This window comes from Pecten maximus, chromosome 8 (assembly GCF_902652985.1).
Source record: "Pecten maximus chromosome 8, xPecMax1.1, whole genome shotgun sequence".
Taxonomy (NCBI): domain Eukaryota; kingdom Metazoa; phylum Mollusca; class Bivalvia; order Pectinida; family Pectinidae; genus Pecten; species Pecten maximus.
In genome coordinates, this window is record NC_047022.1 from 27,615,789 (window position 1) to 27,687,877 (window position 72,089).

General features: G+C 38.2%; 3 protein-coding genes and 1 long non-coding RNA gene across 4 annotated transcripts in view; 2 read left to right on the forward strand and 2 right to left on the reverse strand.

Annotated features, from left to right (window-relative positions):
* The window catches only part of LOC117332241 (putative uncharacterized protein DDB_G0281733), a 1,695-nt gene extending 1,646 nt beyond the window's left edge, over nt 1-49 (forward strand). The window contains exon 1 of the mRNA XM_033891126.1: nt 1-49. This exon is cut by the window's left edge and continues 1,646 nt beyond it. Coding sequence (XP_033747017.1) covers nt 1-49 — 49 coding nt within the window.
* Nucleotides 50-14,788: 14,739 nt separating this feature from the next.
* On the reverse strand, nt 14,789-15,286 carry LOC117332242. The gene has a single exon (XM_033891127.1). The coding sequence runs from the start codon at nt 15,284-15,286 to the stop codon at nt 14,789-14,791; it is 498 nt and encodes a 165-aa protein (XP_033747018.1).
* A 4,438-nt stretch (nt 15,287-19,724) lies between these two features.
* LOC117332395 lies at nt 19,725-21,002 on the reverse strand. The gene is made up of 2 exons (XR_004533723.1): nt 20,862-21,002; nt 19,725-20,293 (listed from the first exon to the last, which is right to left on the reverse strand). It is a non-coding gene; the product is annotated as an uncharacterized LOC117332395 (long non-coding RNA).
* A 3,686-nt stretch (nt 21,003-24,688) lies between these two features.
* On the forward strand, nt 24,689-58,240 carry LOC117332243 (golgin subfamily A member 6-like protein 2). The gene is made up of 2 exons (XM_033891128.1): nt 24,689-24,753; nt 57,712-58,240. The coding sequence occupies exons 1-2, from the start codon at nt 24,689-24,691 to the stop codon at nt 58,238-58,240; spliced, it is 594 nt and encodes a 197-aa protein (XP_033747019.1).
* The last annotated feature ends 13,849 nt before the right edge of the window (nt 58,241-72,089 follow it).

The window sequence follows — 72,089 nt, forward strand, 5'->3', positions numbered from 1 at the left end:
TAGAAACTACTACAAACCGCGAAGCAGTGACAAAAGGGGATTCAGGTAGGAACTCTCGCTTGGCGTATGGAATGTAAGTGGCTGGTCACTCAGACAAACAGAGGACAATTTCAAATTTAGACAAACTGTTGTCAATTCCTTAAAATTAGATGTTATTGGTTTATGTGAAACATTTTGGAAAGAACATGATGCTTTAGATATTGATGGTTATGATTGTTACTATAGGAACAGAGATAAGATACATAAAAATGCCAAAAGAGGATCAGGTGGTGTAGCTTTTTTAGTAAAATCTAGCTTAACGAATATTTTTGATATTGAAATTCTAGATGATACACAACAAGACATTTTATGGTTGAAGTTAAGTAATGATATAGAAACATTTTGTCTATGTGTATGCTATTTACCACCGGAAACATCTGTTTATCATGATACGCATGTTTTTTACACCAAATTACTGGAACAAGTGTATATGTATCAAAATGATGGAAAAATTATCGTATTTGGAGATTTTAATGCACGTTGTAATGATGTCCAGGATTTTATTGAGGGTGTAGATAACATACCTCTGAGAGAAATCATTGATGAGCATTCAAATAGGAATGGTGCTTTTTTAATTGAATTTTTGATAGATTGTAATATGTGTATGTTAAATGGGCGAGTAGGTACACAAGATTTCACGAACATTTCTGTAAAAGGCAGATCTGTGGTTGATTATGTACTTGTGCCACATGAACAATTGTGTTACATCAATAATTTTAAAGTTCACACAATGACAGATCTTGCGTCAAAATTTAAACTTCAAGGATACAAATCTATTCCGGACCACTCCCTGTTGGAATTCTTTTTATCAACAAATACTAGCTCAATTTTATCCAACGAATTCGAAGTGGACAACGCCTTTGGCAGTAAAGCCCCCAGACGTTTTAAAATTGATACAGTGCCAAATAGAGATGATATCTTTGCCGATGAAACCATGAATAAGAAACTTTTAGAAGCAATAGATAGAATTGAGACGATCGTTAATAGTCGTAGAGACGTTAATACAGCGTATTGTGATTTAAAAAATCTTCTTATAGAAGGGATGGAAAGAAAATACAGAGAAATAAAACCGAAAAATGGTAAACAAACTAATCGTAATCGTAAACCTTACTGGAATGAGGAACTACAGAATAAATGGAATAGCGTGTGTGAAGCGGAACATAAATGGAAAAGGTGTAAGAACCGAGAGAAAACAATATTTCGTTTGATGTTTTTACGTAACCGGAAAGAATTCGACCGGACTAATAGAAAGTATAAAAGAATACATCAACGAAGCAAGCAGGATAAAATTCATAGTTTAAGTGAACATGGTAATACTCGAGAATTTTGGAGATCTATTGGAACTCTTGGATTGGCAAATGACCGTAAAAGTGATCCTACATTCCGGATTCGCGATTCCGATAATAATGTAATATCGGACAAGGCCAAAGTACTCGATAAATGGAAGACGGACTTCGAGGGATTATACAACGGTGTAAATGGAATGGATGGATTTGATGATGAATTTCTTGTGTATGCACGTGAACAATCAGAGTATTTAAAAGATTCGGTGGAAAACAATATTGACATTTCGGTGTTGAATGAGGAAATCACTATCGAGGAAGTAAAAAATGCTGTGTTTAGGGCAAATTTAAATAAGTCTGTTGGTGTCGATGAACTTCCAAGTGAGATTTTAAGGAACCAAACTAGCATTGACTTACTTTATAAAATTATTAAATATTGCTTTAGTGAAGGTGAAGTACCCGACGAGTGGCAGTCTAGTATTATTGCACCGATCCCCAAGCCTAAAACTGATAAATTGGATCCATTAACGTACAGACCTATTTCCTTAAAGCTGACAGTGCAAGTTAAAAAGCATCCAATTGAGATTAAAAAAAATAACACATGTTCAGATTTCCGAAAATCGTTTTCGAGACATCCCCCAGTTATGGTAGTGTCGTATCTAAGGACGGGCAGACATTTTTCTTTTTCTTTATGCATGGATACGAACCGCTATAAAGGCGCGTGCGTTCATTGAGACAAGTATCAGTCTATCGATACATGCGGAAAGCGACACATCTCTCCATTATTATATAGTATACGTTCTCAATACACACGCCAACGGGTTTTTGTTTTCATTGTACGCAATTGTAGAACTTGGATATGGAATTTGAAGAGGTAATTATATATATAAATATATATTTTATTGTACAATAAAAGAAAGAAAAGAAAATTTTGACAATATAATAAATTTGGGCCTCAACAAAAACATGCACCTAATAAAATTATAAACAGAGTATATATGAGTAAACTCCTACCTGAGTCTTTACAACTGTTACAGTATTATATCCATAGTTTCCATCGATATATTTTCCGTGTCTTCGTATCATTTGTGCACGTGTCATAACGCAATTAAAGCGTGATAAAACTGCACTACTGCACTACAACAGCCCTAGTGTAGTGTAGTGTAGACAATATGAATACATCCGAGGAGTTCCCAGTGCTAATGTAGACGCGAGTAAAAATTGGAACTCCTCGGACTGTTTACTTGTTATCGAAATGGCTGCACCCACGAAAAACACGTGAGAAAATGGATAGAGTATTTCGGATTAATTCGTAATGCATTTTCAGCATTTATTTGGAGATTTTATTTTGAACAAGATTTGAAAGATAAACTGAGAGACACTGACCATCTTTCTGCTCAGGTTACAGGTAAGTGCTTCGTCCGTTTGGTGTCGTTCGCGAATACAGTTGTAGGTCACGTGATGTACAGATGTAGTGTAGGTGATACAGGTGTGTCACCGTGAACACCTGAGGTTAGAGTGAATGCGAGTGTGACGAAGCACGTTCTTTTTATAGCAGCGGCGGTTTGGTTGTATCCACGCACAACAAAAAAGAAAAATGTCTGCCCGTCCTTAGATACGACACTACCATAACTGGGGAGTGTCTCGGAAACGATTTTTGGAAATCTGTACATGTATTATTTTTTTTAAAATCTCAATTAGATGCTTTTTAACTTGCACTGTCAGCTTTAATATCGATCCCGTGTAAGGTATACGCGGATATTTTAAATCAACGGCTCTATAAATGGCTGGAACGGAACAACATATTAGCTGAGGAACAAAACGGGTTTAAGGAAAAAGAAGTTGTTTGGACCATTTGTATACATTGACTTCTATTGTTAAGAACAGGAGAATTCAGAGAAAGGACACATTTGTATGTTTTATTGATGCAAAACGGGCGTTTGATAATATTCATCGTGATTTACTGTGGTACAAACTGATGAAGCTTGGAATTACTGGTCCTTTTTTAAACGCTATTAAATCGTTATATACATCTACGAGGAGCGCTATTAAGCTAGGAAATTCTTTAACTGACTTTTTCGATATTAAATTCGGAGCGAAACAAGGCTGTAAATTGTCTCCAACACTTTTTTCTATATGTTAATGACATTGTCGACGAAATCAACTCTCTGAATTGTGGAACGAGTATAAATGGACAAAATCTAGCAATATTACTATATGCAGATGACATTGCATTAATTGCTGAAGATGAAATAAGTCTACAAAAAATGTTGGATGTTGTTAACTCCTGGTGTCGCAAGTGGAGGATGTCTATAAATACTGAAAAAACCAAAGTTTTACACTTCAGGGGAAAAAATTCACCCAGATCAAACTGCATATTTAAGTGTGGAGATCAACGTATTGATTACGAAACCTCGTACCGTTATCTAGGATTAACGTTTAATGAATTTATGGACTTCAAATATACAGTACAAAATATTACTAAATCAGCGAGCAGGGCACTATCTGCTTTATATACTAAGTTCCTTTCAAGTGGAGGTTTTTCCTTTGATGTATTTGAAAAATTATATCGTAACCTCGTGGAACCTGTACTCTACTACGGTGCTGGAATATGGGGAATATCGAAATGGACACATGTGAAAAATATACAGAATAAGGCGTGTAGATTATTTCTAGGATCTTCGAAAAACTCTTCAAATACAGCAAGTCGAGGCGATATGGGATTCATGTCGACACACCACAAGCAAATTATTGAAGTACTACGTCTACGTCTAAGACTACACGGTGCGGAAGAACCCCGTTTAACTAAAACTATATATAATGCTACAGAACATATTGCTAACTCTTGGAGAAGAAAATGTGACACTATTATACACAGTTTTGGATTATCTGATGTAATGAACAGTCAACGCTCGACTAAATGTAAACTTCGTGATATTAAGCGGATATTGGATAATCGAGACCAGATAGATTGGAGAAATGATCTTTTTAATGATAGTAACCGTGTAAATGGTAATAAGTTGCGTACCTACCGCCTATATAAAAATGAAATTAGTACAAGTTTTTATGTTAAAAATATTAGAAATAGATCACACAGAAGAATTTTATCTAATTTTAGAAGTGGTTCTCTGCCATTAGCTATAGAAACGGGTAGATACGCCAGGCCAATAATTCCTTTACAAGAAAGGAAATGTATATATTGTACATCAAATCATGTTGAGGATGAAACTCACTTTTTTATTGATTGCGATTTTTACTCTGACTTGAGACTTTTAGTTTTTAATAAAGCAGAAGCTAATTTACAGAATTTTAATGCTTTAAACAGCAAAGATAAATTAATATTTCTTATGAAAGAAGATAATTTGCAAAAAGATGTCGCCAGGTTATTGTTTGATATGTACCAAAGAAGACAAAACTTTTTATCAATAAGTCTTAGTATTAATTGACACTCAAGATTTTACTGCAGTAGTGTCTCATAAGCCAAATATGGCTGGGTGTTGATGCATTTTAACGTTTTTAATGAAATTATGCTTGTATTTTATGTATATTTTATGTATCAATACGTGACACTTTAATAAACATATCTGAATCTGAATCTGAGTAAATCTAGAACTTGCAGGCTGGGAGAAATCTGAAAAAAATACATGTAAATGGTTTACATAAATATATATTAGTGAATCAATTGATACTCTCATAATTATAAATATATGTCAATATGGCTTAATGTAACCCAGAACAGAAGTTGTTTCAAATGAAAAAACAAACAAAATTAATGCATTAAATTAGATGTACATGTATATAATGATTTTGATAAAGATTATAGTTAAATGTAGCTTAATTAAAAGTGCACTGGCACTACACAGAGTATAGATATATTAATTATTGTTTGTCATAGACACAAGCATGCGTCCAGATAATATCTGTACATTCATACTGTAGTTACATATAGAATCAAGGGTGCATAATAGATGTTGGACTTGCGATAAGAATTTATGAATTGCATATGTTTATGCCTTATATAGAAACTATCTTTTTGTCACTTAATGTATTTCTTTTTAACTTTTTCTCACAGATTTTCCCTTTAAACCCACTTTGTGTATCAGGCCTTGCCATACATGTATAACCTTGGTAAGACACATCATAAAATATTTTTGTAACATTACTATAGTGCCTTGATTTCCACATAGAGAAATTAATATCAACAAGAAATAAAAAGAGAGAACTTTCTTTTCATATTAGATTATGTAGCTACAAAATGTATATGTGATTAACAAAATTAATCTTACACCATAAGTGTGCCTGGTCACATTATGTATTTTGTGGCTTGTAAAAATACCATACTACAACTTATTGATGAAATAAAGCATATTTAAATCTTAGGCTGTGGGTTGAATTTTCATTTTAAGAATATTGGAAAATACAGATATGGCAACTTGGATAACATATTCACACAGATGGCTTTATACTAGTACCAGTATATTGTCAATTAAAAGGTTATACCTGTCTGAGACTTCTGGCTATATCACCGACATCTGCAGCTGAGTAGTCCTGTCTTTGGTCTGAACAGCGAGGATCAAAACCTTGTACACTGGACTGCTGAAAGTCCACAACTGCATTATCTATATTGTACCTGAAAATTGATTGGTTTGGTTTGGTTTATTTAGTTTAACGTCCTATTAACATCTAAGGTCATTTCAGGACATGCATGTGTGTGGTGAGTGCGTATGTGTGTTTTGGGAGGCTGAAAATTGAAATACATTGCAACATTACAATGAAAAAAATATATTAAGGTTATTTTGAGTATAAAGGACAGATTCATCAATCCCATTCAGAGCAATTTACAAAATATATCTGACCGCTGTATATAAAAGGCTATATACAGGATAATATTGACTGTGTTCAAAAAGTCCAAGTAAACTCTGCAGTGTGGTCATTATAGATATGCATGGGTAAAAGATGCATTCAGGTTTAAAAATATTAAAAGTTCAAGTTACTTATATACAAACCTTTACAAGAGGCCCAGAGGGCCTGTATCGCTCACCTGGATTTCATGAGATATGAAACAAGAATGATGGTTAAGCATATTTGTCACTGGTATTGCTATGTCAATATATCATAGGCATTTTATATGGGTATGTGAGGTTTTTATGCCAAAAAATGCATAATCCATGAAATGAAATTGACTTTTGCCGCAACCCCATGCTACCACACAAATGTGAGTGATATCCATTGTTAAGTTTCAGAAAAGAAGTTGTTTAAACCAATTGACCCCTTTTGACCCCGCCCTCTGCACCCCGGGGGGGTCAATTCCTTCCTTTATAGAATTTTGAATCCTTACCCAAAAGGATGCTACAACTCAAATATGAGCTGTTTCAGAGAAGAAGTTGTTCATATCCATTCAGCCAAATTGACCCCTTTTGCCCCCCCCCCCCCCAGCTCCCTGGTGGGGTCAACCCTAAAATTTGTACAATTTTGAATCCCCTTCCCATGACCATGCTACCATACAAATGTGAGTGATATCCATTGCTTAGTTTCAGAGAAGAAGTTGTTTATATCAATTTAACCAAAATTACCCCTTTTGGCCACGCCTCTCAGCCCCAGGGGAGGTCGGCCCCACTACTTGTACAATTTTGAATCCTGACCCCAAAGGGATGTTCACAGTCAAATATGAGCAATATCTATTGCTTGGTTTCAGAGGAGAAGTTGTTCATCTCATTTTAGCCAAATTGACCCCTCTTGGCCCCGCGTCTCAGGCCCCCGGGGGGTCAGCCCCATCATTTGTACAATTTTGAATCCCCACCTAATAGTGATGCTACCAGGCAAATATGAGCAATATCCATTGTTCAGTTTCAGAGAAGTCGTTTATATCAATATAGCCCAATTGACCACATTTGGCCCGCCCCTCAGGCCCCTGGGCGGTCAGCCCCTTCATTTGTACAATTTTGAATCTTCACCTAATAGTGATGCTACCAGGCAAATATGATCAATATCCATTGTTCAGTTTCAGAGAAGCAGTCGTTAATATTAATACAGTCAAATTGACCCCTTTTGGCCCCGCCCTGCAGACCCCTGGGGGGTCAGCCCCACCATTTGTACAATTTTGAGTCCCCATCCCACAGGGATGCTTCTGACCAAATTTGGTCAAATTCTGATCACTAGTTATGAAGAAGAAGTCAATTGTTGACGGACGGACGACGGACGCCACGGTATGGCATAAGCTCACCTTGGTCCTTTGGACCAGGTGAGCTAATAATTTTGACTTAATACTCAGTCTAATCTGGCAGTTGCATGTCTACATGGAAATCAAACCAGTGTAATGAAATTAATATGCAGCTATATAGGAACTTACATGCACATAAATACATGGACGACTTACTAATCATAAACAAGAAATATCTTTAAAAAAGATAAACGATATAGTTTTAATGCTGGTGGTTATAATGTAAAACTACTGGTGAAATAAGTTAACGAACTACATTGTAATTAATAAATGCGCAGTTTCAGCACGGATAACAAAATTATATCAGTTTGAATCATTTTTGGTGATAATAAGACTGCAAATGTGTCATTTGAATAGATGCACCACTTATTCAGCTTGCATAAAATTTAAAAGGGACATCACGGTAAAAACGTTGCAATTTTCACTGAATGTACGCGTTTTGTTCCTTTCCAGTTATGTTTCTGTGCTGTCCCAATGTTCACAGTCAATCCCTATGTCCAGCTTGACCACTCGATTTAGTTGGGAATCCCCCTCTAAATTTAGCGCGGAAATTATTTTTAAATCATTACGTGACTGTTTTGCAATCGTGGCAGCACAAACACACGATAGTTTACAAGGCGATATCTATATTCCATCTGGGTTAGTTGGATAACGATATTATACAGTGGTTTAAATGTTAAATAACACGTTCTGTATCTATTACGGCACACATATTTATGTGTAAATAAGTGTAAACATTGTTCATAGTATAGTGACAGTAGCGATGTACTGGTACAGACTGTATAAATATTACCGAGTTTGTGGAAGTATTACCGAGTTTGTGTTAATATTACAGAGTTTGTGTAAATATTACCGAGATTGTGGAAATCTTACCCGAGTTTGTGTAAATATAACCGAGATTGTCATGACCTACTAACAAACAATCAAGCAGAATTCGAGCGGCGTCCGTATTACTGCTGTTTTCATGTTTGAACTGTTACAGTCTATTGTACTGCTTCCCAAGTTTAATTCTAGGATTGTGTTTGACCCATTTTCCTACTATTATCTTCATTGCGGAAGCTGTTATCGTTTTCAACCGCAGTCGATTCACATTGGAAGCTATTTTTGTTTCCATGTGTTTTAGTTTGTTGTGCGCATGCGTTTATCGTATATGTCACAAATTTTTTGCATATTCATATTGTTGATCTGATAACCTTTTAATAATTGATAATTGATGTTTTTATGTACATACATCGTCGAATTCGAATGGTTATTGTTTAGAAGGTTATTTTTTTAAAAGATATACCCAATAATATGATAAAAAATACAAAATAAACATTGGTTTACCGTGAGGTCCTTTAACTTTGTTTCGTATCTAACTGTATATCTGCATTTTGCATTGACCGCTACATTGACCAATCACATACTTCATCTTGACCAGTAACGCCACCTGTCGCGTCATATCCGGGGCCAAAACAAAATTAGACGGCTATGCCGAAAAATCCTAGCCCGAGTTTTCTCTGGCCCTGTCACCATGTCTGGTGTAGGGCCAGAGCGAACTACTATATGAAAACGTGGAATTATCAGACAGCGTTTGGTGTCGCTAAGAAATTGGTGCAAAAACAATAAAATCGGGCGTGACATAACACCTACCTTACATGTATTGATAAATAAGATATTTATTTACCCCAGAACACCCATTTAGTCCCATCCTGGTGTTTTATTTCGTCCGTATAGGCCCTCGCTTTACGCTAGTGACCCGCCATTTTGTAAGTGACGGTACAACTAACCACCCAAATCGGAACGCAATGGACCGAAAAGACCACATATCATTTATTGTGATTTTCTTCTTACATAGTTTAAATTAAGAAAACTAAGCTGATTATTTCTCAAAACCTGTTATATTCAATCCCGAAATTCATTATTTATAAATTATAAGCGGTAAAATATATAAAAACAAGAGGCCCATGGGGCCTGTATCGCTCACCTGGTTGGATTTGACCAAATGTCAAAATAATATTCATGTTCAATTCATTTTGTTTGTTAACCTCAAAGAATGCTATATATGGTTATAGTGTGGGGATCCCAACTGCTTTAAAGAAATAATGAAGTCCAGACTCTCTGAGTTTACAACATGCATTTATAACTTTACGACTAGTAGCGACTTAAAGGAATTAGCTCTATTTCCCCTATGGGGCCCCGCCCCTTTGGCCCCTCGGGGGTCAGAGTCATCATTTATGCAAAATCTGTTCCCCTTCCCACAAGAATGTTTCTGACCAAATTGGGTTCAAATCCATTCATAACTTTATGACTAGTAGCGATTTGAAGGAATTACCTCTATTTCCCCATTAGGCCCCGCCCCTTTGGCCCCTTGGGGTCAGAGTCACCATTTATGCAAAATCTGTTCCCCTTCCCCAGAGGATGTTTCTTACTAAATTGGGTTCAAATCCATTCATAACTTTATGACTAGTAGTGATTTAAAGAAATTACCTCTATTTCCACATTAGGCCCCGCCCCATTGGCCCCTGAATTAAGGGTCAGAGTCACCATTTATGCAAAATCTGTTCCCCTTCCCCAAATGATGTTTCTGACCAAATTGGGTTCAAATCCTCTCATAACTTTATGACTAGTAGCAATTTAAAGGAATTACCTCTATTTCCCCATTAGGCCCCGCCCCTTTGGTCCCTTGGGGGTCAGAGTCACCATTTATGCAAAATCTGTTCCCCTTCCCCAGAGGATGTTTCTTACTAAATTGGGTTCAAATCCATTCATAACTTTATGACTAGTAGTGATTTAAAGAAATTACCTCTATTTCCACATTAGGCCCCGCCCCATTGGCCACTGAATTAAGGGTCAGAGTCACCATTTATGCAAAATCTGTTCCCCTTCCCCAAATGATGTTTCTGACCAAATTGGGTTCAAATCCTCTCATAACTTTATGACTAGTAGCGATTTAAAGGAATTACCTCTATTTCCCCTTTAGGCCCCGCCCCTTTGGTCCCTTGGGGGTCAGAGTCACCATTTATGCAAAATCTGTTCCCCTTCCCCAGAGGATGTTTCTTACTAAATTGGGTTCAAATCCATTCATAACTTTATGACTAGTAGTGATTTAAAGAAATTACCTCTATTTCCACATTAGGCCCCGCCCCATTGGCCCCTGAATTAAGGGTCAGAGTCACCATTTATGCAAAATCTGTTCCCCTTCCCCAAATGATGTTTCTGACCAAATTGGGTTCAAATCCTCTCATCACTTTATGACTAGTAGCGATTTAAAGGAATTACCTCTATTTCCCCATTAGGTCCCGCCCCTTTGGTCCCTTGGGGGTCAGAGTCACCATTTATGCAAAATCTGTTCCCCTTCCCCAGAGGATGTTTCTTACTAAATTGGGTTCAAATCCATTCATAACTTTATGACTAGTAGTGATTTAAAGAAATTACCTCTATTTCCACATTAGGCCCCGCCCCATTGGCCCCTGAATTAAGGGTCAGAGTCACCATTTATGCAAAATCTGTTCCCCTTCCCCAAATGATGTTTCTGACCAAATTGGGTTCAAATCCTCTCATAACTTTATGACTAGTAGCGATTTAAAGGAATTACCTCTATTTCCCCATTAGGCCCCGCCCCTTTGGTCCCTTGGGGGTCAGAGTCACCATTTATGCAAAATCTGTTCCCCTTCCCACAAGAATGTTTCTGACCAAATTGGGTTCAAATCCATTCATAACTTTATGACTAGTAGCGATTTGAAGGAATTACCTCTATATCCCCATTAGGCCCCGCCCCTTTGGCCCCTTGGGGGTCAGAGTCACCATTTATGCAAAATCTGTTCCCCTTCCCCAAATGATGTTTCTGACCAAATTGGGTTCAAATCCTTTCATAACTTTATGACTAGTAGCGATTTAAAGGAATTACCTCTATTTCCCCATTAGGCCCCGCTTCTTTGGTCCCTTGGGGGTCAGAGTCACCATTTATGCAAAATCTGTTCCCCTTCCCACAAGAATGTTTCTGACCAAATTGGGTTCAAATCCATTCATAACTTTACGACTAGTAGCGATTTGAAGGAATTACCTCTATATCCCCATTAGGCCCCGCCCCTTTGGCCCCTTGGGGGTCAGAGTCACCATTTATGCAAAATCTGTTCCCCTTTCCCAAAGGATGTTTCTGACCAAATTGGGTTCAAATTCATTCATAACTATATGACTAGTAGTGATTTAAAGAAATTACCTCTATTTCCACATTAGGCCCCGCCCCATTGGCCCCTGAATTAAGGGTCAGAGTCACCATTTATGCAAAATCTGTTCCCCTTCCCCAAATGATGTTTCTGACCAAATTGGGTTCAAATCCTCTCATAACTTTATGACTAGTAGCAATTTAAAGGAATTGCCTCTATTTCCCCATTAGGCCCCGCCCCTTTGGTCCCTTGGGGGTCAGAGTCACCATTTATGCAAAATCTGTTCCCCTTCCCCAGAGGATGTTTCTTACTAAATTGGGTTCAAATCCATTCATAACTTTATGACTAGTAGTGATTTAAAGAAATTACCTCTATTTCCACATTAGGCCCCGCCCCATTGGCCACTGAATTAAGGGTCAGAGTCACCATTTATGCAAAATCTGTTCCCCTTCCCCAAATGATGTTTCTGACCAAATTGGGTTCAAATCCTCTCATAACTTTATGACTAGTAGCGATTTAAAGGAATTACCTCTATTTCCCCTTTAGGCCCCGCCCCTTTGGTCCCTTGGGGGTCAGAGTCACCATTTATGCAAAATCTGTTCCCCTTCCCCAGAGGATGTTTCTTACTAAATTGGGTTCAAATCCATTCATAACTTTATGACTAGTAGTGATTTAAAGAAATTACCTCTATTTCCACATTAGGCCCCGCCCCATTGGCCCCTGAATTAAGGGTCAGAGTCACCATTTATGCAAAATCTGTTCCCCTTCCCCAAATGATGTTTCTGACCAAATTGGGTTCAAATCCTCTCATAACTTTATGACTAGTAGCGATTTAAAGGAATTACCTCTATTTCCCCATTAGGCCCCGCCCCTTTGGTCCCTTGGGGGTCAGAGTCACCATTTATGCAAAATCTGTTCCCCTTCCCACAAGAATGTTTCTGACCAAATTGGGTTCAAATCCATTCATAACTTTATGACTAGTAGCGATTTGAAGGAATTACCTCTATATCCCCATTAGGCCCCGCCCCTTTGGCCCCTTGGGGGTCAGAGTCACCATTTATGCAAAATCTGTTCCCCTTCCCCAAATGATGTTTCTGACCAAATTGGGTTCAAATCCTTTCATAACTTTATGACTAGTAGCGATTTAAAGGAATTACCTCTATTTCCCCATTAGGCCCCGCTTCTTTGGTCCCTTGGGGGTCAGAGTCACCATTTATGCAAAATCTGTTCCCCTTCCCACAAGAATGTTTCTGACCAAATTGGGTTCAAATCCATTCATAACTTTACGACTAGTAGCGATTTGAAGGAATTACCTCTATATCCCCATTAGGCCCCGCCCCTTTGGCCCCTTGGGGGTCAGAGTCACCATTTATGCAAAATCTGTTCCCCTTTCCCAAAGGATGTTTCTGACCAAATTGGGTTCAAATTCATTCATAACTTTATGACTAGTAGCGATTTAAAGGAATTGCCACAATTTCCCCTATTGGGCCCCGCCCCTCAGGCCCCTTGGGGGTCAGAGTCACCATTTATGCAAAATATGATCCCCTTCCGCCAAGGATGTTTCTGACCAAATTTGGTCAAAATCCAATAAGAACTGTTTGACTAGTAGCGATTTGAAGCAAATGTTGACGGACGGACGACGGACGCCGCACCATGGCATAAGGGTCCTTCGGTCCAGGTGAGCTAATAAATGTTATATTTTTTTCTTTTCGCTCCATCGCGCACTGATTAGGGTAATTAGGCCGACCGCGACCTACATAGTTAGCAATATGGCGTCGAGTCAAGTATGAAAATTTGACTAGTGTAAAGCGAGGGCCTATACGGACAGAATAAAACACAAGAATTAAATTTTCAAACTACGAACATGAAACATAAAAAACTAAGTACATCTGTTGTTATTATATATATATTACATATATGTGTCTAAAGCGTGGGGTGGAAAGACATCAGACAGGTCTCTTGTCACATTTAGACCCATATGACAGTGTTATGGCTGATAGAGGTTTCACCATTGCAGGTTTGTTAGAAAAGCAGAATTGTTGCAAGGATTTCGCCGGTCAAGCGTCCAGTCCTATGGTCATTTTTAATGTTAGGAGAGTGCAAATGAGCACCTTGGATTGCCATTAATACGTGTGTGCAACTAGAGTTTTAGGTTATCTTACATTTACGCTTGCATTGCATTGTCACTATATAAAGCTAATCAAGTCCAATGTTATCAATTTTCGATAATTATGCACGGTGATTAGGCTTGCGAATCAATATCGGGCACCTCGTAATCCTTGTTACACACTTGTCAAATATAAATATTTACATTTACACTGCAGCCCCACTATATAACTTTACCAAGCTCACTTGGAAGTTATGAGTCCATAACTTCCAAATCTTTATTATGACGTCATTAATATAGTGACGTCATAATTGTCACGTCGGCGATAACGAAAGATGGCTGTTGAAAAGGCTGTTCCGTCTTTGACAATGATAATTTGTTCATTCATCGTCGGAGCAAAATTCCTGGATATAGTCTTTAAAAATCGTTGTCAAATGTAAATTTTGCCTTTGTCCAGTTGGCATTCATTAGCCCATAACTTCCAACTAAAGGCAGTTCAATGCTTATATTTACATTTGAGCAACTCAATTCATGAAATGTCCGAGGCAAGGCTTCTTAATGCTGATAATCGGGAACAAACAATGAGCACATGGTTTACGGTTTAATCCAAACAAGGCGGGCAGCAGGGAACAACACACACCAAGCATGCGCAGTACATGTACATAAAGTGATACTAAATGCTGCTAGACAGAAACGGGCACAGCCTGGATCCTGACTTGTACTAATTACCGTATGTTATGGTATATATAATGCTGTCTGTAAATATTATGAAAAGATATTTTCACTTGAACATAACATATTTGAGCACAGTTCATCAAAATCAGTCCTATTAACTGAACACAACATAACAGAATTATAATTCCAGTATAATTTTAACTGTCATTAAAATAACTACAATTACACAAAAACAGTTCCTGTTCAGCCTTCAACTGTCACATGGTCTCAATTAACCTCTTGGAATGTTCGCGGCGCGGAAATCGCGGTTCCGTTGCTATGGATTATCATACGACGGAATAGATTCCATTGTCTTTGACATGGTTTCGCGACTCCCATTCGTAACAGAGTGTTTGAGACTTGGAGTAGAAGTCATCGAAGGAGTTCTTGATTCGCTTGACGGAACCACAGCAGGTGCACGCATTTCCTGTTCACGAGGATAATACCGTGGCACATCAATGACATCATGCAAATGCGACTTGTTCGTATCACCGTCCACCACACAATCTGGATGACAGGGTCGCATCTGATCAATATGTCGTTTCGACTGGAGTTCTCCAACCTGTTCAGTATAAGTAACTGGTCCAAGCTTCCGCAGAATAAGTCCACGAATCCATGATCGTTTTCGCTTAGAACCCCTGTAGTCATGTACCATCACGAAGTCTCCCACTTCCAGTTCCCGGCCCTTCGTTCCATGTCTTTGATTGCGTAACTGAACGGACTGTTCTAGATTTGGTCTGATAATATCCAAACGTGTTCTGAGCTTCCTGCCCATGAACAACTCAGCTGGTGTGACCTTGGTCAAAGTATGAGGAGTGGTCCTGTAGGACAACAGGAATGATGCCAATTTCTGGTTTATGGTTCCTTCCTCATACCAGTCTTAAACGTCCTCACTGCGCGTTCAGCTTCACCATTCGAGCTTGGGTGATAGGGCGCTGATTTAATATGTTTTACACCATTATTTTTTAGAAATGATTCAAACTCGGCTGCAACAAACTGTGGCCCGTTGTCCGATACCACTTCCTTTGGTAGTCCTTACGCAGAAAGCATATATCGGAGTGCGTTGATTGTGCTTTCAGCACTGGTTGATGACAGTTCTTACAATATCCAACCATTTTGAATGAGCGGCTACCACGACTAGAAACATACTGTTCAGGAACGGTCCTGCATAGTCAATATGTAATCACCACATATTCTCACGGACCCGTAGGGTTCCCTGACAGGTACAATTGGTATTGCCCAATCTGAACTGTCAACCTTTTCAACTATGCCTTCAGCCTCTAAACGAACAAGTTCTGCACCTATCTGGTCCTTGAGTGAATAAGGTACAGTTCTAGCTTTGAAGAACTTAGGTTGTGTATTGTCCTTGAGCTTGATAGATGTTGTGATCCCTTTGACAGTACCTAACTTGTCGTCAAACACTGAATATTTCTGTTTGTTGATAGACACCATGTTGATTGTTTTCCAGTTCAATCGCAGTTGTCCCAACCAGTTCTTACCAAATAAAGCAGGTCCATCGCCTTCCACCACAAGCAATGGTAAAAGTTTGGTCTGTCCATCATAAGACACTTGGACTTCAGCCTCTCCCAACACTGTTAACACTTCGAATTCCCCAGTATATGTTTTTAACGTGGTCGAACTGCTCTGTAATTTGAATTTATCCTGGAATTTATTTCTGAAATCTTTATCAGATATCAATGAAACTGGTGAACCGGTATCCAGCTCCATGGTTTGTGCTATCTTCTCGATGTCAACAGAAATTTTTATTTCCTTTTTCCCTCTGGACTTTATTGAGAATATCGGCCATACTTCGGAAACTCGTCCTGGTCAGAATCCTCCAAAGAATTTCTAGTACTCCCAGAACTTTGATTTTTGGAATTGCAATGTTTATCTTTGGACTTTGGGCACCTTTTGTGTAATTGTAATACCTCTTTACATGTATGACACTTACTGTTTTTGTAAAAACATCTGTCCGCACTGTGGTTATTCTTATCGCATCGAAAACATTCCTTAGATGCTTGAAATTTGTGAACCTTTTCAGCTTTATCCCGTGTCTCCTTTCAATTTCTGAGCCTCATTCTCTGCCATTTCCATACTCACAGCTATATCCCTGACCTTTGTCATCGTCAGTGTAGCTTCGGTGAGCAGTTTCCTTTGTGTCGGAATAGAGGATAAGCCAGAAGCAAATCTGTCTCTCAACGCATTATCTAGAAATGCACCAAATTCACAATGTTTACTGAGCCGTCTCAGTTCGGCCACATATTGACAGTCTCATTCGAATGCTGATTACGTTGATAAAATTTAAAGCGTTCTGCTATTATGAGAGGTTTCGGCTTTAAATGCCGAGATATGAGTGTCTTTAACTCGTCATATGTTTTGGTGGAGGGTTGTCGGGAGATGTAAGGTTTCGCACGAGGCCATACATTTTCTGACCCACAACTGTCAAAAATATTGAGCGTTGTTTATCTGCATTATCAACTCCATTAGCTATAAAATATTGTTCCACCCTTTCGACATATTCATCCCAGTTCATATCAAAATCGAATGATTCTGTTTTACCGTACACTGCCATTATCGGAGTTCCTACCTGCACGTGGAATGGCAATACCGAGAAAAGTTCAGAAACATTCGCCACTTTGGCTGTCGGTGAATGGCTTTCTAGGCTAACTATAGCGTTTTTGGTTTACCATACTGCCGTTATCTTTAGCTTCGATGCACCGGAAATCCTCGTCGCCACTGAAATGTCCGTGAACAATACAATGAAAAAGACAAGATTGAATTAATATAACATTAATATATACTTCACACTCATACTACTAAACACATTAAAAGACTAATACCTTGACAATAACAGAAAAATGCAAGCATGGACACAGAAATAAGACAGCAAGCCATCTAGTAATATTACTGAGATATGGCAGTGGTTTGGTTTGGTTTATTTTGTTTAACGTCCTATTAACAGCTAAGGTCATTTAAGGACGGCCTCCCGTGCGTGCGACATGCATGCGTGTGGCGAGTGCGTATGCGTGTTTTGGGAGGCTGCGGTATGTTCGTGTTAAGTCTCCTTGTGATAGGCCGGAACTTTTGCCGATTTATAGTGCTACCTCACTGAAGCATACTGCCGAAGACACCCAGCAGCACACCTCACCCGGTCACATTATACTGACAACGGGCGAACCAGTCGTCCCACTCCTTGTATGCTGAGCGCTAAGCAGGAGTAGCAACTACCATTTTTAAAGACTTTGGTATGTCTCGGCTGGGGGACAGAACCCAAAGCCTTCCTCACAGCAGCGAACGATCAACTAAAGGCCAAAAGTGAGGCATTGTCAAGGGAGACATTAGGAAGAAGAAAGTTGTTAAGAAAGAGAAAAGATAAGATCCCAAATTTAGTCGCCTCTTACGATCATGCAATGGGGGCAGCAGGTACAATTCTTACGCCCTACCTGCAGGGCAGATAGGGTGCGGGAGAGGTGGGAGCAAAAATAAGGGTCACACTTAAGCCCCTGAAGCAAGCCAAAAACATGGCGGCAGCATAATAGGGGGAATGAAGACTCTCCACCAAGGGGAGTTAACTCGGTTACTCCGTGAATGTTTGGTTTGGTTTGGTTTATTTTGTTAAACGTCCTATTAACAGCTAAGGTCATTTAAGGACGGCCTCCCGTGCGTGCGATATGCATGTTTGTGGTGAGTGCGTATGTGTGTTTTGGGAGGCTGCGGTATGTTCATGTTAAGTCTCCTTGTGATAGGCCGGAACTTTTGCCTATTTATAGTGCTACCTCACTGAAGCATACTGCCGAAGACACCCAGCAGCACACCCCAACCGGTCACATTATACTGACAACGGGCGAACCAGTCGTCCCACTCCAAATACGCTGAGCGCTAAGCAGGGGTAGCAACTACCATTTTAAAAGACTCTGGTATGTCTCGGCCAGGGGACAGAACCCAAAGCATTCCTCACAGGGGCGAACGCTCAACTAAAGGCCAAAAGTGAGGCAGTGTCAAGGGAGACGTTAGGAAGAAGAAAGTTGTTAAGAAAGAAGAGAAAAGATAAGATCCCAAATTTAGTCGCCTCTTACGATCATGCAATGGGGGCAGCAGGTACAATTCTTACGCCCTACCTGCCCAAAAGGCATAAAGGGCCTCAAAAATACTTTATACTAAAATACCACTTTTTTTTGCCAAGAATTTTATGTTAATTTGCAGATCCTCAAATCCACAATCAGCCTACAAAGCAACAAGGACATCAGACAATAAAGTTGGACCTCCACTTTACAACATTACTATAGAGCAGCTGCAGTATCTGCTACAGTTGGGTTTCAAGGGAGCAGATATGGCTAGGATTTTGCATGTGTCTAGATCAACAGTAATGAGACGATTACGGTAATTTACATGAAACACAACGTTGTAGTTAGTAAATTAGATGAAATGAAGTGCATGTTTAGGTCACAGGTCACAAATGGTATGACATTCAGGAGCTGATATTTCAAAACTCAGATGATCTTTAAGGCCCATGGTCCGTCTAGGTCAATTTAAGTTCTTGTGAAAAAAGCACTATACAGGACCTGCCATTCTAAGTGAAAGGGTTGATGTTTCATATCAGTGTTTCACCAACACAGTAACTGAATCTATAATTATCACAATTAAAGTTTAATTAATAAAAGTAATCAATCTTGCTTAGGAGGAGACTACCCTTTTCAAAAAGAGAATAAAAATAATGGTAGTCGTATCGATTTCTCTCAAGCCGTTTAAAGAAACTGTTGTGTCAGGCAGGGGACATACTTGCTGCACAATACTAGCCAACCCTGTTATTATTTCAAAACAATTTACAGCCTTAGTATGGCTAGTTCCTGAAAAATAATGCTGTATTTTTTCAGATGTTTTGGGCTGTCAACATCTCAGACATTTAGTACTCTGTCTGATGCTGAGCTAGATTCCGTCATCAAACCTATGGTAGATGAAAACCCTCACCTTGGGTATAGGTCCGTACTGGCTCGATTGAGAGTTGATGGTCATGTTTGCCAAGAACATAGGAGCCGCCTGGCACTAGTTCGGTTAGATCCAGCGGCCGCAGCAATGATTGGTTTGGTTTATTTTGTTTAACGTCCTATTAACAGCTAAGGTCATTTAAGGACGGCCTCCCGTGCGTGGGACATGCATGCGTGTGGTGAGTGTTCCGCCACTCACTCTTGCTGAATGATGACAGACAGATAACGGACGTCAAACTTGTTTATTCAACATAACACTATAGTTAAAACCATAGTTAACACCGTAAGAACTGAAATGTGAAACAAAATACTCTTATGAGTCCTAACATAGTGACAAATATTCTATTTCATACTAAACATACTGTTTTTCCTATATAGCTAACATTGTTGACTAGAATACTGAATACTAGTATCATAATATTGACAAATCAACAATATAATTACTTGAAAATTAAAGGTACATTGTACAATCAAAGACTTTGTTGTTACTATAACTATTGACATATTAACTCTGATATCAATTAGCCTCATCGTTAATGGTCATATTATCATGTCTGAGAACTGAACTCATAGACAACATTCTAATAGATAGTATTATAAACACTATAACAATTTAGTATTTAACTATTCACACATGTGATTAACAATTATAGATTGAATCATTACAATATATAGGTACTGTACTGCACACTATAATAGATCTATACTTGTACATGCATATATAAACTTACGCTGTGGTGACACCTAGCCTGACTTCTGATTTAAGGCATTTCAAAAAATAGGCTTGCACATGTGCTCTACAATTAAGTAAAATACATTGTGAGCAGTTACAACACTAATATCAATAGTAATCTACAAACATAGGGAAGTACTTATTACCCTTGGATATATATGAAGATATATGTATGTGGAGATTGTAATAAACTCAAACTGGCATACTATATTATTATATAACTACATCTACACAGTGTATACAAATAAATCACAGCAGCACTAAATACTGACATCTGTAATCATATGACTAGGAGACTGTAACTTTCCTTAACAGACTTAAAATACGCATTTATCGATAAAATGACAATTAATGGTAAATCAAACAATGGGAGGTAATGCTACACATTAATTTTACATTTTATTTACACAAGTAAAAGGCTCCATGTAATCAGCGAGGCACTGTTTTGCCATACATATAAAATGGGACGAAATGACTTGCACTGTTTCGAAAAATACTAACATATCGCTTAACCGAACAATACTGAATTAATGTCTAAATTTGACAATCGAACGTCGATCCACATTACTTATGTGATATTTGTCAAACAATATATACCATATTGACATTGCAAAATATATCTAAAAACTTACAAATGCACTGCGGTCTTGTAACGCTGTAAAACGTGTTTATAATTTCTGGCGTTCTTCTGCAATACGAAGAGCGACACTACGGGGGATAACTCATGACAAACAACTACTAAATATCACGTACTGACGTAGGCTATACCAAGGGAGGTAACTCCTACTGCTGGTCCAGCACAGTGAGTGCGCATGTATGTTTTGGGAGGCTGCGGTATGTTCGTGTTAAGTCTCCTTGTGATAGGCCGGAACTTTTGCCGATTTATAGTGCTACCTCAGTGAAGCATACTGCCGACGACACTCTCGGCTAGGGTACAGAACCCAAAGCCTTCCTCACAGCGGCGAACGCTCAACTAAAGGCCAAAAGTGGGGCATTGTCAAGGGAGACATTAGGAAGAAGAAAGTTGTTCAGAAGGAACAGAAAAAATAAGATTCCAAATTTAGTCGCCTCTAACAATCATGCAATGGGGACAGTAGGTATACAATTCTTACGCCCTACCTGCAGCAATCTAATTAAAATATAGATGGTCATTATATATATATGTAACGTAGTGATAATGACATCTAGATTTTAATTAGATTGTACCTGCAGGACAGAGAAGCAAACCAGGGGAGTGGAGCGACTGGTTTGCTTCTCTGTCCTGCAGGTACAATCTAATTGTAGGTACAATCTAATGTCTGCCCTGCAGGTAGAGCGTAAGAATTGTACCTGCTGCCCCCATTGCATGATCCAGTCGCGCCACTCCAAACAAGCTCAGCGCTCAACAGGATTAGCATATACGTTTCGTAGAGACTCTGATATATCTTGACCTGGGGACAGAATCAAAAGCTATATCACAGAGGCGAATTGTCAACTAAAGACCAAAAGTGGGGCATCATCTAGGAAGAACAAAGTTGTTTCAAAGAAGAGAAAGATAACTTCCCAAATGAAGTGGCCTATTACGATCATGAAATGGGGTATCAACTACAATCTTACGCCCTACCTACTGGGCAGAGGGTCGTGTGGAACACCGCCGTTAGAATATCTAGGACATTGTTACATTTAACCTCAAAGTATTCGATAAGAAGAAACTGGGATTGTACAATGTAAGGATCAGCCTCAGTGCATGCAATGAACCAATTACCTTTAAACACTTTTTATGGGATTGTATTGATCTACAACCTACAACAGCAAGTTTTTTTTTATAACAGCATAACAAGTTTATCCTTTTCTATCATCGTGTACAAAACGTTGAACTATCTAAAGGCTTTTGGTCTGTATCACAGGATTTGAGTAGCCATTGTCATTTTAAACTGTACGTGACTGTACCAATTTATATTTATGACTTTTATAGGTTCAAAAGGCCGTTTAGAATTCATAACTAACTGTCAAATAGTTTGCGCAGAACTTTAGTTTGGTCGACTTCAGGAATGGGTGAAACCTCGACGGGGAAATAAGAATTTTCTTGTTCTTCGATTTAGAGAACTTGAATCCGCCAACATTAGGAGTTTATTCATATACTGTCTTTCAATATCGTTTATGTATATATTTATAAATTATCAGAAAATCACCAGCATGGCAATACTGTATACTTTCAGCCCTAATTGTGTACCAGAAGGAATTCTCCCCTACGGTATTACCACTTTCTGCTCATGTACATCATTAAGAAATATTCTATTCCGTACTTCAAAAGTTGTCTGTTAGGAAGTTTGAGATAAAATTCGGCAAAATACCTTTTTATTTAACATGCAGATATTTCATTATACCATACTTTCGATAAGACCGCGACCAAGTGCTATTCGAGCACAACAGTTTCAAGACTAATCGATGATCATTGGTAACTCGTATTTGTTCTCTAGCCACTTTTAGGAGATGATATGATGTTATCCAATTCTAAACACCACACACGCATGGAGTTTATCATGCGCTCGGGTTTTACATACGCAGCTAGTGAGAGAACAACTAAGAGATAGCTGGAGAAATCAGTGCTGTTTTTTTCCTTGTTCAGGAATTGAAATTACGTTTTCTTTCCATGGAGGGTTACTTTTCCGGTTTTATAATAATATAAAGTCGATAATTAATTACATCCCGAAATGTTTCATCGTATTCCGCCTCTATATTTGGCATGCTACTTTCGGTTCGTAATATTATTGGAACGCATTTTCCCCATTATTTTTTGTAATGACACGATATACTATACAATGCACAGAAAATGTCATTTTTATGCATTTTAAAGGGAATCAGTATATTTGCTGTCGGCGGTGTAGCATACTTGAGCAACCGTTTACCCCTTGATGTTTAAGAAAAAATTTGATTAATGCATTTCATTCAATTTCCTATTTAGACACGAGACGTTCTTATTGTGTTAGATAAGAATGGAGAAATGCAATTATATTTCAGAAGAAACCTTCCCCATTGAATCATTTTAGGATATTTCGAGCGACTATACACGTAGCTTGCAGTACAATTAAATGGAATGTATACCATACAACATATCTTAGACGTAGAAGACGACTAAAAGTTGGTCAATGAGGAATCGGGAATTTTCTTTCAGAAATTCTATTCAGGGGACATTAAAGAGACCAAAATAGATCTTCTGTCCCCATGGCAACACTCAGGACCTTAAATCTGTTTGTGTTCATTGACACATGTCATCAAATGACCCTGGCTGTTTTGTGGACATTCAACCCCAAATAATGAAAAAAAAACCCAAAAAAAACCCGGTGTATTGCAGAATCGACATTACAAGAAAACTAGAAAATGTCTGAGACTTGAAACTTAGCGCCAATATATGTACTTGCAAAGGTCCTATACCAGATATGTACAAGAAAGAATTAGTTAACGTTCTATCAACATTCTGTGTGCGAGATGAATGTTGAGCGAGTGTTTGTTTTGGAAGGCAGTGGTACTTACAATGTGTGCCGAATTGACAGCGTTTCTACCGTCACGTTTCGACAGATATCCTCACAACACCGAGCGTCCTGTATAATGAATTTATAATTGCTCTCATTTCTCAGTACCAGGTGCGCTTCTCATGAGAGCCAGCAGCGGACTCGACCAGCGGTTTATATGCAACTGTGATAACCCACCCAATAAGTCATAAACCCAAACAAGTAACATTGCGAATGATAAAGTCTTTCATGGTTCCTGTGTCCGGCAAATTGCCCGTCCAACGTCCCGTGTCCGGTTCACTCGAACTAACTCTATAAAATGCTAGGGACCGTGATAAAATTGTTTCTCCGTATGATCCAGTAGTCGTCCTGGTGGTACTTTTCTCCCTCCGGGGACGTTTTTGACCTTCTTCATGTCACATTGTACTGACGCATCGACGGCGTTTATACGTCGATTCGTCTGCTCTTCCGTTTCCTTTCGCAATCTTGGTCTCTCCTGGTATTTGGAATTTGTTTTTCCACAATCTCCCTAACATATCCCGCCTGTTGTGCCGGATTAGAAAGAGGCGACACAACACTAATAATGAGGGAACGCTCTTACGGAAATGTCGGGGTCTACCTGAATTGAGAGCTTCGCAGATTTCTCAGGATTCTCTAGAGAGGCGCACAGAGACACAGTAGCTGTGGCAGCTGCCGTAACTGTAGTAGCTGTCGCAACTTTCACAGCTGCCGTAATTACCACTGTAGGTCCAGTCATGGCCAACGTCATGGAGGAAGTGCGCCGTCAGATCGATGACCTTGGTCGGTTGATTACGTTCCACATATCGATGTATATCTCCATTCCTGGACACAGTCTGGTCATAATACCTACAAAAAAACTCGTGTCAGTCCCTTCAATGTTTCTAGTTTGCTTGCCGAGTTCTCGGAGTGCCCGATCACATCCCACGATATGCTGCTTCAACGCCGTCATGGCATCAAAGGCTATCTCACAAGCCATGCGGCGGAAAGAACGTGATGATAGACATGATCTACGGTAGGGCATGTCTGTGGAGTAAATAAAATGCTATTAGACTCTTCATAAATTAAAAGTGACGTATATAAATTCGAAATCATCATATCGGCTCACAACATTAATGTTCGTGTCAGTCTCTGATGATCACCGTATACCAATTGTCTACCCGCATTCACCTTATTTCCAAAATTACATTTATCTCATGATTATCTGCTTTATATTTCAAGATTGTTGCCTGCCTGGGTATCAAAAACGTTGAACCGTAATTTCCACGATACATATTACAATGATTACATACGATCCTCCGAAACGTACTCAACTCAACCCAACCTTAACCGTTTGAAAGTATACCCGGACAACGTCTTTTGGCTTCAATTTCTGATTACTTGATCGGGTATCGTGGTATCGCATCTGGCGTAGCATGGCAGATTTGATAAAAATACGAACATAAATATATGGCTGCTCCAAAGCTGTTTGCGTGTCTTATTTCCTTTGACTTGCACTCCATCTTACCCATCAGGCACTCCTCCCATCATGATGTCTATGGGCGTGGCTAGCTCCCTACCCAACACCAGGACGTTTTGCGTGAAATTGGTGGTCTCATGGACAGAAGACCAGTATGCCAGTAACAAGTATGGCGGATGTTGATTCCAGTCACTCTGGTTTTCGATAACAAATGATCTTAGTATTTCCTTAAGCGTTATATTAAAAAACTCACCCATGCTATCACTTTCAGGATGTGGTTCTAGGTTATGGATAGTATTCGGCACATTTAGGTAAACAAACCACTCTCAAACAGACTCCTTTGGTCGGAATGAATGGAAGACGATGGTGTTACTAATCTAGTAAAGATGGTAGAGATTGTGAGTATCTGCTGATTTGGCATCGGGAACGCATCTGCCCACTTTTAAGACGTCGGCAACTTCACAAATGTACTGGTTACTATTTTATTTTCCGGCAGTCGTTCCGTAATGTCTATATCGATTCGCTCTATTGGCGTGCCGCTCTGAACAACTTGAACAGGCACAGAAAGTTTTGCATTTGTGTTTTTGCCTCACTTTTCTTACATCCAATGATCCATCTGCGCATATTCTTCTGCAATGAAGGCCGATAGGTTTTTTTTGGCGAACGCTCTTTAATGACTTGAGAATTCCAAGGTGACCTCCCGTTCTGCTGGGCGGTACATGTTGAGTGGCGTTTACTTTTATGTTTATGATACTTGCTGCACAGGACTCAAGTGGCACGTACTCATTACCACAGTTAGCCGATTTATCTCAGATTGTAGCTTGTCTATTGCGATGTATAAAATCATTAATATTGGACGACATAGTTGGCTGTAAATCACTGCCACGAATTTGTAACGTGCACCGGGGGTACAACGGAGCGGTCACCCATCCAAGAGCTGATCACGCTCGGCGTTGCTTAACTTCGGTACACAGACACAACACTCAACCGCCCAGCCATAAAAGCATGTTTTTGTACTATGCAGCTGATTAATGTACAAATCCACGAACCATCACCCTAATACATTGCATTATACCCCTGTTTTCGGATAAATAGAAATGGTTTGCCTGTGTATCATATACATATAATAGCAAGAGTGGGAGATAATATTCACTTGTATTACAGAAATAGAATTAGCAGGCGTTCACCATATCTCCTCATGTGTAGTCAGGGGGCATTTGACGCGAGGAAAACGACAGAGTAAAATAGCTGAAACATAGTGGAGATGTTATTTCCATGGAAAGGTCATGTTTTTATTTTTTCCATAATCTTAACATTTATTATAATCTATCACAGCAAGAAATGTCATATGAATTCATTATAGATCATTCATATCAGTCTTCTTGCAGATCAGATCATTATTTCCTGGCCGTGTCGTATCCTCTCAATATGAAAATGGACAAAAATCTGTCAAGCAACCGGACGATCATCTTCGTTAGCGAAGGCTTCTGATTCCAGGAATTCTTGGAATATATAGACGTCAGTTATGGCGTTTTGTCGGAGATGTACATCATCAAACACATAAGGAGGCTTGTGTCATTTTGATGAGGTATGTGATCGATAATTTCTATCAAATAATCGAGCACTCAGAAGGTCATGCAATGTAGTTGTTTTGCACTGGGAGTCGCAATTTTTGTTTACTGCGAAACCAAGCCTGATTATATAAGACGCAATTTTAATGAATGCCCTGGGAGTCCAGGGCGCCACAGTTTGTAGACGACTATGTCTGCGAAGGGTTCTGAGAGTGTTACGCAATCAGAAGCCTTGGCTAGTGAAGATGCTAATCTATCGACCGTGGAACAGAAGTAGGGTATTTGACTTCAACAAAATTCTATTGACTTTCAGTATGTCAAATGAATTTAATATCATAGGGTTTCCTCCCCGTCCGTCTGTCAATCCATCAAGTAACTACAGTATGAGTAGCTACAAATCAGTTTTATGGTTTTTAATCAAAGTCATTGTTACTATTTTTAGCGGGGGCGGTAGGGGACATATGTTGCTTGCTGTTGCAATACTCTCAGAATGCTTGCATTTACATGAATTATTCTGCAGTGGTATTCACTTCCACAAGTAAAGGGAGATAACTTTATTTTAGAACGGAAAAGAAAGACATTAAATTAATAAACCATCGATGCGGATTTATTGATGAGCTGCCGAGCGAGAATTCTGTTGAAAATAGGTCATACAGTCCAGTGTATAAACACATCGACCATTCACCAAACAAATATGCATGGCAAGTTATCAGAAGCAATGCATATTTTATTTCATGGTATTTTATATAAGGAGATAATTTATTTGTAGGATGAATTTTGCTCAATGTTTGGAGTTCACTCATATAATATCATAAGAACAGTATAATCATAAATCATTATTATCATGAACAAGTCATGTAACAAGTTAACATTATTTTTGTGTAATTATAATTTATTTTTAATATAGTATAGCTCTATGGTTTCACTTAAGCAATAGTTGAGTGATATTTAGAATGTTTATGTTGTGAGGGATATTACATATTAAAATCCTAAAAAAGTTTGCTATATATATTCAATAGCACTTTGAAGAATAAACTTACTCATTCAGTTGTACGCATTATACATTCTTTTAGAAAGGAATTCGCATTGCCTATCTGTGATATACTTAAATTTTATACAGTAGTGCTACCTTACATTACCTTACATCGTCGACAACTAAGAAATTCAAAACCAGTTTGTGCGTAAAGTTTATTGGCTCTAGTTTTTTTTATATATATATTTTGATTGGTATAGTTATCCCAAACAACATCCCCATATTCTGATAATGGCCTGATAACAGATATGTTGTTACGGGTCTTTTTCTATCTACCTTATTTTCAGCATTCTTAAAGTATTCCGTCTTTCATATGCGTGATCATACCTAAAGTTGATATGGCGAGTCTATTTGTCACCCCTACTGAAAGTTATACCTTCGTGCTTGTAAACTAAGACAGAGCAAGCTGTATCATTAGCAAAGAAAATGTCAGGAATAATAAATTCCCCTTTCCCCCGAAAAAAGAACAGATTCATTTTTTTCAGAGGATTAAAATTGATATCCCTTTTTGCCAATGTACATATATTACTCGGATTGTTTGTAAGTTTCATTTTAATTTCATTTCGGTATCATCAGTTATATCGTAAAGAGAAATATCATATATAGGGTCTAGTAAGTAATAACGATGATATGGTCCCATATAGGTACTGGAGCCTAACAAACTGATGTTCACTGGATGCGTATTACTAGAAATATTATCACAAATATAATTGGATCAAGGACCAAGCCATATGGGACTCCTACTTTTACGCCCTTCAAAGTGTAATATCAACCATCTGTTGATACTCGTTGATTGCTGATGCAAAATGTTCCCCTTATAAAGCGATTTGTCATGCCAAACTCTATCAAATGCCTTACCCATATCACAAAATACATCAGTCCAAGATGTCAGACAGGGCCATCATGTGCATACCATTAAGCTGTCATTCCATGCTGATAATGTTATCAAAGTTAAAATGAATTCCAATAGAAATCCAACAAATCATAGTCAAAAATGTGATTTCCCTATATAAACTATAGTTAAGTTTATCCCCTCTCCAGGGACAAACGTGAGACCCCGGGGTCATGAAATTCACAATTTGAGCAAAGCACCATAAGCCCCTTCCGTCTATGAAGAGTGTTTGATTCCACTATATCTGAGAGAAGAGAAGAAGTTTTTTTTTTGAAATTTTAGTCAATTTGACCCTGTTTAGCCCCGCCCATCAGCCCCGAGGGTCAGTCAGGGCCAACATGTGCCTACCATCAAACTGCCATCCTAAGCTGATAATGTTAACCTAATTAGAATGAATTCCAATGGAAATCCAACAAATCATATTCAAAAATGTGATTTCCCTATATAAACTATTGTAAAGTTTACCCCCTCCACAGGGGCAAACGTGAGACCCCAGGGTCATGAAATTCACAATTTTGGTAAAGCACCTTAAGACCCTTCCATCTATGAAGAGTGTTTGATTTCACCATATCTGAGAGTAGAGAAGAAATTTTAGTCAATTTGACCCTTTTTTTTTGCCCTGCTCCTCAGGCGTCTGGGCGTTAGACACCATAAAATTCACAATTTTGGTTGACCTTTAGCAATACAAGCTTCCTCCCAAATTTCATTGAATTTGGTTCAGCGCTTTTGGAGAAGAAGTTGAAAATGTAATTTGTTTACAGCAACGTTAACTATATCTGTCGACTAACTGTTACAAAACCAATTGAAGATAGACCTCCCTCCGTTCAACAGTCTATACCTTGACTGGTAGTTCGACCGCTTTTGGTCCATTTTCTCATCTTTAAATCATTAACATACGATAAAAGGATGAAACGAATTAGACAGTTAAGGCTCATTAACCAAGGGAGTTGAGTACTGCATTATTTTTGTGTGAATTTAATATTTTAACCCGACCGTACTGCAGTTAAAAAGTGAATCTACTGAAGACCAAAAGTGAGGCATTGTCATGGGAGACATTTGGAAGAATAAAATGGCTAGAAAAATAGGATCCTCATTCGATTAAGCAACGGGGACAGTTGGGGTACAATTCTTACTCAAAATCTGCAGGGTAGAGCGAATGAGAGATGTTTGTATGTCTATAAAACGATCACAAGATGACAGCATAACGAATTACTAAAGACCCGACGTGTATTGTAACGACGCGGGCTAACGTTACATAATTATCTTTTAATGACACATTTGATTGATTAAACAGAGTTCGTGTTGCCACCTTGAAAAAATGATTACCCTTGAAGTATAATTGGTTTTCTTTTTTTCCGAACAACACAAAGGTATCGTTAACCCGTCTCTGCTCAAGTATAACATTAGAATCCTGGCGAAATATGATTTTATGGATTGTATCGTTAAAATGATCATGACAATAATTCCTTCGTACTGATGATTTCGAACTCAGGTTATTGAAATTTGCCAATGGATTCCAGGAATACATTTTTCAGAAAGCGTTTCGAAGGTGAAAGCCACAAGATTGAAATTTAACATCTGATCCCAAATGTTAATAGCAAATTATTGAAATCTAAAGACAAGAAAACAAATAATAAAGCGTTTTCTAAACACATCGAACGAAAAACAGTATATTGAAAATTATTAAAGAACAATTGGTTGCGTTATTTAGTATCTCTAACATTAAAATTGATGAAATAACAAACAAACATCATTAAAGTCGGCACAGTCACAAAGATGGCCATTCACACGGCCGATAAATACATAAAGTAGCTACAGATGTATAGGTCCTTCGTGACGTACGTGAATAATTTGGTTTGTTTTGTATTGTTTAACGCCTATTAACAGTTAACATAATTTAAGGACGGTTTGAGAGATGTTTGCCTGACGTGCATGTGCGTGTTTTGGAAAGCTGCGGTATGTCACTGTTTGTCTCTCTATGAGAGCTCAGAACTCATGCCGACTTTATAGTGCTACCTCACTAACATACTGCCGAAGACACCAAGCAGAATACGCCACCCGGACACATTATACTGACAATGGGTAAATCAATGGTCGTACGCATGCATCACGTACACAGGGGAGGCTGTCCTTAAATTACCTTAACTGATGACAGGACGTTACTCAAACGCTTAACCAAACACTCTTAAAATACTGAGCGTTAAACAAGAGTTAACTGACTCTGGTATGTCTCCAGGAGACAGAACCAAAAACCTTCCTCATAGTAACTAACACCCAAATTATAGACCCAAAGTGAGGCATTCTCAAAGGAAGACATTAGGAAGAAGAAAGTAGTTAAGAAAATAAAAAAGAGAAAAGATAATATATTTACGATCTACCTGCATAATAGAATACGTGTATATCGTATGTATGAAGTGTGCACGTGTGTGATGTAAATTTGACGCATATAAGGCATATACGTCCCTCCCTAGGGAATAGTTTGGTTTGGTTTGTATTGTTTATTATTATACCTCAGACTTGTATCACAGCTTCTGATTAGTGAAAACCATGTCACGTGATTAAAAACATTCGTTATGTCAACCACAACTTTCCAAATAATTCATTATTGACTTGCTGTCGCTTTCGAAACATCATGTCACCCTCTAAATATCATAATGTCACCCTCTCGTGAGCCCTTCCAAAATCGTTATGTCACCCTCTCGTGAGCCCCAACTCGGAACTCTCTTCCGTAACGTCTTCAAAAGTAGTCGAATCAGAGGAGTTCCGAGTATTCTGCTTGACAACAACAATGGCTGCCGGCGGACGCTATCGTCTGCCAACAGAGGAGGAATTGGCGAAATTATTGCAAGAAAAGGATTCTAAAAACACCAAAAGGGTCATCAATGGGGCCGTGGATTCCTTTAGACATTTCCTATCTGCAACAGGTAGGCCTAGACCAAGGATTGTGAAAACTTCGACGTCCATACATTGAAAGTTCGACTGGGAGAATTTTATGCCGGGTCCAGAAAGACGATGGGGTACCTCTTAAAAACTTTTCTTAAAAACTGTTGATAGTAATAAATAAACTTATTGATACCAAAATTAATTCACTTATGTTTTTTTCGGTATAATAAAACAATTACTGCCCTTGTTCCGGGTTGACATGAATATTTGCCCACCCTTGAGGTGTCATGTCACCCTCGGGTGACATGACACCTCTCGGGTGGTCAAATATTCATGTCAACCCGGAACAAGGGCAATAATTGTATAATGTCGTACTAACAGCTTAAGTAATTCAAAGACGATATCCCCTGTGTGCGAGATGCAAGCGTGAAGTGTATGCCTGTGTATTTAGGGAAACTGCAGTATGTTCTTGTTTGTCTATATCACTAGCATACAACCGAAGACACCCAGCAGACCACCCTATCCGGTCATATCAAATTAACAACGGGCAAACCGAGCGTTAAGCAAGGAATGTAACTACCATTTCAGCCCACTATCTGAAGACGGTCCTGCGTTCGAAGTACATCGTAGTATTTAGTGGTCGGTTCGTCCGTAGAAAATCTTGGTATTTCTTGAGAAAACGAAGTACGGAGATTTTTCTCAAACTTAACGTGTAGCTCTTCCTTGGTCTCGGCGTTTGCCCTTCTGAATTTAAGTCTGGTCTGGAAACAGATTTGCCCACAGGCGACCATTTTGGATATTGACAATTGAAAGTTGTTATCGCTATTTCTTGAGAAGTATTCGGAGATTTTATCTCAGATTTCACTGGTAGGTTTCCATTGGTCATATTTGTGCCCGTTTGATTTTGAGTCTGATCTAGAAAACACAATGACCACTAGGCAGCCATGTTTGATTTTGACACTTAAACGTTTTTATCACTATTTCTTCAGAAGTACCTCACTGAAGCATACTGCCGAAGACACCCAGCAGCACACCCCACCCGGTCACATTATACTGACAACGGGCCAACCAGTCGTCCCACTCCAAATTTTTCATTGAAATCGGACAATATCTAAATTTGGACCAATCAAAGGCCAGTAAATGGCGGCCATTTTGTTAAAAAAATAAAGTGAGGTGACGAGAGTAAAGGGTTTGGGTTATTTTGTTTAACGTCCTATTAACATCTTAGGTGATTTAAGGACGGCCTCCCGTGCGTGCGACATGTATAAGTGTGGTGAGTGCGTATGTGTTTTGGGAGGCTGCGGTATGTTCGTGTTAAGTCTCCTTGTGATAGGCCGGAACTTTTGCCGATTTAGAGTGCTACCTCACTGAAGTATACTGCCGAAGACACCCAGCAGCACACCCCACCCGGTCACATTATACTGACAACGGGCCAACCAGTCGTCCCACTCCAAATATGCTGAGCGCTAAGCAGGAGTAGCAACTACCATTTTTAAAGACTCTGGTATGTCTCGGCTAGGGGACAGAACCCAAAACCTTCCTCACAGCGGCGAACGCTCAACTAAAGGCCAAAAGTGAGGCATTGTCAAGGGAGACATTAGGAAGAAGAAAGCTATCAAGAAAGAAGAGAAAAGATAAGATCCCAAGTTTAGTCGCCTCTTACGATCATGCAATGGGGGCAGCAGGTACAATTCTTACGCCCTACCTGCAGGGCAGGACGAGAGTAAAAAGTGCGTGTCCCATTATGTACCTGTATCATTATCAAATTTCATCAAAATCCCACAATCTAAATTTGGAACAATCAGAGGGCAGTTAATGGCGGCCTTTTTCTTTAAACGTGAATGTGATACCAAATTTCATTGTAATCCGACAATATCTAAATTTGGACAAATTTCCTCGAAAAACGGGGATTAACTCGTTCAGAGTTTGTTATCTTCAGGATTTCAAGGGAAGTGACCCGCATCAATATTAATCTTGGAGGGAAAGGTGAATAATTCACTTGCGCGAGGAAAATCACATTTTTAGAATTCGCCAGTGGAACATAATATTACATATGTCATTGAGAGAAAGAAAATTGCTTGGATTTTTGCTTTAGCCATATGATTAAAACGATATTTCGATGCATCCCCATAAAATGCAAAGTCAGCATCAGTGTCTGTATCAGTAGTCTATGTCGAGCATTTGGAAATGTATATTACAATTTTTTTCTGATAAATGAGATTTTTTTTTCAACTTCTTATAATTAGTGTTTGGAATCACACTAAAGTTCATGATCGATCGTCATAATTTTTTAAACTATCTATGATCAATTATTGATCCATCATGAATTCATGAATAGAAAGAAATATCTGCAAAAACATTAATATGAATAATTATTGAATAATCGCTACATTATGATTTATAACAAATTTAATATCAAGACCAGATGAGCCATCAAATATGACAAATTAGGGAATTAAATAGAGGTTACACAACGAGTGGTTGTTGGATATGGAAGTTATTTCACACGAGTAAGTTATTTTTTAAAAGTTACAAAAGACACGAGCTTTAGCGAGTGTTTTTTGCAACTTTTAAAAAATAACTTACGAGTGTGAAATAAATTCCATATCCAACAATTTCGAGTCGTGTGACCTGTTTCTACCACAATAATATGGGCTTGAATCAAAGGGAAACGTGGCCAAGTATAATTTCGCGTATGCAAATAAAGTGTACCGGTGACGTCCGGGACCCGGTGATGTGACGTCATTAGATTATTGATGCGTCAATAACAATTGCAGCTTGGGTCAAAGTTTACCGTGTTAGCCAATCAAAATGCGTACAGAGTTTATACCACGTGTGGTATAAACAGATTGTTAATCAACAACTGTAATGATTAACTGATGGTCTGAGAGTTGAATAACACAGGGTATTGTGGTAGAACAAGTTTTAAAATGTTTTAAGTGAATTTAAGCAATAATTTATGTAAATAAAGATTAACAAAGTATAATAAATCCTGTTATTCTTTTTAAATATTTTTTTTCAACCTCTTGTTAGGTTTCAGTGTACATCAGTTTGGCTGGTTTCTGAAAATTAAATGGCATCTCATACTCTTACATACATTAAATGTAAATAGATGTTAATACTTGCCTATGGCGGTGTTGGCCTAAAAAACATATAAACTATTTACGCTAGTCCCTGTGTTACTGTATTGTACCTGTGTGCAGATGACATTTCGCAGAAGACTATTTTGTAGAATTGTTACCATTAAATCCTTGTCATTGTTTAATTTTGTCAAATAATTTTCTATAATACCTTTAGCCATACAAAATGCAAGTTGAAATAAGTTTTAAATTCAAAAGATAAAAAAAATGAAATTCAACTACATAGTTCCCAACCCCAGAATAATTGAATTTAACTTAGTGACACAATAAATACATAACAGTTCAAAAACGTTTAGAATGAATTTGTCAGAATTGGTTTCTTGCACATTTATTTCCTTGGTATACATACACACGCAACCTGTATATATGTATGTAAGCGAAAAGTTGAAATATGTTGGTATAGTATCTAAATAAAAGATATTTCAAAATTTACTAACTGCTTACCTGTGTGCAGATAACATTTTGAAGAAAAACTATTTTGTAAAATAGTGATAATAAAATATTGGTAATTCTTTAATTTTGTCAAGAAGTTTTCTATAATACCTTTTGTAATAAGTTGAAAATGATTTAATTCAAAAGATAAAAAAACATGGTTCCACACCCCAAATTAGTTAATTTAACTTAATGTGACAAATTAATTAATTGACATAATTTTACACGTACATGTAAGCAAAAGGTTGAAATATGTTGATATGGAATTTATAATAAAGCGACTCATAGATATTTGAAAATTTACTAATTATGAAACTGAATTTGAAGTAGACTATTTTGTAAAATTGTGATAGCTAAAACCTGGTTACTGTTTGATTTTGTCAAATAATTTTCCATCTTAAACCTTTTGTAATAAGTTGAACTTAATTTAATTTAAAACTGAATTTAACTTAATGCGACATAATCATTGACAATATTTTAGCATACATTTGTAATAACAGCTTTCCTGTATATCGTTTTCTTCGGTGCGTGAAAGTGAAAGGTTTAGAATATGGTGTATGGTATTTGAGGCAAATATATTTGAAAATTTACTTCATGTATTTATTGATGCAAAAGATGAAATAATTTGATCCTCTCCTAAGAACCATTTCCATAAAGGGCAGGTGAGAGACTTTCATTTCAAAATTTAAAGCATTTAATATAAATATTTCATTAAAAATTTGAGAAAAAACCTCTATTTTTTAAAACAAATTGTTCAATATACTGCTAGTGTGTACTGAAGTACATGTACAGTAGTTCCTTGAAAGCTCGTGTCATCGTTAGCTAATGTGACGTTATGCGATATGATTATCGAAACGTTGCTACTCGACATAGACAAATTAAACATCAGCTGATCAAGATATCAAAACTTAAATATGTATCACCTAACGAAACAGTAATTTCATTACATAAACAATAACATAAAATTTTTTTTTTTTACATATTTACACATCACCTCTCTCTTAAACGTTAATGAACACGTATATCATTTACAGTAGGCCTACTGGAAGCGAGTTTAGATTCGTTATCGAGAAGAATTGAACGCTGGTCTAGGTTGACGATACATACTGATCCTGTCAAGCAACAAATTTGGACATAGTACAACAGCTATAACCTCAAATGTCACTTTCAATATATGATATTAAAATTCCTAGTCCGGACGGGGAAATGTAATACACCTAACTTAGACTGAAGCTAAAGCCTTTGAGTTAAACGAGTAAGCGGCGTGAAGTCCCGATATTATTCCATCCGGAACTCCTCGGGGAATCATTCAGGATGGCGTTTTCTTTAGTTTACCCTAAAGCTTTATATATGCGGACAAGCCGACCAAACCAGTTGTGTCAACCATTTTTATTACATCAATCTTAACAGACCTGTTGATGTTAATGCAGACTTCATCAAGATGACTGGACCCAAACAAATATAAGTCTGATAAAAAAAGGAAAGCTAACAGTTTAAGTCAAAGCATTGCTATTTCTTCAATTCAAAGATAATTCTTCTATAAAATTTTACTTAAACTTCACGTGTTGGCTTCCCTGTTATCAGATCATTAGTACCGAGAAAAAAATAATGCATAGAACAATTAAAATCATTCAACGATGAGCGTCAATATCTCTCTTGGATATTTATATTATAGACTATGGTATGTCTCGGCAAGGGTACAGAACAGAACGCTTTCTTAAAAGGGGGCGAACGCTCAACTAGCGACTAGGGGATGATACTGATCAAAAGGTTAGACCACCATTATCATCAGATGGTGGGTTAGGGCTATTTAAATCGCTATTCGTCCGTCCTTTCACACATCTTTTTACCCCCATTTCTCAGAAAGTTTTACAAATTTCACCTGATGGTTCCCAATGGTCCCTAGTTGTGGAGTCTGTTTTTGAGATTGAACGGGAAGAAGATAGTTGGCAGACATGCAGCCATTTTGAATATTTGAGAGTTGAAGTTTGTTTTCGTTATTTCTCAGAATATTTCAAATGGTTTGGTTTGGTTTGGTTTATTTTGTTTAACGTCCTATTAACAGCTAAGGTCTGGGATCTCTTGTTCATAGAATCAACTCGTCCGTACTCCCTTAATCTCAATTGACCTTAAATCTATTAGCCAGATATATTTCTTAAGATAAAATATATTAAATTTGAAAAAAAAATGCATTTCATCACTACAAGAAAAATGTACGATACCGTTAGCTGAAATATAGTGTGGCTGATGTTCAAATACCTCAAAATCAACGTGCCTTTGGTTGTTCATTAATCTTAGTGTTCGTGGCTGAACCTTCGTGTTTGACTTTGACAAGTTTACCACGCCATATCAGAACCCATCCGAAATCGGTGATGTTTTCCTCGGTACAAATTTCCCTTTGTTCCAAAGACCTGAAAATGTGAATGACGTTTTATCAGTGACGGAGTGATACTTAGCTTATACAACAAGAAATGTGTCGTTTTTGTACCGTATAATAAGCTATTAACGTATCAGAAACCAACGGTCACATGTCATACTAGAACAAGTAATGAACAAAATATATCTCATTAAAGGTATATGAAAGAAATATCGATCGCCTAAATCGGCATTGACGATGATGGATGACATGCTGCTGAATTGGTCGTTATGCCGTGATCGAACAGTATATGCAAAAAAGGGGTACACGAAGTGTGGGTGGAATTTGCCTTAAATTTTCTGCCATGAAAAGCAAGTAAATCGAGATATTCGAGTTGAAACCGAGTGGGATTCCTATATCCGATTAGCGAGACGAAAAATAAAAAAGCATCTTGATCTATGATTTTCTCCGGTGAAACACCGGCAGAACAACGCATCTAATTTTTACTTGCAGTCCCGAAATAGATGTTTACCTTCAGGATAAAAAAATTGTTTTACACCAGCGTGATTCCAGATGACTGTATCACTCAACTGGTTAATTATTACTTGTAAAACATTTATGATTTTATAGTGGAAATATAACATTTGAATCCTTATACGCGAAATCATTCAAAGTGAATAATGTTAAAAAAACCTCTTTATTTTAAAATCCTATCTTTATTTTCAGTATTTGTTTATTGACAAAATCACTTCATCAACAAATGAATTTTAAATTTACTATTCCCAATAGGACCCTACTTCTCTGCCCAGGGTCGGGGTATTGGGTGTAGACCTATCAAAAGTTGATTCCAAAATGTTTTTTTCTTTACAGAAGGGAATTGGTAGCTCTTTGATCCTACAGGTAGTCTATGTGTGCTCGTATTTGTCGATTTTGAATTAGAATTACAGTTTTCTGTTAGTGTGGGTATTCTCTTGCATTGACCTGCCCATAGAGAGCCATGGGTTTGGTTTGGTTTTGCATTATTTAACGTACTATCAAAGGCTATGGCTTGTCTAGGACGGCCTCTCCGTGTTCATCCAATCAGAATTAAACTGTCGGTTTGATGTAGATTACATGTTTGTTTTTATCACTATATATATAACTACCTAAAATCATGCTTGTTCCTAATATTACTCGTGTCTTGTACAATCCTTACAGGATGGTAGCTTTTTTTCCATGAAATGAACGCGTACATCATCAGGACCATTAGCATTACAACTAATGAATCAAAATGTCTGATCCCATTTCCTGATAATGACAGCGGAACAAAGTGATCTCCTACAGATCTTACTCTCCTTTGTCATAAACGCATCAAGTTGTCAACTAGAAAGGTTAATCTTGGCAGTTTTTGGCCGCTGCTCTCAAAAGTAATTCAGAATCGATTGCTGTTCTTTCACACTAGCAAAATAATATTTTTTCGGGTTTTATCATATTGTTGTACAATCCATGTTTCGTTTGGCGTTGTTTTTCCACTGTGTGCGAATTGCGGAGGATGTGGTGAGCGTTGGTTTTAATAGGCTGCGGCGGTTATTTGTTTTGTTTCCTCCTTCTATGTAGGAAGTATGTAATAACTATTCCTGTTGCTGCATCCCCCCACCCCTTTGCATGACCGCGCGAGGCGACTTAATTTCGGATTTTCTATCAACTTTATCTTCTTATTGTCTCCTTGAGTCTCTTTTTTGGCCTTTAGAGGAGTAAGGATACACATATAAACATTAACCAGACTCTCAAAAAACACACAATAGGAATGTTCCATATTGCAACTTACAGCGCGAGCATATTACCTTTTACTTGAACAGTACTTGAGGTATGGTAGGTATTCGACAGTATGCTACAGTGAAGTAACACCATGAAGTGGGCATCCGTTCTACAAAGAGTCAAGCAGGGCCATATGGTTTGGTTTGGTTTATTTTGTTTAACGTCCTATTAACAGCTAAGGTCATTTAAGGATGGCCTCCCGTGTGTGCGACATGAATGCGTGTGGTGAGTGCGTATGTGTGTTTTGGGAGGCTGCGGTATGTTCGTGTTAAGTCTCCTTGTGATAGGCCGGAAGTTTTGCCGATTTATAGTGCTACCTCACTGAAGCATACTGCCGAAGACACCCAGCAGCACACCCCACCGGTCACATTATCCTGACAACGGGCGAACCAGTCATCCCACTGCTTGTATGCTGAGCGCTAAACAGGAGCAGCAACTACCATTTTTAGAGACTCTGGTATGTCTCGACCAGGGGACACAACCCAAAGCCTTCCACACAGCGGCGAACGCTCAACTAAAGGCCAAAAGTGAGGCATTGTCAAGGGAGACATTAGGAAGAATAAAGTTGTTTAGAAAGAAGAGAAAAGATAAGATCCCAAATTTAGTCGCCTCTTACGATCATGCAATGGAGGCAGCAGGTACAATTCTTACGCCCTACCTGCAGGGCAGAGGGACATATGGAAACAAAAATACATTCACCACACGCATGCATCTCAAACACTGGGGAGGCCGTCTGTGAATGCAGCAGAAAGGTCCACAATATATTCGGCAACATAGCGAGGACAGGCAATCAATGCGAGCTTGGGAATATTTGATTAAAACTATTGACAAGAGCTAATAAAATACAGAGTTATATGTATGACCGATGCTATGCTCGCATGGACAACCTCTTCTCGGCAACTGTCTCTAAGAAATCTTTTCCGCCAATATTTTTCATTATCAAAACGTCTACTATGTGTAAAGAACACTTACATAGATACAGCGTATTCCAGTCGGTTCCGGCATGATAAGTCAGCAGGACTCGGACCGATATCAACAACACAGTAAAAGTTTGTTTCAATATGGTCATATTTGATCCAGAATTATGTACTCAAATTCATTACTTGCACCCGTAAGATTACGTATATAACATCAATCAATGAATGACTTGTGAACTACACTTACATGGAAATTTATTGTTTTTCTCTGAGATAAGCATAGTGTTAATAAAATGCACAGATGGTATACACATCACGTTTTATGAACCATTAATGGCTGCCTCTACAAAGCTTTAGCGAGTTCATCATACTTACATATAGCTTACCGTAGTCCCATGTTATGCTTTAAATCTTCTGTAATTGAAGTCTAATCTTGGAACATTCATCAACGTTCTTTCTATAGTAGAAGACATGAACACTCCGGACTGGCAAGTGGGCAGATACTTGAAGATATCGCATAAACCAAAGCTTATTCAAAACATAAATCCAAGTTCAATAATCAGCACAGAATAACTTGCCGGTATATTGTTTTCCCATCCGTCCGATTTAAATCCATTTCTGAACGAGAGAGAGAGGGGGATGCTAATTGAAACCAATTTCCCTTAGGTGGAATTTGGTTTCCTATTTTGGAAGACGCTGCTATTCAATATAGATGATAGATATCGCAGTGCAAATTTAAGGCCACATAGGACGCGCAGTCTGTTGGGATTATCTGGTTCCAGTAAGTATTATGACAGCAGCAATGTTTGTTTCCAAAACAGCAAAATCAACAGAATACCGAAATAACAACGAAACCGAATCAAAATCGATAATACGGGCGTAAGTAATAATAGAATATATAGATTTTTATGGAGACCATTGAAAAGGTACAAAAACAAGATCAAAGGGCTGGCGTCTCCTGCATATCGGGACCCCGTGGTAGATAGAGGGGATAACTCTTTTTCTCTTACCCTGGACAGGGGTATCAGCAGTTGTACCGGGTTGAGATTTTCTTTGCTCAAACTAGAGAAAAGACAACCTACATGTGCTTTTGTTCTCAAGAGGGTAACGTCCTTGTCATAGGCCGGAAATTTGTGCCGATTTATAGTGCTACCTCACTGAAGCATATTGCCGAAGACACCCAGCAGGGCATCCAACCCTGTCACATTATACTGGCAACGGGCGAACCAGTCATCCCACTCCTTATATGCTAAGCGCTAAACAGGAGTAGCAACTACCATTTTTAATGAATCTGGTATGTCTCGGCCAGAACCCAACGCCTGCCTCACAGGGGCGAACGCTCAACTAAAGGCTAAATGTTAGGCATTGTCAAAGGAGACATTGGGAAGAAGAAAGTTGGTAATAAAGAAGAGAAAAGATAAGATCCCAGATTAAGTCCCCTCTTACGATAATGCAATAGGGGCAACAGGTACAATTCTTACGCCATACCTGCAGGGCAGATCTCATAGCGAAAGATCTTAACTCTAACGTTGAAATTCAAACTCATGAAACAGAAATGTTGACTTCTCGGCTATCTTTCGGATCCAAGAATATCATCAATGATCTTTTGGAGATATCACATATGCTATTAACAGTTTCTAGAAATTGTTTGACATTGTTCGTCCTCTCATAAAACTGTTATTGCTGTTGATCCGGGTAAAACTGAAGATGGACATACCCAGGAAACAATGTATTTAAACTGTTTTAAACATGTCAGTTTCTAGTAAATCGACCTTAGCTGTTAATAGGACGTTAAACAAAATAAACCAAACCAAACCAAATTCTAGTAAATCGAAAGATTTCATTCCGTAGTAAAGCATTAGACAACTTTATTAATACATTAATCCTGGATCGTGAACATCTTACAATGTTTGGTGTTAATGTTTTATGTTATATTATTGCGTATGTACATGTTTGAACTTAAATGCCTATTTATAAACGCAGGACTACGGAGGCTATCTATATTACATACAAGCTATTGTATTTCCTTCTTAGGCCATTTTGAAACCTGACCTTTCTAGTTAAAGCAAGTACGATGAATAAAGGTCACACGATGACAACCGAACAAATTCGGTTGTGTTTTTCGACACAGTGGTCCCATGTCGATGACATCGTACTATAAAGAGACCAACCAACCAATTGTTTTCCCTTAGACTTTAGTGTTAACGTTTTGGATTATTTCATTCAAATTCTTGAATTGAATATGACGATTATGGTTTATAACAAAAGTTTCGGGTCTGATATAACACCTAATCAAAAAAAAAGTTGGGTCCCTCAGCTGAAATTTTCTCCAGGATAGCCATTTTGAAAATAGGTGAATTTCGCAGTAAAAATTCTCAAAAATCGTAAATGTTTACCTGTTTACTATTATTACGTGAACTTTTGGGAATCGGACTTACGAAATTTATATCAACATTTCTTATTGATGGTTACCTACATATCTATTTTCTCACTTCATAACATACTGGCCAATCAGTGGCTGCCAGACATTTTATCCTTGGCTCAACGTTCTATACACAGGGGCTGTTTCAAAAATATATATATTTTTTTCAATTGGTTGGTTGTTCCCTATAGCATCTTTCACATTTTTCAAATATAACTTTTCTGGAACAGGATAGAACCATAGGATATGCTATCAAAATATGCAGTGCCTGACTGCAAGTCTTAGGCTGGTAGGTTGATTCTTCTATTGGTACCGGATATGAAATTCTTAAGAGAAAACCACATTAAAATTGAGTTAATTTTGAAATGTAAATTTTAATATCTTGATAAGCTTTGAATTTAAAGTGATGGCTTTTGGTTAAGTAGCCACTAGTATAGAAATCGTGCTACTCAGAAATATAAACAAATAAGATATAGAATAAAGATCAGGGGCATATAACTCAATGTTATCTCCTTCACCCCCTAATTTCTGGTCTTTTTGTAAAAAAATGAAGAAAAAAGGCCGAACGAGAAAATGTTTTAGGAGTAGAGCCATTATTTAGATAAAAGAGTCGAAACACAGACACAGAACACGGAACCGGGCAAGTGACAACAAAAAATAACCAGATATATCACCAAACACTGAACTGGGGTAGTGACAACAGAACAACCAAACACATCACCGAATACCGAATCGGGGTAGTGACAACAGAACAACCAGACACACACCCACACATTGAACCGGGGTAGTGCCAGCAGTACAACCAGCATCCCACCGTACCCCGAGCCACGATATATACCGCTACCATTGAAATATAGAATGTATGTCCGTATCTGTCCGGTCTATGGTCCTCCTTGTAACACTACATGTGTCATATTTTCATCATCAATCCCCCCTGAATCTCAATTTCTCTCTAAATTCTTCTACAATGCCTCCAATATGAGAATCCCGTCCGAAAATGTGCTAGTCGGTCCCATCATCTGGTTTCCAGGGACGCTACATGGCACAAAATGTCATATGCGGTAGCTCGCTAAAGAGACCAACCAACCAATTGTTTTCCCATAGACTTTAGTGTTAACGTTTTGGATTATTTCATTCAAATTCTTGAATTGAATATGACGATTATGGTTTATAACAAAAGTTTAGGGTCTGATATAACACCTAATCAAAAAAAAAGTTGGGTCCTTCAGCTCAAATTTTCTCCGGGGTAGCCATTTTGAAAATAGGTGAATTTCGCAGTAAAAATTCTCAAAAATCGTAAATGTTTACCTGTTTACTATTATTACGTGAACTTTTGGGAAAAAAACCAATCGGACTTTCGAAATTCTATCACATTTCTTTGTTTATTGCAAATACTTCATCAACAAATGAATTTTAAATTCACTATTCCCAATAGGACCCTACTTCTCTGCCCAGGGTCGAGGTATTGGGTGTAGACCTATCAAAAGTTGATTCCAAAATGGGTTTTTTTTACAGAAGGGAATTGATAGCTCTTGGATCCTACAGGTAGTCTATGTGTGCTCGTATTTGTCGATTTTGAATTAGAATTGCAGTTCTCTGTTAGTGTGGAAATTCTCTTGCATTGACCTGCCCATAGAGAGCCATGGGTTTGGTTTGGTTTTGCATTGTTTAACGTACTATCAAAGGCTATGGCTTGTCTAGGACGGCCTCTCCGTGTTCATCCAATCAGAATTAAACTGTCGGTTTGATGTAGATTACATGTTTGTTTTTATCACTATATATATAAATACCTAAAATCATGCTTGTTCCTAATATTACTCGTGTCTTGTACAATCCTTTACAGGATGGTAGCTTTTTTTCCATAAAATGGACGCGTACATCATCACGACCATTAGCATTACATCTAATGAATCAAAATGTCTGATCCCATTTCCTGATAATGACAGCGGAACAAAGTGATCTCCTACAGATCTTACTCTCCTTTGTCATAAACGCATCAAGTTGTCAACTAGAAAGGTTAATCTTGGCAGTTTTTGGCCGCTGCTCTCAAAAGTAATTCAGAATCGATTGCTGTTCTTTCACACTAGCAAAATAATATTTTTTCGGGTTTTATCATATTGTCGATGTACAATCCATGTTTCGTTTGGCGTTGTTTTTCCACTGTGTGCGAATTGCGGAGGATGTGGTGAGCGTTGGTTTTAATAGGCTGCGGCGGTTATTTGTTTTGTTTCCTCCTTCTATGTGGGAAGTACGTAATAACTGTTCCTGCTGCTGCATCCCCCCACCCCTTTGCATGACCGCGCGAGGCGACTTAATTTCGGATTTTCTATCATCTTTATCTTCTTATTGTCTCCTTGAGTCTCTTTTTTGGCCTTTAGAGGAGTAAGGATACACATATCAACATTAACCAGACTCTCAAAAAACACACAATAGGAATTTCCATATTGCAACTTACAGTGCAAGCATATTACCTTTTACTTGAACAGTACTTGAGGTATGGTAGGTATTCGACAGTATGCTACAGTGATGTAACACCATGAAGTGGACATCAGTTCTACAAAGAGTCAAGCAGGGACATATGGTTTGGTTTGGTTTATTTTGTTTAACGTCCTATTAACAGCTAAGGTCATTTAAGGACGGCCTCCCGTGTGTGCGACATGAATGCGTGTGGTGAGTGCGTATGTGTGTTTTGGGAGGCTGCGGTATGTTCGTGTTAAGTCTCCTTGTGATAGGCCGGAACTTTTGTCGATTTATAGTGCTACCTCACTGAAGCATACTGCCGAAGACACCCAGCAGCACATCCCACCCGGTCACATTATACTGACAACGGGCGAACCAGTCGTCCCACTGCTTGTATGCTGAGCGCTAAGCAGGAGCAGCAACTACCATTTTTAAAGACTCTGGTATGTCTCGGCCAGGGGACACAACCCAAAGCCTTCCTCACAGCAGCGAACGCTCAACTAAAGGCCAAAAGTGAGGCATTGTCAAGGGAGACATTAGGAAGAATAAAGTTGTTCAGAAAGAAGAGAAAAGATAAGATCCCAAATTTAGTCGCCTCTTACGATCATGCAATGGGGGCAGCAGGTACAATTCTTACGCCCTACCTGCAGGGCAGAGGGACATATGGAAACAAAAATACATTCACCACACGCATGCATCTCAAACACTTGGGAGGCCGTCTCTGAATGCAGCAGAAAGGTCCACAATATATTCGGCAACATAGCGAGGATAGGCAATCAATGCGAGCTCGGGAATATTTGATTAAAACTATTGACAAGAGCTAATAAAATACAGAGTTATATGTATGACCGATGCTATGCTCGCATGGACAATCTCTTCTCGGCAACTGGCTCTAAGAAATCTTTCCCGCCAATATTTTTCATTATCAAAACGTCTACAATGTGTAAAGAACACTTACATAGATACAGCGTATTCCAGTCGGTTCCGGCATGATAAGTCAGCAGGACTCGGACCGATATCAACAACACAGTAAAAGTTTGTTTCAATATGGTCATATGTGATCCAGAATTATGTACTCAAATTCATTACTTGGACCCGTAAGATTACTTATATAACATCAATCAATGAATGACTTGTGAACTACACTTACATGGAAATTTATTGTTTTTCTCTGAGATAAGCATAGTGTTAATAGAATGCACAGATGGTATACACATCACGTTTTATGAACCATTAATGGCTGCCTCTACAAAGCTTTAGCGAGTTCATCATACTTACATATAGCTTACCGTAGTCCCATGTAATGCTTGTAAATCTTCTGTAATTGAAGTCTAATCTTGGAACATTCATCAACGTTCTTTCTATAGTAGAAGACATGAACACTCCGGACTGGCAAGTGGGCAGATACTTGAAGATATCGCATAAACCAAAGCTTATTCAAAACATAAATCCAAGTTCAATAATCAGCACAGAATAACTTGCCGGTATATTGTTTTCCCATCCGTCCGATTTAAATCCATTTCTGAACGAGAGAGAGGGAGGGGTGCTAATTGAAACCAATTTCCCTTAGGTGGAATTTGGTTTCCTATTTTGGAAGACGCTGCTATTCAATATAGATGATAGATACCGCAGTGCAAATTTAAGGCCACATAGGACGCGCAGTCTGTTGGGATTATCTGGTTCCAGTAAGTATTATGACAACATCACTGTGTGTTTCCAAAACAGCAAAATCAACAGAATACCGAAATAACAACGAAACCGAATCAAAATCGATAATACGGGCGTAAATAATAATAGAATATATAGATTTTTATGGAGACCATTGAAAAGGTACAAAAACAAGATCAAAGGGCTGGCGTCTCCTGCATATCGGGACCCCGTGGTAGATAGAGGGGATAACTCTTTTTCTCTTACCCTGGACAGGGGTATCAGCAGTTATACTGGGTTGAGATTTTCTTTGCTCAAACTAGAGAAAAGACAACCTACATGTGCTTTTGTTCTCAAGAGGGTAACATCCTTGTCATAGGCCGGGAATTTGTGCCGATTTATAGTGCTACCTCACTGAAGCATATTGCCGAAGACACCCAGCAGGGCATCCAACCCTGTCACATTATACTGGCAACGGGCGAACCAGTCATCCCACTCCTTATATGCTAAGCGCTAAACAGGAGTAGCAACTACCATTTTTAATGAATCTGGTATGTCTCGGCCAGAACCCAAAGCCTGCCTCACAGGGGCGAACGCGCAGCTAAAGGCTAAATCTTAGGCATTGTCAAAGGAGACATTGGGAAGAAGAAAGTTGGTAATAAAGAAGAGAAAAGATAAGATCCCAGATTAAGTCCCCTCTTACGATAATGCAATAGGGGCAACAGGTACAATTCTTACGCCATACCTGCAGGGCAGATCTCATAGCGAAAGATCTTAACTCTAACGTTGAAATTCAAACTTATGAAACAGAAATGTTGACTTCTCGGCTATCTTCCGGATCCAAGAATATCATCAATGATCTTTTGGAGATATCACATATGCTATTAACAGTTTCTAGAAATTGTTTGACGTTGTTCGTCCTCTCATAAAACTGTTATTGCTGTTGTTCCGGGTAAAACTGAAGATGGACATAACCAGGAAACAATGTATTTTAACTGTTTTAAACATGTCAGTTTCTAGTAAATCGACCTTAGCTGTTAATAGGACGTTAAACAAAATAAACCAAACCAAAACAAATTCTAGTAAATCGAAAGATTTCATTCCGTAGTAAAGCATTAGACAACTTTATTAATACATTAATCCTGGATCGTGAACATCTTACAATGTTTGGCGTTAATGTTTTATGTTATATTATTGCGTATGTACATGTTTGAACTTAAATGCCTATTTATAAACGCAGGACTACGGAGGCTATCTATATTACATACAAGCTATTGTATTTCCTTCTTAGGCCATTTTGAAACCTGACCTTTCTAGTTAAAGCAAGTACGATGAATACAGGTCACACGATGACAACCGAACCAAATTCGGTTGTGTTTTTCGACAGAGTGGTCCCATGTCGATGACATCGTACTATAAAGAGACCAACCAACCAATTGTTTTCCCATAGACTTTAGTGTTAACGTTTTGGATTATTTCATTCAAATTCTTGAATTGAATATGACGATTATGGTTTATAACAAAAGTTTAGGGTCTGATATAACACCTAATCAAAAAAAAAGTTGGGTCCTTCAGCTCAAATTTTCTCCAGGGTAGCCATTTTGAAAATAGGTCAATTTCGCAGTAAAAATTCTCAAAAATCGTAAATGTTTACCTGTTTACTATTATTACGTAAACTTTTGGGGAAAAAAAACCAATCGGACTTTTCGAAATTTATATCAACATTTCTTATTGATAGTTACCTATCAGGCTACATATCCATTTTCTCACTTCATAACATACTGGCCAATCAATGGCTGCCAGACATTTTATCCTTGGCTCAACGTTCTATACACAGGGGTTGTTTCAAAAATGTATTTTTTTCAATTGGTTGGTTGTTCCCTAATATATTTCGTTTTCCATTCCATGTCAACTTTTGGGTCCATTAGTTCTGAAGGTTATGTGTAGATTAAATATGGAACCTCATATATAAAGGAAAGTCATAAAGAACTTATGTTCAGTGTGGATTGCTTTACCTATCTCCAGCTGGGTCCTCATCGGATACGGAATCGATGCATCTGTGTAAAACATATTTCATGTCGATCTATAGTTCAAATAGATGTTTCCAAAAGCGGGAAAATGTGTATAATCATGTCGGATATAAAATATATACGAGTTGATTTAACGGGCGGGGGTTCCTGTACTAGGGGCGAAAATTGGATACGTACTCGGCAAAGAAATTACTAATAAAAACACAATACCGTATTCTATACGTTTGATTGCTTCCTATTATCACTGCATTATTCCCACGCCTTTGAATACGCTTCTTCATGATCATAAAATTATCAAGAATTAACTTCCTGATCATCAAACTTACTTTATCCAGCAAAGGTATTATTTATCGAATTATTTAGCAAAAACTTTTACATGTAAAATAAAATATTACAAGATTGGTACATCGGTACAACAAGATTTTTCACCTGTCCATGGAAAGTTACTTTTCAATCATTCAAACCAATCATTTAAATCCACGCTACATCTTTCTACAGTGTTTTATTGACAGAAAGAATGATCACTGGAGTGTGACGAGCTTCAGCGGTATCCGACTTGTTTAGGATGACTTGTCAATCATTCTACCAAACCAATGAAATTCACGTACCGCCAGGTACCCCTTTCTATAGCTTTTGATTGACAGACAGCCAATATAGGATCATTGGAGTGTGACGATCGCGAGCTGCCGAGAGTATCCACCAATGACGGCTGTCATGTTGATGTAACACACAATGAAAACGTGATACATTCATGAGTCGCTATGACTAAAGGTATTGTGAAACAAATCATTGAAATCACAATTATGATAAAAACAGAAACCATAAAATTGACCAGAGTAAAACATGCTCAACGGCATGATTAATATGAAGACATGAAACGCTATATCATAGACTGGTACATTTACATTTAAGGCAGATAACATCAATATATGGATGCCCTAAGATACGATAAATTGCATGTTTTTTTTAACTATACCACCAGTACCTTGACACAAACTTGTGTTATTACTATTTTTTTATCAGTTTCATGTTGAAATTATCCTTTTGGTTTTGAACAACTTGAGAAACGGATGAAAGTTCGAAATGTTCACTTATACCGTGATTCTTGAAATTGACTATAAAAAGTAATAAATTCCATGACATATATTATGAATCTTTACTCTTTTACCTGTCAGCGACAAATAGTAGAACTTTTATAACTCTGTATATCTCTACAAATACTACACATTATTTGATATATCGTAGACTACGACTGTAGAGAGACAATCAAACATGAAAAATGAAACAACACACATTTTTCAAGCAAAGTTAAACTGATGCTTTGCGGCATTTTAGAGTTAGAAATAACTGAAACCATTCGTATATGTACGTTATTACACCGTGCGTCCCTGGAAACATCGATCCTAGCGTTGATGGGTATCGCCTATATACATGTACTTACTCTATACTGATCCATATCACAGGTAAATTTTATCGCATAGGTAAGCATCGATGAGTCCTGCTGATCCTCAGTGTCCCGATCGCGGAGGTTCATCGCGACACGCTTGGTCACCGCGATCTTAGGTGATTTAACCCCGGTGACTGATCGACATACTTGGTTCTTCACCGGGGAACACGGTGATTATTTCTTCATGTACACTCGTCACCTTAAAACGTGGGGGCGGGGGTAGAACTATTAATTTCTACAAGCCAGACTGTACGTTCATAATTTACTTACCACAAATAAAGCTCCTCGCCATTTTCTCATTATTTTAAAGGATATCTGGGATTTTATATATTGCTGACTCCCAAGGGGAGGCGTGGGACACAAAAGGAGGATTCTACAATTCAAATTTTAACGTTCAAACTTTTCAAACGTTACCAAATTGGATTTGACGAATGACATTTACCTTCATTAAAGGTCACTGGGGCAAAAGCCTTAACAATCTTTAAATTGGGCCTGTAGTATACTTTGGTGAAGTGATACAAACTTTGTTGAAATGAACAACCCTGACGTACATTCAAGGTCACAGGAGTCAAATACAATACTGAGTGATTCAGCTCACAACTTTTATTCCAATAACTTTTGTTAATTGTCTTCTTCAATAAGGTATTGAATTCCACATTAGATAACATATTGAGATAATTAAAACACCATTTTATCGACATCAAGATGAGGTTTTTCAAAAGAAATATTTCTGGAAATCTATTCCAGATAATAATAATTCTGATGCTGTATCTAGCAAGCCAACATATATCAATGGCATCAGTATGCATGTCCAGATAACAAAAATAGAAAGACTAATGCCTAGCATGATTGGTTTGGTTTGGTTTATTTTGTTTAACGTCCTATTAACAGCTAAGGTCATTTAATGACGGCCTCCCGTGCATGCGACATGCATGTGTGTGGTGGGTGCGTATGTGTGTTTTGGGAGGCTGTGGTATGTTCGTGTTAAGTCTCCTTGTGATAGGCCGGAACTTTTGCCGATTTAGAGTGCTACCTCACTGAAGCATACTGCCGAAGACACCCAGCAGCACACCCCATCCGGTCACATTATACTGACAACGGGCAAACCAGTCGTCCCACTCCAAATATGCTGAGCGCTAAGCAGGAGTAGCAACTACCATTTTTTAAGACCCTGGTATGTCTCGGCTAGGGGACAGAACCAAAAGCCTTCCTCACAGGGACGAACGCTCAACTAAAGGCCAAAAGTGAGGCAGTGTCATGGGAGACGTTAGGAAGAAGAAAGTTGTTAAGAAAGAAGAGAATAGATAAGATCCCAAATTTAGTCGCCTCTCACGATCATGCAATGGGGGCAGCAGGTACAATTCTTACGCCCTACGTGCAGGGCAGGCCTAGCATGAACATATCCATACATGGTCAAACACTTTTCACCAGACCTGTCCACACTTTTAACTAGACCTGTCCTATAACTTCACATCAGACATGTCCATACAATTTTCATCAAATTTGTCCTTTCGCTTCTCATAAGAATTGTCCTAACACTTCTCATGAGAGCTATCCTCACTCTTCTAGTCAGACATATCCTAATACTTCTCACCATGTCTGTCCTTTCATTTCTCATCAGACCTGTCCTTACACTTTCCACCTGACCCAACCTTTTTTTTACTTTGCACCACACCTGTCCCCTCAGTGTTTATCAGACCTATCCTAATACTTATCATCTATCAGACATGTCCTTACTTCTCATCGGCCTATCAGACCTGTCCTCTCATTTCTGATCAGATTAGTTCCTTCACTTCTTGTCAGACCCTACTTTTCACTCTCCACCAGATCTTCCCCCTCTCTCCTTATACAAGAAAGACTTGTTCGTCCACTTCTCATTTGCCCTGTACTCACTGTCATTTCTTATATAAAGACTTTGTCTAGTATTTTATCAAAGAACCTCTACCTAAAACAAGAGGCCCAATTTTTTACGAGGCCGAAAAATAACAACACTTTGTAGGCTCCCCTTCCTTAACATCCTCACCAATTTCCAGTTCAATGCGACCAGTGGAACTTGAGAAGAGGTTAAATGTGTTTTTCAAGATAGAGGCTATGGCGGCCATCTTAGATTTCAGACCGATCCGAAAAATAACAACACTTGGTCAGGACCATTTCAGGTAAGTAAGTGCTGAATCCCACTACCATTTATAAATACTCTGGTATGTCTCCGCTTGAGGACTAAACCTAAAGCCTTCCTCACAGCGGCGAACGCTCAACTAAAGGCCAAAACTGAGGCATTGTCAAGGGAGACATTAGGAGGAAGTTGTTAAGAAAGAAGAGAAAAGATAAGATCCCAAATATAGTTGCCTTTTACGATCATGCAATGGGGTGAGCAGGTACAATTCTTACGCCCTACCTGCAGGACAACGGCCATTTTGGATTTTAGACCTACCAGGAAAATAACAACGCTTGGTCCGAATCATTTCAGGTAAGTTTAAAGACGTTTAAAATGGTGTTTTTCAAGATGTTGGTTATGGCGGCCATCTTGATTATCGGATTGGCCAGAGAAATAACAACACTTGGTCGAAATCAACTCTGGGTCATTTCAGGTAAGTGAGTGCTGAATCCCACTGTTGGAACTTGAAAAGAAGTTTGAAATAGGTATTGTTCAGGAAAACCATGATTGCGCAATCGTGTTACAAAATGGCCACCGTGGCTGCCATGCCAAAGTTTTGAGAGGCCAAAATCTAACAACCCTTTGTTGGCTCCTCTTCCACAACATCATCACCAATTTCCAGTCCAATGACACCAGTGTAACTGGAGGAAAAGTTTAAAATGTGTTCTTCAAGATGGCGGCCATCTTGGATTTCAGACCGACCAGAAAAATAACAACACTTGGTCAGAATCATCTCGGGGTCATTTCAGGTAAGTTTCAGCTCAAAAACACCGGTGAAACTTGAGAAGAAATTAAAAATATGTTTTTCAAAATGGCGGCTATTACAGCCATCTTGGGTTTTCGGATTTGCCCGAGAAATAACAACACTTGGTCGGGATCATCCCAGGATCATTTCGGGTAAGTTTCAGCTCAGTGGCACTGATGGAACTTGAGAAGTTTTAAATTTGTTTTCAAGACGGAAAGACCCGAAAAATAACAACATTTGGTCAGGACCATCTCGGGATAATTTCTGGCAGGTTTCAGTTATAGGCTATAGGTAATCCTGACCCTTCTGACAGATTTTTTTATTCTTCATTTTCAAACGGGAGATAGATACGGTTGCATTTTAAATACATCAATATATAAATACTTATTATCGGTTAGCTTGTAATAATGATAATAAGAAAAACATAACGAAAACAAATACACTAAAATACTTAGTGATATCCAATCGAAATATGCATTAAACATCAATATAAACAAATAATACTGGAAACCATCGAGTAAAATCATTTCCGGTCGAGATTAATGTATTCGTGCTATCATTTAAAGACACCATTTCCTGTATGCGAGTTGCATGTTGGTAGTATATGTGTGTTTTGGGAGGCTGCAGTATGTTTCCCAGAACCCATGGAGTGCCGTTCAAGAATATATTCTCTGCTTGCTCTGCAATTTGCTGCCAAAGACTCGCGCACTCGCTACACGCACGAATCTCGCACACAGTGGAGGGGTGGGGTGTACTGCTGGGTGTCTTCAGCGGTATGCTCCAGTGAGGTAGCACTCTAAATCGGCAAAAGTTCCGGCCTATCACGGGGAGACTTAACACGAACATACCGCAGCCTCCCAAAACACACATACGCACTCACCACAAACATGCATGTCGCACGCACGGGAGGCCGTCCTTAAATGACCTTAGCTGTTAATAGAACGTTAAACAAAATAAACCAAACCAAACCGTTCTTAAATGACCATAGCTGTTGATATGTCATTAAACAATACAAAATCAAACCAAACTGTAATTTGCGATATGGAACATGTTTTACATCATTTATTTATGCGTATGCAAAATACCAATAATATCACAAAATGGAAATGTGCAGTGATTTAACCGAAGGGAAATTCTTGATGAAGGAGTTCATCGTGTGGCCAACTGGTAACTAACACACAATTACCTTTTACGATGCCATCTAATTTCACTTTTGAACTTGATAGAATATAATAGTTTAAAATGGTCATTTAAATCTACTTACGCGGCACAATGCCGCAAAATAGGCCACAGTACATAGTCCTCGTCCTCCTTATGCCGTTTCAGTCAATTCAAAACAATGTGGGTTGAAAGATCACAAGAGCGATAACTCCTGCAGGTGCATTCGATTGACACAATTAATGCATGTATTAGTAAATTTTGTCACATTAAACACTTCGATGTATCTATTAACAATTCCAGTTTAATTACCGGCAAGTGTTTCGACAGACTTTTCTTGAATGATCTGGCTATCAGCAAAATCGTTAAGGAGGAAAATGACAGTAAATACAATAATAGAACATTCTGCTGTAAACGGTCTAATATTTTTTTTTTTAAAGACTGGCCAAATCCAAAGATTTCTTGAATCATCTGGCTATCAGCAAAATCGTTAAGGAGGAAAATGACAGTAAATACAATAATAGAACATTCTGTTGTAAACGGTCTAATATTGTTTTTTTAAAGACTTGCCAAATCCAAAGACTCACTTCCTTTCTTCAAATATTTGGTTTCATATTTCAATATACAATATCATCATTTAATTAACTTAAGTTTGATCAGAAATAAATCAATTAACAAGTCATTCCTAAATGCCTCAGAGTAAAAAGAAATGATTTTGGCTAATGATCGGTACAACGGTGGTTACAAAAACTTTATACATAAACTTTTACGTAGGTGTTGAACATCACTGCTCCAACAATGTGATTGGAAGTTTCTGATAGATACAGTAGCATCGTCAAACATGTCGAGACGTAAAAAGTATTAATAAGCCAAGATATTTAGAAATCTGAAGTATGTTTGTCTTCTCCCCGTAAAAAAACTTTCATTATATTTCACATTTAAATTAAATTTCAAGGAACTCGACTACATATGGTCCAGGAAAAGTTCCAGGCGTTGTTGGTGCCATTGACGGGACACATTTCCATAGCTGCGCCAAGTATTCATAAAGCCTCTTACCTCAACAGAAAAAAATACCATTCTATAGTGCTACAGGTACAAAAACTTTTTTTTTAAATAATGCTTTATTCATACAAGATTAAAAGAATTTTCTTTTAGTTCTACGTCTACGTATCTTCATTTTCTAATCATAAATTGCTTTGGTATTCATTTTCAACGAGGTTCAATAAAGGGATATAAGAACATATCTTTAACCCAAATACAAAAGAAATGAAACATGAACACGCCCTGTTAATGTACATTTTATATCTGTACAGGCAGTGGTTGACCACCAGATGGGTTTCACAGACATATATGTAGGATGGCCAGAATCTGTACATGACGCCAGTGTTTACAAGAACAGTGCGCTGCACAGAAGAGCATGTCAGCTTATCCCCAACCAGAGCCACCTGATTGGAGATTGAGCATATACCGCTTTCGAAGAGTGTAATTTCAAAGAACTGTTGTCTTATCTAATTTTAAAACATGCTTAAAAATAAACTAAAAGGTATATTGACCATAGTTAGGATATGCCATAATTGCGAAGTGTTGTCAAGTCTCAAATTGATTGCTTCGAGCATTAAATACCCCATGTTTTTAAGCAATTAATAAGCTAACTAATGCTGCAACAATCCTATAACAAATAATACAATACATTTCTGCTGATGACGTAAATAACGACCTTTACACCCAACAGTTAACATATATGTACACACTGTTAAAAGTACTTCTTGCCCCTATTTAACATTTCAAGTAATTCGTTTCCTGGAAACACTCGTTTATAAGGATTCAATGTAACTTGGAAATTACCGTAAACGTTACATCTTTGACCCATATATATCAACAGTGGAAGCAAACGCTAAATGAAAGAAAGCAGCAGTACTGGAATTTCCTCAAACTGAAAAAGACAATAGATATATATGAAGAATGGCTGAATAAAGAAAACCCGGTGGTTCCACGAAAATTTCGACCGAAAGAATTAGAAGGAGAAATGGAAGAAGATCGTATAATCAGAAAAGGAACAGCTATTCGGAATTTTGAGTCAAAAATAAGAATTATGTGCAACAAGGCCGAAAGAGCTAAATGTAAATTTCAAACCGCAGATGAATTTATGGATGGAATATATAATACACAACAAAACCTCAAGTTCTGAAATCATTGATGTACTTCAACAGCAATGGAGGATGGCATGCCAAACTGAAGAGGAAAAATCCTTAGGGCTTTGGTATAGAGAGAAAGAACCATGGTTGAGCAGATATGAAAAAACATATGGAAACAAACTCTTTATTCAAAGCGGAACATATAAAAATACCGTGAAGAGATCTTTCCAGAGTCAAAATATAACTCCAACCAAGAGTAGCACGCCTTTTGCAACAGCTAGGCCTTCAGCAGAATTACAATCTACTCCATCTTACGCAACCATTGTACGGACTCCTCCTCGATCTTTGAATATAACTACAACACCGAAGAAGAATATTTTACGAACAAAACTCCACCGTGCCGCAAAGAAAACTCAAAAAGACAAAGTCCCGGAAACTCCATGTCGTAAAGAACCAAGAAATTTTGTCCAACTCCATCTAAATGCAATAATGAGGAACTTACTACAGATATTTTTAAATTCCGTAGAAATCTTAGACTTTGTGGAAAATTTTGCAATGAAGAAGGAGAAAGTTGTATCATTGAGAACGATAATTTGATTTATAACAAATCAAAATATAAGCCACAAAAAAGTTCAGATAAATATTTAGAAGATACTATTGATACTCTAAAGAGATTTCCTTTGGAAAACAACAATCCGAAACATATTAAAAGTAATTTATCTTATAAACAGAAATGTGCCATTGAGACTTTAAAAAATGACTCTTCCATTATTATTAAAGAAGCAGATAAAGGTAAAATTGTAGCGCAGTAGTTGTGATGAATACAGATTTCTACAGTGAACATATACATAGTATGCTGAATGATGTTAATTTTTACACAACAACCAGCGACGATTTTGATACTGAAACTCGTAAAATTATCAATAGTCTTACACAAAAGTATGACGCATGTTTACACGAAAAAGAAAAAGATTATCTTGTTAATTTTATGCATCAACTAGTTTTTTCTATGGTCTCCCCAAAATCAATCTAATTAAAATCTAGATGGTCATTATCACTACGTTACATGAACATCTAACAACATCCCATAAGGGGTCACGTGTCTTCGGCAAAAGTTCCGGCCTATCACAAGGAGACTTAACACGAACATACCGCAGCCTCCCAAAACACACATACGCACTCACCACACGCATGCATGTCGCACGCACTGGAGGCCGTCCTTAAATGACCTTAGATGTTAATAGGACGTTAAACAAAATAAACCAAACCAAACCAAATCAAACTCTGCATCCAGATTTCCAAACGACAATGAGGCAGGCGTTGGTGCAACACCAGACGAGGGTGCAATAACTACGGATACAGGCGTTGGTGTAACAGTATTAGGCAATGCTAAAGATGCAGGCGTTGGAGCGAAAGTAACAGGTGGTGCTAAAGATGCAGGCGTTGGCGCGAAGGTAACAGGTGGTGCTAAAGATGCAGACGTTGGAGCGAAGGTAACAGGTGGTGCTAAAGATGCAGGCGTTGGCGCAAAGGTAACAGGAGGTGCTAAAGATGCAGGCGTTGGCGCAAAGGTAACAGGTGGTGCTAAAGATGCAGGCGTTGTCGCAAAGGTAACAGGTGGTGCTAAAGATGCAGGCGTTGGCGCAAAGGTAACAGGTGGTGCTAAAGATGCAGGCGTTGGCGAAAAGGTAACAGGTGGTGCTAAAGATGCAGGCGCGTGTGAAACGGTAGCAGTGGATGCAGCAGCAAACGTCACTGTCGAAGTGCGCCGTGGTGAAATTGTAGGTGATGAGCTAGAGTTCAATGCCCATTCTAATGGGTGATTGTCACTTTGATGGGTGGTACCTCGTTCGCTGTCAAAGGCATCGGACGGACTGAAAGCATCCTTGGGGAAAGCAAGGGGGTTCCATGGAACGATACCACATGACCGGAATCCCGATCTTATGTTTTCGTTGGTAAAGGATGATGAATAGGCACGCGAAAATAGACCTGGCCATGTTACTTTGTTAACAACATTACAGGGATTTTGTAAGAAATCTGAGCAAATGGAATTGTATTTTGCACTAAAAGGACCAAAAACACTCCTGTCTAGAGGACACAGGTAATGCGTTGTGTGCGCAGGTAGAACGAGGATGTGAATCTGGTTCTCTACGGCTTTTTCTATCAATCCCAATACCTGATGGGAATGGTGTCCGTCCATGAGTAGAAGTTGTGGTCTGTGGGGACCACAATTTTCAAGAAACACGTTACAGAACCATTCTACACCAAGAATGTCTTCAGTCCAGGCGTTTTGCTGGTAGGTCCACTTGGCACCCAACGGACCATCTGCCGTATTGAACCCCATCACAGACTTCTCTGTCTTGCCCTTAACAATTACCATGGGTGGCATTGACTCACCATTTGCATTGATACATGCTATGATGGTGTTGCTTTGTCTCGAATTCGAAAAATCTGCCTGGTGTGCAGCGTGAGGTCTTCGCCGCCACAACCTTCACCGGTTTGTGTTCCATCGACACTCCCTTTTCGTCCATGTTCCAAATACCTTCCGGATGTGTTTTGAGGTTCAGACGCGTGATTATCTCGTTGAGCTCTTTCATATATTTTCCCACCTGGATCGCATTCAGACCACGGGCACGCACGGAGGTTAGTTTCTCTGGGACACGGAGAGTGATTTCCGAATGGCGGTTTTTAAACCCGCTCCACCAGTCTTTCCCTGGGACATTTCTTTTAAAGGGGGTTTTTATTTTCATTTGCTTTACTATTTTACCAAATTTTTCCAAAACGGGACGGGACATGCCCAGACCCATGGTGGCAGCCTGTGAACATTTCCGGGCTATATCATCTTCTACCTTTAACGGAAGCACTGGTGTTCGTCCAGGCTTTGCCCCTGGCGCTGTCCTGCCTCTAAGGTGATCAGATAGTGTTGCCTGAGGAATTCCATAGTGTTTGGAAGCCTTCCTCTGTGAGAGTGTACCCGTTCTCACAGCTTGTATTGCATTATCCAAATTTTCGTTTGAATATGTTTGGTAGATTTTCCCTTTCTTTAGGGGCATCTCTGTAAGAAAATAAACACCCCTTAATCTTGATATTTCTTTTCCAATTGTACAGTAACATATTTGTAGTGTGGTTTCCGTCCTAACTAGATACTCTGTCAAAAACGTCAACACCTATGAAGATGCAGTAGCTGAGTCGTTAGAGCGTTCAACGGCGTAAAATCGGGCATATCAAAGTGGTGCATGGTCCGACGCTCTCGAGATCATTATACAATTATAGCATGTTGATGAGGTTGTTTCATGACTTTATCGCACAAACCAAGAACAATATCGACCGAGGAAGAAGTTCGAGGTTAATATTGTTCTTGGTTTGTGCGATACAGTCATTGATAGACCGATATCAGCATGCTACAATTGCTTTATCAATTCTTAACAATAAAAAGATATTTTTTCAAAACCAACAAATTTCAAGAATATAGTACAAAAAAACCTTATAGCTTGCTACAATTATAGTATAAACGTTCCAACCCAGATCTATTTTTAGAAACATGGGGTTTATAATATCGTTGCAGCATGCTATACGTTTTTTTGTACACTATCACGTACAATTCATATGCTATTTTAACCAATAGAACTAACTGAATTACAACAAAAAATGATAAATGTGATTACAGACATTTCTATTTTGTTCTATGTCGGTACCGCTCCTATTTGATACAACTGGTGCAGACTATTTGGCTCCTCTCTCAATTACTGTTAATTTTTCTGATGATATTTATATTGACGAAATATCAAATACACTATATTGTTATGATGAGACGTCCGTATTATGACAAAATGTTGCCATATTTCAACCTGATCGAAATGAGATAACTACTCTCCTGTATTCTCTAAAATGTTTGCTTCAATAATAAAAATGTATGCCAGTACAAAAGTGAATCAAAATGATTATATGATAATATTATAGTGGCTCTATGGTGTCGAAGAAATAAATGACCATATATTTGTTCGTGTCTTGTAGGAATGGCGTTATTGTGTATGTGCTGGTATCAAGTAATAAATTTTCTACCACAATACCCTGTGTTATTCAACTCTCAGACCATCAGTTAATCATTACAGCCGTTGATTAACAATCTGTTTATACCACACGTGGTATAAACTCTGTACGCATTTTGATTGGCTAACACGGTGAACTTTGACCCAAGCTGCAATTGTTATTGACGTCATCAATAATCTAATGACGTCACATCACCGGGTCCCGGACGTACACTTTATTTGCATACGCGAAATTATACTTGGCCACGTTTCCCTTTGATTCAAGCCGATATTATTGTGGTAGAAACAGGTCACACGACTCGAAATTGTTGGATATGGAATTTATTTCACACTCGTAAGTTATTTTTTAAAAGTTGCAAAAAACACTCGCTAAAGCTCGTGTCTTTTGTAACTTTTAAAAAATAACTTACTCGTGTGAAATAAATTCCATATCCAACAACCACTCGTTGTGTAACCTCTATATAGTACATGATTGTCTTGTGTTATCGGAATAATGTATGATTGTGTGTATGGTATACAATTCATCAAGTAACAAACGGCTCGGCATCGATACAATTTATATTATAGGTCGCCGTTATCGTATTGGGAAAGTTGACCTGTAGTACGTACATGTACTTTTTTGCTGAATACTGATCTTTAATATTTAAAAAAAAAAATAGTTTAAGCTTGAGAAAGAAAATTTAGCTTACATGCATGTGTACACGTTTAGCATAGTGATAAAACTGTGAAGAAAATTAAATAAACAAATCACAGCAACACATCAGGTTGGCGTTCATGCTATATCTATTAAACTTTCAAAGACAAAGTGTAAATTGTCCACACATTTTTTTCTAGTTCGATTTTACTTCATATTGGAATCCAAAAGAAGACAGAATGTCGAGTTTGCTCTCGTCGTGTACCTTACATCCGACACTACACTGTTGTTGTGGACCTACACGTTTATACTTCACTTCAGCCTCTTCTTTGGGTTTTAACCGCCATGTGTGGGATATACCGAGTTTAAAAAGTTTAGTAATGACAAAGGCATGATTCCTCGTTATGTACGCCCTCTTCTTTCCATCTTTGGAGGCAACAGCGATCGCGTTAATATCTTTAGGGTTTTCCGGTTCCCTTTGGAGCAAATATCCCTCTCCAACTTCTAGATGCCGGTAGCCCCAGTGATGCATCCCAACAACTGATATACCGGGGATAATAAGATACTTCATCCTGTAAATTTAAACGATATATAGATCTAATCATATGTACCGGTAGCCTACAGTTGACCACGCCCCTTTTTAACAACCACGCCCTTTTTTTAACATACAAGTTTGATGCCTGGAACCACATATACATTTGTGACTGAAGGATCTAGTTTGGTACGGAGAACCACTTCTGAAATATTATCTTATTTTCAAAATAGTTTTCAAAGAAGCAAACGATCCATTTTACAAATAATCATAAAATGAACGTGCATATTGGCTTCGATTACGTGTGATCGAAGTTACCCGCATCTACAATATTGCAGTGGAGGGTAACTTCGATCATTTATAATAGCTTATTTAAAATACATGTATTTACACATAAATCAAAAACTTATATAATTCGTTAGTTTTAAATTAGAATATTCCAATTGTGATACAAGCATTCTTTTAAAACAATTACTTACTCTCTCAGCGAATAAAAATCTCTTGAGTGTATAGTTGAGTTTCGTAATCGAAATAGCCGCCTTCTGGAGGTGTGTTCGTCATCGGAAAGAAACAACCAATCATATCGCTTCACGTATATTTCGTCATGTGACATGTATTCTTTTTATAACAAAGGGGATTTCCAGTTTTTCCAGCAACGATGTTTGAAAACTGTGTTGTGGAGTAATCGTAATGTATGTGAGAATATGTAAAGTGATCGAATTTGCCCGCATGATCGAAGTTACCCGACTTTCCCCTAGTTGGTGGACCTAATAGTGCAACCCAACGCTTGAGTCATTTTTTGGACTTGGTACTGAAACCATTATATAAATGTGTAAATAGCTATATAAAAGACGATTTTGATTTTCTTAGTCGTTTACCTAGGCAGGTTCAGCATAGATGTAAACTGGTTTCTTTTGATGTGGTAAGTCTATACACTAATATTCCACATGAACTTGGTATAGAGGCTGTTAAATATTGGCTAAATAAGAAAAGGGAAAAGATTGATTCCCGCTTTAGTAATGATTTCATACTTAAAGCTTGGGAGATTGTTTTGAAACGTAATGCCTTTTACTTTGACAAAGGATTTTCCCAGCAGATCAAAGGTACTGCTATGGGTACTAAAGTTGCCCCTACATATGCTACTTTAGTTTTAGGATATCTAGAGGAAACTCTTTATTCTAAAATTGAAACTACGTTTGGATAAACTTTTACTGAATATGTCAAGAATAACTTTTTAAGGTTTCTTGATGATTGTTTTATAATATGGCCTCCTGGTAAGGACGTAGATGAATTTCGTCAAATGTTGAATACTCTTCACCCATCAGTTCGTTATACTATGGAGTGTAGCGATACTTCGTTACCATTTTAAGATGTTTTAATTCAGATAGATACTTATGGAAAAATTTCTACTGATTTGTATTGCAAAGCTACTGATGCACATACTTATCTTAATTTTAATTCAAATCATAGTAAACATACCAAGGTGAATATTACTTTTAATCTTGCCTCAAGGATTATAACAATTGTCAGCCAGAAACAGGTACAAGATATTAGACTTAGTCAGTTGAAACCATATCTTAAAGCTCAATGCTATCCAGTTGAGGTGATAGAACATGGTATAAGAAAGGCTATTGAAAAGGGACGTTTACATCCCGTGTACGCACAGAAAAATGTAACACAAGATTGATTCCTTTTGTTTCAACTGTTAATCCACGGAATTTCAATGTGTATTCATTGATAAAAAACAAATGTGAGGAGTTAAAGCAAAGTAGCAGCCGTATGAAAAAGATTTTTGATAACCACACTATTTTACATAGTAGACGGCAACCTACAAATTTGAAGCAAATGTTAACACGTTCTGGGTTTGATCATTCTGGTTTAAGTCCCAGGGTATCAAAATGTAAGACACCTCGATGTGCTACTTGCCCTATTACAGAATGTATTATTGAATGTGATACGTATAATTTCAAAAATGGCTTAAATTTTACAGTAAAAGCTAATATGAATTGTAAATCAAAATGTGTTATATATGCCGTTATCTGTTTCAATTGTGGTGATTTTTATATTGGTCAAACTAGTAATGAATTTAGAACAAGAATGACTGTACATAGGCAACAAACTAAGACCGACTCGTTGCGAAATTTACATGTTAATAAGCATATTCATGATTGTGCCGGTGATCATTTTAATGTGATACCTTTATACCAATTACATTCGACTGACACGGTTTTATTAGAAAAGAAAGAGGACCAAATTATAAAAATATTAAAACCAAGCCTCCACAGGCCATAGAAAAATTGTTATAAATGTGAAAAATGGCGCCACAATTTTAGCTTGTTTTGAAACGTTGTACATGTATACCATTGTGACGTCACATTATTGATGACGTCATTAAGTTGTCTTTTCAAAATAAACACTTTCCTGATGAGCAGCAAGAGCTGCGAAAGCGCTTGAAAGTCATTCGTCGAGTTTTTTTTTATTATGATATCTTTATTCTTACTTTCACATGGAAACAAACTATTTTTTCACTTTATATATATATACATATATGTATATCTACTGTTCTGTGTGGCGAGTGCGTATGCATGTTTTGGGTCGCCACACGCATGCATGTCGCACGCACGGGAGGCCGTCCTTAAATGACCAAACTGTTCTGTGTATTTGTGTCGACTTGTGTTATGATGAAGAAGTGGACTGCTTCGAAAATTTGACAACTTTCACTTATCCACACTATTAAGAATTACTTCTTGTCCCTATATACATTTGTATATACATATACATTCCTTTAAAATCATTTTCAACTTTTTCAAACGCTTATTTGCTAGTTATAAATCATGAACATAGTCTATTGATTGTATACAGTATATATAACATAGTAACACAAATGACGAAGGAAGACAACTTTTTGACTCGTGCCCTGACCGGACCTCGAACTCACAATCCACGGCACCCAATCGCCTAGCCAGAAATACCCGCAGCTTATACCGCTGTGACCAAACGTTTCAATGGCGCAGTGATGGTCAGCCCGATACCCTGACATGATCATTGTGGAAGTCGTCTATAAGATGATATGAATACCTGGTTCGCAATGTATTTACATACATAGATACAAATTGTACATATGTTATAAATATTTCTCTCGGTACAACTACCACAGGAAATTCAAATCTATATCTTCGGATCACCAACACATAGTGCATATGATGCATTGTGCTAATAATTTAATTTGGTTTGGTTTATTTTGTTTAACGTCCTATTAACAGCTAAGGTCATTTAACCATTTCACTGCCAACGGGCCGATTTGGGCCGATCTCAGCATGCCCTGACTGCCAAAGGCCGATTTGGGCCGATTATACATGTACCCTGACTGCCAAAGGCCGAGTTGGGCCGATGTGAATAAAAACCATTGACAATCGAGAAGTATCACAATAAAGAGAACGTAAATAAGAATTGCGTTGATTACACACACATTTTCATAAATACACGGCGTTATGACGTCATTGACGTGACGAAACCATTCACGTCATATGACGCCATATCCATCTTTTGACTTGGATATATTGACGGCGTCAGTATGTGGTTGCGTGCTTTTCCTCCGGAAATACGAAGAAATAGACGATTCACCGAGAACCCAAGGTTTCTGAACATGCCACCAAGGGATGCCAGACCGATTGTGTACATTTGTATTTTTTACTGTTTTTTCCAGAATGTTTAATGAAGGAAATCGTTCGCCAAACGAACAGGTAAATAAGCAAAATGATACGGGTGTAGTAACAGAATTTAATTGAGTTCGCAAAATTCGTTTTACTATGTATTTAAAACGTGTTTAAATCAATTATCCTGTTTTCACTTAATGTGTTTCTAACCTTTATACCCTATATACAAGGACGTTTACAATCCCAATATACCCTATATACATGTACGTTTATAACCCCAATATACCCTATATACATGTACGTTTATAATCCCAATATACCCTATATACATGTACGTTTATAACCCCAATATACCCTATATATATGTACGTTTATAACCCCAATATACCCTATATACATTGACGTTTATAACCCCAATCTCCACTGTATACATGTATGTTTATAATCCCAATATACCCTATATACATGTACGTTTATAATCCCAATATACCCTATATATACATGTACGTTTATAACCCCAATATCCACTATATACATGTACGTTCAAAACCCCAATATATCCTATATACATGGACGTTTATAACCCCAATCTAACCTATATACACGGACGTTTATAACCCCAATATACCCTATATACATGTACGTTTATAACCCCAATCTACCCTATATACATGTGCGTTTATAATCCCAATATACCCTATATACATGTACGTTTATAACCCCAATATACCCTATATACATGGACGTTTATAACTCCAATCTCCACTATATACATGTACGTTTATAACCCCAATATACCCTATATACATGTATGTTTATAACCCCAATCTCCACTATATACATGTACGTTTATAACCCCAATATACCCTATATACATTTATAAAAGATAACAGACTCGCAAATAGACAATTCAAGGCCACGGCTTTATTGACATGCACGCCTCATAGGCATAATGGCAATGTCCAATTTACAAAATCCAATTTTATACATCAATATCATTAAGACTCAAATTTCACAATAATGTCAAATTTCAATATAGTCACCAAGTTTACTCTTAAATTTCCACTTCCGGTTTACAACCGGAATAATATGACATCACTTCCGCTAAATTTAAACTTGAATATTTACTTATTCAAATTATAAAGTATTATTTAATTCTTTATGCTCTGATAACTTGCCTGAGGTTCTCCAACAGGCCCAATCCAATAACTTGCCTGAGGTTCTCCAACAGGCCCAATCCAATAACTTGCCTGAGGTTCATCAACAGGCCCAATAACTGCCTGAGGTTCTCCAACAGGCCCAATAACTTTAGTGTTTGTCGAAGTTCCGCCAAATGGCCTCATTGGCTTGCACGACAAGTAAAGGAGGCCACCGCCAACATGCCAGGACATGCGAGGCGCCCTGAACATCGACAAACCAGCCGTGCCGTGTATGGGGGGTGGGGGGAGAGGGTGTTTGACAATATTAACTATTTGTTTACTTACTTTTAACTTGACTACCTAACTGTGTTAAGTTGCCTTTAATTGTTTACTTTAACTTTTAATTTTGAGTACTTTAACTTCGTTTAGTCGCTTTGGAATTCTTTTAAATTTGTTAGAAGGGGAAAATCCGTTTATTGTAATGAAGAAAGAACTGAAGAGCCTTCGCAATTGTATCTTAAAATACTTCATTCCCTAGATCTGACAAGTGCACCCCATCCTCCAAACGAAACATATGCGGAGCATTTAAATTCAAAGCTGGGTACCTGATGTAAGCACCGCCACAGTGGTTCAAAATATATGAAACTGCTGCTCTATTAACTCGCACCCTAGCTTTTTCGCACCAATGGTGACATTCGGCAGGCCAATTCCGCCAGTTAAATCTTGGGAGAATCTGAGACCAAACAATGAGCGTGTTTGGAAATGATTCGTGTAGGTGTGTCAAATTTCCAACAATCAAGTTACACAACTCCCATGTATTTGCACCCTGGCCGATGTCATTCCCGCCACAATGCAACACTAATACCTCAGGGGTACCTGAAATTCGAGCCAGTTCATTCACTTGATATACTAAATTATCAATTGTCAAACCCCCCTGAGCGCGCCAAAATACTTGTATTCCTCTACTGCTATACAGACCTAAATGCTGCCCAATTGGACTGAGTTGCGCATGATGTTGTGCACGCTTCACAATTGATGAACCAACAATGAAGATTTTGACCGGATCTGAAAACTTTAAATGACTGTTAGCACATGTTAAACAGTTATAGCATGTACTTAAGCCATTGAACTCCCCCCTCCTGATATCCTCACATATTTCTTATACACATCCAATTTCCACCTACCCAGCCTCTGAATAGCTTGACCATCCAGACCTTGCAAAGCAGCATGAGTAGCCCCCCCTATTCTGAATGAATGAGTTTTGAATTTAGAAATGTCAAACCCTGCAAAATTCAATGCCTTTTGCAAAACAGATGTGAATTGATATCTGGTGACCGGATCCTGATTAAAATGACAGTACAAAGGGCCCCCAATATTCGGACGAATACTCAAGAACTTCTTTTAGGGCATTCACTGGACAAAGGTTTGTACCGGACTCTGAAATAACTAGTTTTGTAGAGCGACCAATTTGGTCAGTTTTAGAAAAACGAATAATCAAATCAATTGCTTCTTGCCGAAGTATGACATCACTGATCTGAAGAACCTTGCCCGCATTTCTTTTACATACTACTAACTCCCCTACCCTCAGTAAACCGAAGAATGCCAACAAAAAGGCAGATAAAAACAATGAAGCTTCAAATTGGGAGCTACACACCCGCGATAATGCTACTGGCATTTTTTGCAACATGTCTATTGTAATAGGAGCTCGACTATCGGGCTTTGCTCTCGACCTCCTCATGCCCTCTAGCAATTTTTTAATTAGAAAATTACTTGTGTTATCAATACCTAAACTACATCTGGAGTAAAAACTTAAACCCGCAATATAAGCTCGGACTGTTGATGGAGCTAACTCTCTACTAGACAGAAAAAGAACAAAATTCACTAAGTGAGACAAAGGAGGGGGCCAAATAACTTCTAAGTCAAACTGCAAACAAAAACCTTCAAAAACCCGTCTGGAGTTTTCATATGCAAGTTTAATGTTATCAGCTAGCGATGCTGAAATTAGAGAATGGAATTCAGCTTTAAACTGTCCCATGATTCCTGCGGAATTGTACATGGTAGTTGGTAGGCACAAGGTGCTAGCCGACGAAATCTGCACCACTGAAAACGAGACAAAGCGTCTGCTACAGAATTACAAACTCCAGGAACATGTCTCGCCTTAAACTGAACGTTTTTTCGCAAGGCAAGAATAACCAATGGTCTTAAAAGTTTCATTATTCTTTCTGACTTTGAAGTTTTGTTATTCAAAATGTTCACTAAAGCTAAGTTGTCACAGTGAAAAATCACCTTTTTATTCTTAAACGAATCTGCCCAAACACAAATAGCTAAGGCTATTGGTACTAATTCTAAAAAGGTGATGTCTCTAATAACGACGCTATACGCCCAATGACTAGGCCATGCCCAAACAAACCACTGGTTACCTAATATTGCCCCACAGCCGAGCCCAGCATTCCCAGCGCTATCCGTATATAATTGCAAATCGGCATTGGATAACCAATTAGCTTCAGAAATGTAACAGATACCATTGAAGTGCTTGAAAAATTCCAACCAAGTCTGCAAGTCCTCACGAACACCTTTAGTAATACGGATAAAATAATGGGGCTCAGATACTCCGGACATCACCCCATAAATCCTCCTACAAAATGCCCTTCCCCCAGGCATAGCTCTTGTACAAAATGCCAAACTACCTGCCAAAGATTGTAGCTCCTTCAACCTGACCTTGACTTTTGGAAGTATCTGATCTATGAGTCTAATAACCTCCTGCACCTTTTGTAATGGAACTCTAACTACCATCTCAATAGTGTCTATTTCCAAACCCAAAAAAGACAAACAAGTAGTTGGGCCTTCGGTTTTTTCATCAGCTACTGGAATACCAAGTTCATAGCATAGACCATCAAAAGTGTCCATCAGTAATTGACAAGTACCCCCTGAACTTGCAAGTGACTCAGTTTCAGATATTGCTCCTCCAAACAAAAAATCATCTAAGTAATGTTCGACTGTGTCATGCCCAGCTTCATCAATAAACAGCCATTCCAGGAAGGTAGAAAATTTTTCAAACAGTGAACAAGAAATACTACAACCCATAGGTAAACACTTGTCAAAATAGTAATTATCTTGAAATTTCATACCCAATAATACAAAGTCATCTGGGTGAATTGGTAAGAGACGAAATGCTGACTTAATGTCCTTTTTTCCTAAAAATGCACCTTTACCCAACTTCAATACCATCTCTATTGCTTTATCAAATGATGTATAAGATGTTGTTGCCAAATCAGGATTAATGAAATCATTTACACTTAAGTCCTTGGGGTAAGACAAATTGGTAATCATTCTCCACCCCCCTGACTTTTTTGGAACCAAACCTATGGGTGAAATTCTAAGATTAGAAAAAGGTTTTACCTTAAAAGGGCCTGCTATACGGCCAAGATTAATTTCAGAGTTAAGCTTCTCTACAAGTTGATCTGGGTTAGACCTTGCTGACTGAAGATTATTACATTCAAATGCCTGTCTGGGACCTTGGTAGTGAAGCCTAAAGCCATTCTCGAATCCATCAGACAACTCCATAGCTACATCCTTCAATGGATATGACTCAATCTTTTGTCTTAAAACTGGCACTTTAATGGGGCTAAATCCTAATGAACAAACAACCTGATTAGTTAGAGGGACGAATTGTCCTGTTAAAGTAACCTTGTCGTGGGTTCCTTGGTCGAAAAGGAAACTGGTTGGACTGATTGGGAGGGCGAATAGACGCTGGGTTTTGAGGACGAGTGAAATTCATATTACCCGCGCCTCGTAATGGGTTTTGGGCAAAGCCGGATTTGTAACAATTCATGCTTGGATGCGAACCCCAACACCTACTACACAAGTGAGCAAATTGGCAATTGAAACGCTGACAAGCACCTTTCTGATAAGCATAACAAACTTTCTGGTTGTTAGTAGGCCAGTTCTGGACCCCCCTATTTTGCTGCAGACCAAATGATGATTGACCTAAACAAGTCAGCCACAACTCGGCATCAATAGTCCCCCATGAGCGAGATGGATCACTCGCTTGACGCAGTCTAAACTGACTATCATAGTTCTTCCAACCATACCCCCCGAAAGAAGTGTGCGCTGAACGAACTGTGTTCTCGCTGGGTATTTAGCCAAAAATATGCTAGCAAATACTAAGAAACTGTCGGTCCACTCATAAATAGACCCAATCTTGCGCTTGCTAATATTTCCTAATTGAAGAGATCCATTTTTCACAATAAGTGGCTGTTGAGAAAAATTATCTGGGTCAGTTGCTAACAACAAGCCCAAATCCAAAAATTCCCCTTTCCATATTTTTTCCTTGATGTTCAAGGGAACATTAACACCTAACTCACCACACACACTAAGCAGTGTCGAAGGGTTAGATAGATCAATGACATTGTCAACAATATTGGTAACGTTTATACCTGGTCTAGTCATAGTACTGTCCGCCTGATTATGCTGATCTTCTGTCTGCTCAAAGGTGTGTGTTGATGGTGCCTGATGGTGTGGCACCACAACTGAAGGCTGGACTGTGGGCTGCACTGTCGAACTCTGGGCTGATTGAGTTTGGACTGGAGTCTGTACTGGTGCTAGAGGGGTCTGCATCTGTATTGGAACTGAATCCTCGACTTCAACCGCAGTAGTGGTAGGGGCATAAGGGTGTTGCTTGCCCCTCAAACGCTTGCTAGACCTAGGCATACCTAAAAATTTGTGTGAAATAAACAAAGATTAGCACCGAAATTACTAGAACGTATATATAAACAACCACACACTGTAAAAAGCTGAATGACTGTGTATACATGTGTAGAATATGACTTATTTACATTTGTAAAACCACACAATGGACCCAACCATGAACAAGTACATTGTAAACATGTAGAGTATGGTACTCGTCGCAGTAATAACTTTAAACAAAGGTATTCATACCACCATAACCAAAAAATTTACAACCTTTTACCTTTACTTAAGAACAATACTTAAGCTTTTTCCCAAGTGAGTCTTTTTTCGTTGATAACTGTGATCAGGCCGTGACAGAAAAGACTTGTGCGCATGCTCTATGCGAAAACGTATTTCCGGGCTGATGTTGAAAGTTATGTTCCGGTAATTTTCAAAGGATTAACACCAAAATATAACAGACAACCCCTAAGTAGCCCAAAGGCGGTCCTACTTTCATAAATTGATTTATTCATTAGAGAATAAATCTAAGTATGTTTATAATCCCAATATACCCTATATACATGTATGTTTATAATCCCAATCTAACCTATATACATGTACGTTTATAACCCCAATATACCCTATATACATGTGCGTTTATAACCCCAATCTCCACTATATACATGTACGTTTATGACCCCCAATATACCCTATATACATGTACGTTTATAACCCCAATATACCCTATGTATATGTACGTTTATAACCCCAATATACCCTATATACATGGACGTTTATAACCCCAATTTACCCTATATACACGGACGTTTATAACCCCAATCTAACCTATATACATGGACGTTTATAACCCCAATATACCCTATATACATGTACGTTTATAACCCCAATATACCCTATATACATGTACGTTTATAACCCCAATCTCCACTATATACATGGACGTTTATAATCCCAATATACCCTATATACATGT

Coding starts and splice junctions, on each gene's coding strand:
- LOC117332242 (XM_033891127.1), bottom strand. CDS start 15,286: ATGGGCAGGAAGCTCAGAACACGTTTGGATATTATCAGACCAAATCTA.
- LOC117332243 (XM_033891128.1), top strand. CDS start 24,689: ATGGCATCAAAGGCTATCTCACAAGCCATGCGGCGGAAAGAACGTGAT. Junction 24,754..57,711: donor GATGATAGACATGATCTACG/GTAGGGCATGTC, acceptor CTCTGCATCCAG/ATTTCCAAACGACAATGAGG.